Genomic DNA, 72,089 nt, shown 5'->3' with positions numbered 1-72,089 from the left:
CTAGTGTGTCGGTTAACCATACACGCTCCACTAACCGACTTAAACAAAGTGCAAAGTGTAATTTCATGGATTAGCACCATATTTACACTTTCCTAAACTAACTAAGATTGGGAATTATTAAAAACATTTTAGTTACTTTATATTTATCATTAATACTTTTAATGAAGGGAGAATTATAGTCCTTGTCCTACCTGTTCGGCAAACGACCCTCCACCAGTCAAGGAAGCAGTAGGTGAGAGTGGAAACCCATTAAACTGCCATTTTATAGACAGTAACATTATACCCCCCTTATAGACCGGCTTCGTGAATGAGGCCTACTAATGGTAAGATGACTTGCTCATATATATATATATATATATATATATATATATATATATATATATATATATATATATATATATATATATATATATATATATATATATATATATATATTATTAACTTATAATATTATAAAGTATAAGGGTTGAATTTTAACTTTTAAAATTCTAAGGGATTTACATGGAACTAAAGTATTCATAAGGGAAAAGTTTTCAAATTCCAAAACTTGAGGGCAAGTTTTGAAACTATTCAAAACTATTCAATTCCATAACTTATGTGTTTAAAGTAGTTTTAATCCAAAAAATCTTCAAGTTCCATAACTTGAGGACACGTTACGGAAGACTTTAAACTATTAAAAGTATGTGACTTTTCTTTATTCATAACCTATGGAAATATTTATGAGTTTTAGGAATCTTAAATGTGACTTTTCAAATAACTTGAGGACAGGTTACAAAAACACATTTTAGAATCAACTCTTAGATTAATTTGGATTAAAAACAACAATTTCACGTAACTTTTCTATTAATCTAAGTAACTCATAAGAACAAGATAATTCAAATCAAACTTTTTTCATGTAATTAGCATGATCCTTAAACTAATACAAAACATGAATCTATTAACAATAATCTTTGAAATTGGATTAGAATGAACATTACCACATTAAAAACAGGTTTATAGGTTCAAAAACAGCTTAGGGTAATGATTCTAGTCCAATTCCATGCTTAAAAGTCGAATATATGCTATCTGGGAGTCCTACTTGTCGAGTGTATGAACCTACTCGACGAGTAGGATGAGTTTATTCATGGACTCGGTGAGTCCAGTGCCCAGTCGGCCAGAAAATCGATTTTTTCATCATTTTTCAGCACTTTGCATCAAGTGTAATTGAAAACAAGCCTAGGCTTTAATACCACTGTTGGGTTTTGAGCATTCTAACACTCCTAAGTGAACATGCAACCCTAAATACCTTGGATCTATGTTTTCTATATTATACATGAAAATATGAATACTCCAAGGTATTACCCTAACTAGCATACAATCTTTTGATACTTGAATAATAAACTAGATAGAAATACATACCTTGTTGATGTAGCTTAAATCCATGAAGATCGAGAGCCTAGTGACCTAAGTGTGACACCTCAAATGGTTCACACAACATCAAATGCACATGGAATAACTTAGAGAGAAATGATACACTTCATCAAATAGGCTAGCCCTCACCATTCCTTCATAGTCTCTCATGGTGGTCGATTTTGACAAGAATAAGATGCTTATATAGTGTGTCACAATTTGGGTTACACCATGTAAACCCTAATTGTCATGGCCTTTCATTTACATGATCCATGGGTACAAAAACACCATGGAGCATCCTATGGGTTTTAGCCCAACTTGATAATCCATGGAACATTAGCGCACTATACAAGTATGGATGATTTACACATCAACCCATATATTTAATTAGTCTCCTTTTTGATCACTTAGTTAATTCCAAATTAATTCTTGATCAATACTAATGAAATAATCTTATTAATATATTACAACTTATAATATATATTACCAAACGTTAAGTGTTATTTCTCTCATTTTAGTCTATCCAAATGCATGATGCCATGCAACCCAAATGGACCATGCCAGGTCGGGTCAAGTACATACCAAATATAGTTATTTACTTAGACACTAATCCAACACTTAGTGGGTGTGAATGATTTTTGACTATAGGTTGATGAATGGGAATTCCAAGATACACTCTTTTTGGAGTTGTCAAGAAACCTGGAATTTTGTCTAGTCTTAACTTCCTTTTTATGTGCATTTCGAGCATCCATTTTGGGATCTACAATATCCTTCCTGTTTAGCATTGGTTTTCTTACGTTGAAACGAGGATTTTGAAGTTTCTCTTGTGGATGGATTACTAAACTCAGGGTTAGTGGGAACCAATTTTGTTTTTGAGAAAACTAAGGAATCCGATTCGCAAGAATCAGAGGAGACACAACTTGAATGTTCAACTTTGTCATATAAGGATGCCCATACAAACTCAGAGGTAACAATTTCAGTTGTCACCAGAATGATTTCTTCAACAACACAATTTTTCGGATAATTAAGCTTAGGAACGTATTCTACGCAATTTGAAATACTGTGGTGAAATTCCGTGGTTCGATTCAGGTCCAGGTTTATTAGAGGCGGAAGAGGCGTGGAATCGAGACACTTGACAACAATTGGTTGGAACTCAAGCATTAAGGACTCAAAGTGGTCTATGGTCTCATGAAGAGGTGAAAAGGGAGAAACAGGGGTGTCCGAATGTTTGGTGCTCGGAACCTCTCCCATGAATGTCAAATTTTGCAATTCCTTCAAGGGACGAGCAATTGGTTTCCGAAATTCGCTTCCGAGACCAGGTGCTTTAGATCATGGATGAAGAAAATTGTCAATCATTCGTTCGCTCGCTTCAAGCATGTCTATAGAATTATGCAAAGCATCTATCTTAGCATTGAGACGTTTGTTATCAGAAATCAAGACATTTCTTTCGGAATAAGTGATTTCACAGTTGTCTTTTAAAATGGTAAATTCATCTTTTGAAATTACAAGATCACACCCTAAAGACTCGATTTTCAATTTTTTATCCTTAAAATGTAACCTAAGACGATTTAATTCACACTCCTTCTTCTCACTAGCTTCTATGGCAGACTCATAGGCTTTATAGATGGTGTTCATATCTGTTTTGATCTGGGTTAGATAAGGTTCACAGAGAGACAAATGAAAAATATTATCAGTAATCATAGATTTTACCTGCTGAACGATGCTTCGACCAGGTGGATCGTTGGTGGCCATGTAGCAGTAGTGAGGTTCAACAACATCATCTTCATCTTCTGACGCAAATGACCAATATCCTTCATCACATTCAACAGTTTGTCTTGCCATCAAGCACATATTTCTTCTAGTTACCATGTCATCATCATCTCTAGATGACCAATATCCTTCAACATCCCTTGATACTGTTGTTACAAAGGCTTTTTCACTTTCAGCCATTTATTGAGCTTTTCGGACTTAGTAAGCAGAATCCTTGATCATTGGTTTTTGCGGAGCATCAACCAGGAAATCATTAGCAAAGTGGTTTGCATGTCCACACTTATGACACACAATTTTTGGTTTGTCAAATTTAGGATTCTGAGAAGATTCTAAAGTAGAGTTTGGCTTAGTGATGTTTGGTGTGTATGCAGGAGGATTCTTTGAAGTTGGTTGAGGTTTCGGAATTGAATATGGTTGAGGATTGTTTTGGTGAGGAGCATGGAATCGGTTTTGGTATGGTTTGTAAGAGGGATTGAAAGGATGTTTGTATTTCATGGAGAGTAGAGCAAACTCCTATTGGAAACCAAGTTCTAAGTCCATGGCTTCAGAATCATCAACAGGACAGTTTTATGTGGGTAAAATGGGTGCTGTGACAACTCGAAATTGCTACCATGTACAAACCCTATATTTCAATCAAATTCAAACTTACTTCTGCTAAATTTTAGCACTTTTGGAGCCTGTTTGAGCATTCTGAGCTTAAATACGTCAAAGGAATAAGTGAAAGGGGGTGTCAGTTGAACTGGTAAGCTATCAAACAAGCCATAAACCCTCAAAAGAGGAGTTTACGACCAAAAACTTGGAGTTTACGGCCGTAAACTCAAGGTGGCCGTAAACTCCATGCCTATATATGAAAAACTTGGCCATTTTCATTCATTATCATACTTTCCAGCCAAGAACTCGGTTTTGCTCTCAAGTATCATCAAGAACTTTCCTTCCAATCTTCAATCTAGTAAGTAATCTTCCATTTTCAACTTGATATCCTTCCATATCTAGTGAATACACATGATTTCATCCATGAAATCCTTTCATTTTCATAGATCTTCAAGTGTTCTTCATTTCACCAAGAACACCAAGAACACACACTAGTGTTCTTCGACTTTAAACACTCATACAAGCTTCTATATTGTAAGTACTCTTACCCTAGCTTGTTATATGTCTAATCACTAAGTTTACACCTTGAAAACACCAAGAGTTCAAAGAACAAAGGGTGTTTACAACCAAGGCAATCTACCTTGGCCGTAAACTCAAACGATTGGTGCAAAGTTGCCTTAACTCATTCTTTAGCCTTAGAACTAGGTCTAGAACATCTTCAAAGTGAGTTAATGACCTTAAACATCAAAATTGCACACCTTGCCATGAGTTTACGACCATAAACACATTAGGACCGTAAACCCTAGGCAGTAAACTCAAGGGGAGTTTGCTCTTGGGCCGTAAACTCAATGGTACACCTCTACAACTCTTATATTCAACCCTTTTGTACTTATAACACTTGAATCATAGTGTTTTCCAAGATCTAGCGTGTCTATAATTGTTTAATTAGTTGTTTAATCACTAATTAGATACATATATGTGTCATTATATGCTAACTAGGATCCGTACGTGTGTTCAAGTCTTCACTTGGCACTTAGCATCCTATACAGAAGTTTCATCCAAACCACTCACTACAGGTGAGTTCATACCCCTTAATCAACCTTTTAAATGTTTTTAAATGCTTTTATGGGGGGATACAAGTTGAATCATTATAGTTATTATATCAATCCTATGTGATTAATAACTATCAAACACTGGATTTACTACACTTTTAGCTGTTTTACTAAGCAAACTACTTCAAAAGGTTTTCTCAAACTCTTTTATACGTTAAACTCTTTATCAAACTTATTTCTATATGCCAAACTGCTTTCAAATCATTTTATAAAAATGACATCAAGTCACCAATATTTATCTAAACTTTTCAAAAGGTTTTACAAAACTTATTCTTAAAATATATAGTTATATAAGTCAGGTTTGAAGGACTTAGGACTGACAACTCAGTTTATTTCTTGTTCCTTGTTTGGTTGTGGACTTAGAGTACCCTGTTGTTTGTCCGAGGGTCATTTGATCCTTAGTTATATATTATGTATATATGTACAAGACATAAAGGCTTTTATCTCATTCAAATTCATTCAGTTATACAAACAATTCTACTAGTAAACTTCAATAGGTATAGTTTAGGAAGATACTATTCATTACTTCTAGTACAATGAAACATACAAAGAGTCATGAGTCATTAGATACTATTATGAGAAACTAGGAGAATACTATAACGAGAAACTAAGAGAATACTATAACGAGAAACTAAGAGAATACTATAACGAGAAGCTAAGAGAATACTATAACGAGAAACTACGAGAATACTATAACGAGAAACAAAACATACAATATACTATACTATAAGAGAGAACATACAATACTCTAGTACATTCAATTCATACACACTATATACTATACAAAAGAACATACTATGATGAGAGTCAGAGAGAACATATACCACACTAATACATACAACACATACTAAGATGTTATAACATGGAATAACTACATGATCTAATTATACCAATGAATCACTAACTCATTGTTCTAAAAAAAAGGTGATAGTTAATTTGGGTATACATGATCATATAACATTCATGTGGATGTACACGATGCAACCACCGGTTTGCTGAGTCGAGTTTGGTTCCCAAAATCTTTTGACAGGGAGAGCATATAGTATGGGATCTAGCCATCATATTATACCGTAATAACCAATTTAAGGCAATTAGTACAGTAGTAGTTATTATAACATAATACTACAGCACTTCATTATTTTCCCCATTACATCTACTTTGTGATCATTTCACATAAACAAAAATGTAAAAACTATATTTTATTAAATAATAGTCACCTTTGGGAGGAATACTCACTTTTACAATGAACAAACATACATTACATTTGATGTCTTGGTAGAAGGCTACTTTTAGTAGAAAATATTGGATTTTCTAGGAGATACAAACATTTACTGCAAACATTTACAAACTTGTACGTTCAAACACTTACAAACATTTTCATACAAACAACGACACTAAAATACTTATGAACTCACCAGCTTTAATGCTGATAAACTCTTTCAAAATAACTTGTATTCTCAGGTCACCAGTAGAAGGTACCGAGGCCAGCTTTTGAGAAGATGGAGCGCATTCAAGACTCATCTTTTATTTTGTTTCATATTTTGGTGTCTTATAAACTATACAGAACACACTTGTATTAAAATACATTATTAATGTAGTGGATGATGTTGTTTGCTTGTTTACTATTATTCTGTGTTGTGATATTGTACATGATGTCCTCCGCTCCAGAACGTTTCCGTCGTTCCGTTTTGGGGTGTGACAGGTACGGAGGGTTGAACAGATGGAACAATGGGTTTGAAAGGGTCCGAAGTAGATGAGTTCACAATGACTGGTTCGAAAGAACTGACAAGAGCAAGAGGGCCTCCGGAGAGTTCCCTTATGGTTTGAGCAACATTAGACTCGTTTCCTTGAAGTTCATCAAAAAGTTGATAGAGCTTTAACTTTTTCAAAGAACCATTACTTTGGAGACTACATTTCACATTTCCCCATCCTTTGCCGAGACTGTTTATGAATTTGAGATTGTATTCTAAAGGAGTTCGGACAATCCCATGAGCAGTCATGTCGTTGACCATGATTCGGTAACGATTGGAGGCTGAGGCTACTAATTCGCCAGGAGTGGTAATAAAGGTATCCAAGTCATTAACAACTGAGGTGAGACACTTGTCTTTCATATTTTCTAAGCCTTCAGTCAGGTCCTGAAGAGTGTCCCAAATCTCTTTTGCTGATTTACACAACTTGATGTGCTCAAAGAGTGAAGGAGGAACACCAAACACCATTTCTGAGAAAGCAACTTGATCAGCATGCAACTTCTCAATATCATCTGCATTTAGAGGAGTTGGACGAGTTTCATCTTGACCCATAAGCTGAGCAGCAGCATCTCTCACAACTGTTCTTACTGGAACATGAGGACCTTCTTTGACGGATCTCCAAATTTCTTCACCTTTCTCTTTGGCTAATAAAAATCTTTCCATTTTAACTTTCCAGTGATCATATTCTTCTACAACTAGCAATGGGGCACCGGCAGGGCCACCCACACTATTTGCGATTTGCATTGAAATCATTTGTTGAGTATTACAAGCAGCCATTGAAGTTAAGATATTTTCAAGCAAAAGCGATATATAAAAGAACTTTTATCCTTAACACAGAAATGGTTGGAATACCAAGGTAATTTCAAACCAACTATAATATGATCTTGTGGATTCAAATGAAAACCACTCAAGCTCTGATACCAATTGAGAGAACAAATAGATTTGATGCGCAGGGAGAAGGTTTGAAAACTCAAACCTTGAGTGAATGCTTAAGATCAATGTCTGCTTGCTAATAAATGTTCTAGTCAAGTATGGATAGACCAGTCAAGTCTGAGTTTATATATTCAACAAATGATCAAGTCATAAATGAAGAATGAGAATAAAAGACCAATGTAAAGTTAATAAATGAAGACCAAGAAGAATATTTGAAAGAGAATTGAAGTAACTTAGTAAATGCCAAGAGTAAGTGAATGATCCATCTTTTCACTTTGCATTGAAAGCTCCTTTAAATAGGAGTGAGTGAAACATCGTACAAACCAATAAACATACATAGGACCGGATAAAAGGAATAATTCTTACATGCTGATTGTCCAAGTTGACAAACAAACTAAGTCCTATGAAATGTCTAATCATGCAAAGAGACAAAAGTAATTAATACATAAAGAGACAAAAAATACGTGATTCCTGAAAAACATATATACCGGACATAATGTCCATTCCGGAATGTCTTCACTACTGAACTCCTCATCTTCTTCTCTTCAGGTCCGGACAGATTCCAGACTACTTTTCACTTCGGAACTCAAGCTGACTTCAGAATTATCGCTTGGACTTAGGATTGCTAGAGGTTCACTTTCAGGTTCCAACATCTGGAAGGTAGTATTGGGCCCGTACTACTGGAAGCACTAGACTTATACCCGAGACAAGGAAGACCATGATGAATCTAGGAAACTCGAGAGTGTTAACCTCTTCACGTGTTAACTGATTGTTTATGTGATTATGTTTCAACATGGTGGTGACACACGGTGGAACAGGGGGTTCCTGATCTGGATCTAGTTCGGGCCCGGGCACCAACAAAATGATGAGGGATTACACGAGTTCATTGCGTCAAAGGTTACTAGAGGCATACTTGATGTGATCCTGATGATTTTCGGGTCGATCAAGGAAGGTATCATCGAGTTGATGGAGGATCACCTTTGAATCTCTAGTGCCGATCTGACTAATAGTCAGTTAGGGCTTGTTCTCTCTCCTTCAAGGATTTTAGGGGTTGTGGGGCACCAGAAATCTTTGGAGCAAAGGACCCCATTATAGCCATACATTGGATAATAGACATTGAGTGTGCCTAAAAGATTAGTTTCTGCCATGAGGGGTCGAAGGTGAGGTTCACTGTAGGATATCTAAGGGAGCGGGCTCAGGATTGCTGAGAGGAGGTTGGCTATACTCTGCGAGCACCAGCCATTAAGGCCATGACCTGGTCATAATTTGTGACCCGGTTCTGTGTGGAGTTTGCACCAGCTGTTGAGGTGCAACACCTAGTGAGGGAGTTTCTGGGTATGCGACAGACGATTGATACCGTGGCGGAGATCACCGCCAAATTTAGAGAGAGAACCCTATTGATACCTTAGTATGCCGCATACGAGGAAATGCGAAAGACTCGATACCATGACATGTTGAGATCAAATATTCAGGAGTTTGTCAGCTTTTCTGCCTGGCTGACACTGGACGACATGATATCCAGGGCTCGGGAATGGGAGATTGATTTGGAGCACATAGGTAAGACGAAGACAAAGCATGGGCAGGCGATTGGGGTTTCGGCGAAGAAACCTAAGGTTTTCAGTTCTAGATCGAGGAGCCAACAAGGTTGAGGCCGCTATGGCAAGTGCGAAAAGGCACATTTTGCATTCTGTAGGGCGGGTGGTTATGAGTGCTGAAAGAAATAACATTTCGACTGGGATTGTGCTGCCACCACCACCACTACCCAAATAGCAGATCTAATTTGCTTCCATTGCAATCAGAGGGGCCATAAGAAGGCCAAATACTTGAGTTTAGCATCAAGAGGACCAGTAGCAATAGCTACTCTGTCGACTCTAAGGCTCACTGATGGCCACTAGGGTAAGGCGGAGGCGCCGTTTGTTTGGAGCAGGGCATTTTAGCTGACAAACGAGAAATCTCGTGCAACACCCGATGTGGTCATTGGTATGTATCTTCTCCTTACCTTCTTATTTATGTTATTTTTTATGCTTATATGTTTATATTGCTGCTAGGATCGTTCCTTGTGAACATTATTCCTGCGTTGGTCTTATTCGATTTTGAGGCTTCCCGATCTTCCGTATCCCTTGCGCTTAGCAGGAGGCTTGACGATGTCCCTTGAGAGTTGGATTATCCACTAGATTTTGAGATTATAGATGATCGTCCGGTGTGAGTGTCGAGGGTTCACCGGGGATGAACTTAGGAGTTATTCAGTGAGCAGTACCAGAATGATTTGCTTCCAATTCCTCTACGCGAGAGCAATGTCATCGTGTGGATAGACTGGTTAATCCCGAATGGGGCAATGATTAATTGTGGGATTTAGTTGGTACGTGTTCGTACCCCAAGTGCGGGAGAGTTAGTGATTCATGGTGAGGATGCTCAGCATGGGCTAGCTCTCTGTTCGGCAGCCAGGGCCAGGCGTTATCTTCAACAGGGATGTTCCAAGTTTGTGTCTTTTGTGATGGATAAACGGGAGAAGGGTGAGGCGATCATAGATGATGTACCGATTGTTCAGGAATACCCAGATGTGTTTCCAACGGACTTGGCCAGAGTGCCTCTGGGACGCAGGTGGAGTTTCGGACTGACTTGGTCCCAAGTTCGACTCTGGTAGCTAAAGCATCTTATTGATTAGCACCTCTAGAGATGCATGAGTTTTCTATGCAGCTACAGGAGCTGCTAGACAAGGGATTTATTTGGCCGAGCAGTTCACCATGGGGAACGCCGATCTTCTTTGTGAAGAAAAAGGATGGAATGCATCAGATGTGTATTGACTACCGAGAGCTGAAGCAGGTAACGGTGAACAACCGTTACCTGCTTTCGAGGATCGAAGATTTAGTTGATCAACTTCAGGGCACATCTTGGTTTCCCATGATTAGTCTACATTCAGTTTATAACCAGATGAGGGACAAAGAGGAGGATATGTAGAAGACGGCCTTCCGGACTCGTTAGGGTCGTTATGAGTTCATGGTGATGCCCTTCAGGCTCACTAATGCTCCAATCGCATACATGATTCTCATGAATCGTGTATGCAAGCTCGTGCTTGATCGGTCTGTAATCGTGTTTATTGATGACATCCTTGTCTATTCCAAGACCTAGGAGCAACATGAGGAGCATCTGAAGGAGGTATTAGAGTGTAACATACATGTTCTGAAATTGTGTATTGTTATTATTAAAAGTGAATAAAATTGAGTGTTGAGTTCTAACAGCTAGTTTTTACTAGAAATGAAGTAAAACTATGTTTAGAATCACTCATAAAATGTTGGAAGTCTTATGAGATTCCAATTAATAGCCAAATCATGAAAATTTAGCGAAAATATAAAATTTGAAATAAGTAAAATTTTATTATTGAAAGTTGTAGATAATCTCGTTAGAAACATTTAGGCGAAAACCTCATCGAAATCCGAGTTATAACGAAGAAATTATGACCAAACGAAGATCCGTGATAAATCCGGAAAATACTTTGTCGCGTAAAAATTTAGTTTTCGATAAACTAATTTTTAGCCTTAAGGATGTAAATGAAAGTTGTAGAACTCGTGAAAATAATCAACTTTGATATAAAGACCGTTTGAATTTGACTTCGTATGAGGAAGTTATGATTTTTCGAAGTTTCAGCTTAGTAGTAGACAGCTAAAAACTCGAATTTTAGATCGAGTGATTTTTAGCCGACACAACCTAAACGAGAATTGAAGGTCTCGTCATTAGTAGTGCAACGGTAAAAAGTCTGACGAAAACGGACGTCGGATGAAGAAGTTATAAATTTTTAACGGATTTTCCTTTCCCGGTCTGTTAAAAATAATAATATTAAAATTAAAGTCAAAATTAGCCGACGAAATCTAAACGAAAGTTGTAGAGCATAATTTTAGCTACGCGTGCATATAAAGAACATCAAAAACGGAGCTCGTATGTGAAAGTTATGGATTTTAGAAGTTTTTGCACAAAAACCGAGAAATCTCGCATACGTGGACTTCGGTCACGTCACCTTCGCTCTACGCGTGCCACATGTTCGAACTGCTGAGTCATCGAGGCCAGCTGGCGAGGCGTGTCGCAACCCTCGCATCCGAAGTGTAGGTCCAACCGCGGTCCGACGCGTGCCCAGGTGACTCCTCGCATACGAGGCGCTGGACCAATCCGAATCTGACACGTGTGTATGCCGGTGTCCGAGCTTCGCTTGAGACGCGTGTCCCTCCTCCCTCGCTGCCACCTGCCTTCCCGTGTTGACCTGCGAAGCGAGCCACCTGGAGCCTCGCATGTGAGCCACGTCCGAGCCACGCAGCAGCCTCGTGACCCTCGCTGTTGATGCCACCGAGCTGCTTCGCTGCCTGGTTCCTTCTCAGCCGACCTTCGGACCTCGCCTATAAATAAGGAGGCTACGAGATCTTCCGACTAGAATCCTAAATTTGGCATTTTTGGCCCCTTTTTCAATATTTTCACTATTTTAAATTGCCCTGAAACCCCGGTAACATTTTTAAAGCCCGGAATATGCCCCGAAGTGCTCGGAGAGCCCGAAAAATTTATCTTTTCGGTTTTGAAGCTCTACCTTTTTAGAGTCCGGTTTTTAGCTAATTCTCCCAGTTTTCAACAAATAAAGCCATATTTGGAGCCGATATGCTGCTCAAATTACTATTTTAACCCCCGATTATTTTAAGGTGAGTTCAATATATAGGAGCAATTGTATGTTATGTGTTATATGTGCTATGTGCTTTTCAGTGTTATTATTCCGGGTTATTTTTCCGAGTTATTTTTATTCGCTATTTTTAATAGCAAAGTTATACCTTTGACCATGTGATCAGTAAAAGGACTTAGATTCACGGTGGTACTGGTATGTAGCCTCTGGCCATGTAGAACATGTCTCGTAAGAGAATGATTTCTATTCTATGGCATTGGCAGAAGGTTAGATAGGACTGGTATGTAGCCTCTGACCATGTAGAGCATGACTCCGTAAGAGAATTAACTCTATTCTATGGTATTGGAAAATGGTTAGACAGTGCTTTAAGCCTGAAATCTACCAAAATGTTAATCCGAAGTTGTATATCTTCTGTGCCGTTTGGGCCAAAAGCTTTATTCATGCATATCAAGCATGGAAATTGTTATGTCTCATTGATCGTAAATCTTTGAATCAAATCTTAAGTTGATATTGAAAGCGTGACATATGATACGCATATGCTATTGTTGTTCTTATTCCCTTTTGCTTCTGTCATATTGATATATATAAGGCATAAGATTATATTGTATCTATTTATTGAATTCACTAAGCGTTATCGCTTATCCCTCTCAATATTTAACAATTGCAGGTGATGAGTATCCAATATAGTTTTATACTGCTGAAAGATTTAGAATAGTTAATACTATTTCTATGTATTTTAATGTTCATGTATGTATATGAATAGTAGATTCCTGGGTAGATATGAAATGTAATAAAATTTAGTCGGTTTGTATCCAATCCTTTGTAATCACTTTATCTATATAAAATATTGTTTTATAAATATGCATGTAGCATGTTTCGAGGAAGTAACTTAAGAATAATGTTGGAATAGTATGAAAGTTTGGGTCTTTCATAAATACGAAAGTTGGGGTCTTTCATAGAGACTCTGAGAAGGGAGAGATAGTAGGCAAAGTTCTCCAAGTGTGAGTTTTGGTTGCGTGATGTGCAGTTTCTGTGGGCACCTTGTCAACCAGAATGGTATTCTGGTCGATCCGAATAAGGTTGAGGTAGTGATGAGGTGGGAAGTTCCGAGGTCTCCATCTAAGATTCAAAGTTTCTTTGGATTGTCAGATTACTATCGGAGATTCATTTAGGATTTCTCCAAGATAACGGTTGCTTTGACCAAGTTAACTAAGAAGACTGTCACGTTTCATTTGGGGCCTGATCAGAAGGCAACTTTTGAGACTCTGAGACAGAGATTATGTGAGGCAATTATGACCTTGCCAGAGCATATTTAGGACTTTGTGGTATATTGTAATGCTTCGATCATAGGCTTAGGTGCAGTTCTGATGCAGTGAGTTCATGTGATTGCTTACGACTCGAGACAGTTGAAACCTCATGAGGTGAATTATCCTACACATGATTTGGAGTTGGGGCTTTGGTCTTTGCCCTCAAGATTTGGCAATATTACCTCTATGGATTCCACTATACTATCTACACGGATCACAAGAGCCTGAGGTATTTGATGGATCCACCGAATCTGAACATGAGACAACGAAGGTAATTGGACGTGGTAAAGGATTATGATTGTGAGATCCTTTATCATTCGGGGAAGGCGAATGTGGTGGCCGATGCTCTCAGCCATAAGGTGGTTGCGGCTCCAATCCAAGATTTATTCTTGAGGATGACAATGATTACCCTACTATTAGAGCATATCCGAGAGGCTCAGTTTGAGGCTATGCAAGAAGAGCAGCGGCAGAGTGAGCACATAGTGGGTCAGATGGCTTCCTTCGATTATGATAACCAGGGGTTATTAACCATTCATTGGAGGGTGTGGGTTCCATACTAGGATGGTGCACGGTAGGTTTTGATGGAGGAGGCGCACAAGGCAAGATTCTCCATTCATTCCAAAGTGAAAAAATGTATAGAGATCTCCGGCTTGATTTTTCGTGGCCATGTATGAAGTGAGATGTGGCACGGTATGTGGAGAGGTGCTTGACTTGCAGGTAAGTCAAGGTCTGGCATCAACACCCCATGGAAAAATGGAGTCGTTAGATATTACGTTTGGAAATGAGAAGAGATTATAATGGATTTTATCACCAAATTGCCTCGGATGGCATGCAGAGTGGATGCGATATGGTTCATCATGGATCGATTGACCAAGAGTATGCATATTATCCCGATACAAGAGAGTATCTTTGTGGAGAAGTTAGAAAACATCTACATTCAAGAGGTTGTGGCACGTCATGGAAGAGATTCCATGAGGAGTAGGGAACTCATCTGCACTTCAACATGGATTTTCATCCGCAGACTGATGGCCAGAGTAAGTGAACTATCCAGACATTGGAGGACATGCTACAAGCATGTGTACTAGATTTTGGTGGGATTTAGCATATGTATCTTCCATTAGCAGATTTTTCATATAACAATAGTTATCACGCCAGTATCAATCGAACTCCTTTTGAGATGCTTTATGGGAGGAAGTGTAGGACTACGATTTTTTAGGCGGAGGTTGGTCTGTGGGTCATGGGGAGTAACGAGGTGGTACTCAAGATGATGAAGATGATTTAACAGGTTTGCACCAAACTTCAGACAACTCAGAGCCGACAAAAGAGTTGCGCGGATAGACGCCTATAAGACTTAGAGTTCCAGGTTGGGGACATGGCGCTCCTGAAGGTGTCACTTTGTAAAGGTGTTACTAGATTTAGGAAGCCGAATAAGCTGCACCCCATGTATATAGGTCCTTTTAGGGTTTTAGCCTGAGTGGGCAGGGTGGCATATCGTTTGGATCTTCCGAAGGAGCTCAATCATATTCACAACACTTTTATTTCTCTCAGCTGTAGAATTGTTTGGTTGATGATTACATAGTGGTTCCATTGGACAATATTTAGGGGGATGACCTCCTAAATTACATTGAGATACCGATGGTGATCCTTGACAGTAAGATGAAAACCTTGAGGAGCAAGGTTGTGGGATTAGTGAAGGTGCAGTGTTAGCACCGAAAGGGTTCTGAGTGGACATGCAAGCCTGAGGTAGAGATGAGGGATCATTACCCAAAGTTATTTGTGGCAGCGGACTTCGAGGACGAGGTCTGATTTAAGTGGGAGAGAATTGTAATGCCCGATTTGTCTGGTAAACTCTTAAGCAAAACTATCTCATATTTTTGGATTGTCTTGGACCCAAGTACATTGGACGTACATATCGTACGTCGGGCATACTCCAATGCATGCTCGAGGTACGGTGTTCCCCTGGTTCGCTGGGCATACCCTTACGTATGCAGGGCGTATGAAAGTCAGGGGAAAAGCCTAATTTTTAGGGCTTGCACCCTATTTAAGCACATTAAGTCCCCCAAGTCCTTCACCTTATCAACCTCCATTTCCTTTTTGAGCTAAGCTCGAAACCCTAATCCATTTTCCAAAGAAATTGACCTTGTGTGTGTGTTTTTTGTGTGTGGTGTATCTTGAAGAAGAAGAAGACTAGTGGAGAAGCATTGGACAAGAGGGAGCATGTAAATCTGGAGGTTATTCACCCTTTCTAGCTTATTGAAGGTATAAAGTTCCTACCTTGATGATTCATCTGTTAGTTCTAGATAGTTAGGGTTTCTAGGTTATTTTTGTCCCTTAAAGTGTTTCTTGAGAGTATAAGCTATTCTAGAGGGTTATGATTATAGAAATTGGTGTTTCTGATGTCGCTTGTGCATAAAAACAACGTCTTGATGGTTTAAGCTCAACCATGTAAGGGTTGATGGTTATTTCATGAAAATAGTATGTTAAAATTGAAGATTTGACCTTTTTAAGCCATAGAAAATCATAAAGTTTGCAACTTTAGGGCTTAATACATTTTAATAAGCATAGATCTGAAGTTGGAAGTTAGGTATTAATTGATTAAGACCTTAAAAAGAGAATCCGACCAGCTGGGGCGTACGCCGTGCGTACGCAGATGTACCTTGGTCGTACACACCTGGAGTCCTGACCCTACGAAGCATTCATGTACACCGGGCATACTGATGGTATACTTTGCTTAGGGCTTTGGGCCCTTGTTGGGCCGCAAGCCTTGCTATGTCGGGCATTTATGGATTTGACCCCATATTAGGATTGGATTTCCTTTTGGACTTTGGGCTAGTTTGGGTTTGGGCCTTAGTATGTTAGGCCCAACTAGGGAAGGGTTAGGCAGCCTTTTACGCTGGAAGCCGGGGTTTTGGGTTTAGACTCTCGGGTTAGGTTAATAACCTAATTGCTAATTAGGGATTTGTTACTTATGATTTTGTGAATGGACTTCACGATTTGGCAACCTGAGTGTGATTTGATAACTGTCTTCGTGATAATTTACTTTATTGCATGTAGATGCTTGTTGTCTCTACGACTCTTACTATTATGATTACGTGTTAGATGTAGGGGTGAAATAGACCCGATACCGGTTGAAAGAGACCAAAGAGGTTGAAATATACCTAGTACCGGTTGAAAGAGACCGAAGGGGTTGAGATATACCCAGTACCAGCTGAAAGAGACCGATGGGGTTGAAATAGACCCAATACCGGTTGAAATAGACACATTTATGCTTTGGGGTATTTTGGGGGAGCTCACTAAGCTTTGTGCTTACGGTTTTCAGTTTGTGTCTCAAGTACTTCCAGCTCAAAAGGGAAGGGCCCGACTTGATCACACGGCATCCACCCATGTTTTTCCACATTATGTTATTTTAGGATTTGTAATCTTATATTATTTTCATTACGATACACTTTTGGTTGACATGACTACTAGATGTTTGAAATGAAATTTTTTATCTGGAATTTTTTGGGATGTTACATTCGAAGTTGAGACAAAGCCCGTGTTTGGTTGGATATGGTCATGTATGGTCTTTTTCTTTTTTTTTGGTCTTTAGACTTCATATGAAGCTACTTCTAGCTTATGTATTTCTGTCTCCGGTTAAGCTCCAGTTATACTCCAAGTTGTATCAATATGTCTTCAACTCCTACTCCACTTCAATTTACCTGTAATGAATAGCAAAATATGAGTCTTATATACATTCTAGTGAAAAGCATAAATTATCCAATTATTAAGCCTAATATAGGTACAAATGCATAAAACATGTTACAGAATCGGGCTAAAACTAACATAAATGATGTATAAAATGCATCATATAGTAAACAACTATGTAATACAAGTTGCGTGTGAAGAGATTGTATATCATTTTGGCGGCTTACATAAAGGTACTAAGTTTCTCTGGATGGGCCAAAATATGGCACTAACAAATTAGCAAACGATAATCAAAATTTTGTGATATTGACTGATGATTAAAACCCACGTCTACTTTGACAATTAATGGAAAACAATGAAGGTATATCATATTCTGATGAAACTAAATCTAATAACTATAAATAACACTAAGCCCCCAGCAACTCGATAAAGATAATAACATGAATACATTGTAAGGAAGGCATCATCTATTACCACTACTTGAAAGTACCCACAAAATAACTCATTACTTACCCACAAACCCTCATCACAAATCAAAGTGTTCTAAACATTCAAAACCAAAAAGATAGGAAGCTATCATTAGGAGCGAAATATACTCAAAATGGATTTAAGATTAGAACTGCAAAATCTTCAAAAATAGGCTTCAACTAGTTTGTTATGCCAAATATCATAAATGGAAAATGAAGACTTGACTAGATGACTATAGAGGTATTCTAAGAGTACTTTGGAAAAACTAAGAGAATGTATATGATACATATAGTTTAGAAAAAAATCTTCATGTAAAGAGCTACATACTATTTTGATTCTAAACATATGTATATAATTATCAATTATAATTGGATTATGACTTCATTGAGGGATGAAGAGTAAGTTTAGTTGGAATGAGATCCAAGCAAAGAAAAATGACACAATATACTACAAAATAAGAATACACTACTTTAGATGTTGAAATCTAATATAATTGGATGAATGAGTTCATTGAAAAGCTATGTTGATCTATGCCATTCAAGGATCACATAGAAATCTTTGTGACTTTAAGAGTATACTTAATCTAGCTAAGAGACTCTATATAACGAAAGAGCACAATTCATATACTCCAAGATATTTAACTACACCTAGAGTAAAGTTTAATATGGAGATGATAGTATTCACAAAATTCATATAAATTAGGTTTAGTTGAACCCATTAATAAAGTCCTTCTTCTACGCTAAGTATGAATGGTCACACTTCAACTACAAGGCTTTATAATTCTAGAAATGATATTTTTATTTGGATTTAGTATTTGGATATTGGAACATTGTAACAAAAACTATAATATAATGTTTTGATATACTGGGATATAATCATAACATCAATACTTGTTGTGTTCCATATGCAACTTGTATTACATAGTTGTATTACATAGTAAACAATCTCTTCACAAGCAACTTGTATTACATAGTTGTTTACTATATAATGTTGTGTTCTAAAATGCATCATATAGTAAACGACTATATAATATAATGTAATACAAGTTGCTTGTGAAGAGATTATTATTCTAAAGGTTAATATTTGATTATAATTATGGGAGCAATTACAAAGTAAGACTAATATGAATTGGATTGGCTGACTTTCACTGGATGAAGGTAGGAAATGGTTTGTAACCAAGTTTCGTATGTACTTGTCAGAGAACTAGTATTGAACTGACCCGCATCAAGATCATCAAATGGATTACTATGAGTTTCTCGTTTCACTCTCTCCACCGCGGCTCGCATCTGAATCAGCTGCTTGGCAATACCCTGGGCTAGCTCGCCAGTATTCCGCAACCGTCTCACCATAACAGGAAGTGCCCGGTCAACTGGTCCTCCGTCTCTCAGATCATAGAACTCCCTAGACATCCCGTATGGGGGTCGATGTCCCTTCTGTCTGCTCCATTTCCATATATCAATACCTCATGGAGGCGTGGGGCCAGTAGGGCCCATCTGTTGAGCGGGCACCCTAATCGGGTAGTGTGGGTTGATGACTTCAGACTCCGCGTCCGAATCACCAATGTCATCGTCGTCATCGGGTTCTTCCTTGGACCCCCCCCCCTTTGGAGTCTTCTTCGGCTTCTTCTTCTTCCAAGTCTACCACTGGCTCGATAGGTCCGCCCTCGACTCCTACTTCAGGTTCTTCTTCGGACTCCTCCCCGGGGTCTTCTTCCGCTCTTCTTCAGACTCCTCTTCCAGCCATTCGTTATTCCCCTGGTTGGGGAAATACGGATCTCCAGGATGATGGAAACCAGCCACACAGTCTACAGGAGTGTAAGGTCCTGAAACGGATCTTACTAGTGATCAAACAAGAAAAACAATCAATAACAATAAGAACGAAGTAGAAACAGAAATCAGAACAAGCTTGCACACGCTTCTATTAATTGAAAAATGTCTGGTACAACTTGTCTATAGCAGCCACGAACTCTGTGGAATCAACACCTACTAAATGACCTAGCTAGCATCTATATATAATGGACTTGGGCCGACCTTGGGTTTACGGCCGTAAACAGGCTTACGGTCGTAAACTCATAACATGGTCGTAAACTACTATCAACACTACAAAAACTGCATATCAACACAAAAGAACCTATTGCAACAAAAGCCTAGACCAAACCATTAATTGGACCCTTCAATATCCCCCTTGGTTGGTGCAAGCTTGAAGTTAATCTTTATCGACAACCATCACATCTGCCTGCCCCATTGCACCGTTCCACATACGTTTATTAATGATCTCAGCAACCATGGACGTGTATTCCTTCACGGTTGGCTCAAAAATCTCCTCAGCAACTATAATTTGATGAAGACTCAGATGATGAATATCCCACCTCCTGAACTGGAACAAATCCCTTCGATCATAAAGACGGATGCATCCATTTTTAAGCTTGATAACAACAGACGTTGTAGTCTCATCGAAAACCCAGTACCCATGGAGCTTATAGATCCATCTAGGTAACTTTGAAGCACATGGATTTGTTTGACCTGATTGGTTGCAGGCCACATCACCACCTGAAGAAGATGACCGGTCTTGGGATCTATGACGTTAGGATAATGTTTGATAATAGACTCAGCAGTCTTCATCAAAGGAAAACCCTTTTTCATCTGGTCTTCTAGAAAATGTTTGAATTGATTTTCTTGTGGATTATCCGAGGGATTTGAAAAAGGAGATTGTGACAACTCTGATAAATCCAACCTAGTCCATGAATTGAAATCATGACGGTCTTTGTAGAGCTCGGTGTTCCCACTCTTTCTTCATACTATCCACATGTTAAGAGGATCATGAAATCCCCAATAAATGATCCCAGATCTATCACCATATGTATCTCTAAAGCGAACAGCTCCAAGATCCGTAACGGTGATTGATGTTTGATCTGCAGGTGCATTCTTGTAAGAATTCCTCTTAAACAAGAGTTTTCCCTTTTCAGCAGCTTCAGATTGTCTATCACGTATAATTGCCTCAACATGGGGAGCATGAGCGGGTTCCTCATCAAAACGATTAACAACCCGTGAAGTCTGAACAGTTGGCATGGTAACAGGAAAAGCTTGAGTATGTAGATTGATCCTATACGCGTCTTCAGATGTCTAGTATTTGTCACCAAAATCACCCTCAAGCTTCTTCTTTAACTCAAAATAACTGGAGGTCAGTAGATTAAAATTGTCTTGAAGATCAGAAATTTTCTTTGTCTTTATCGCTCGATCACCCTGAAGATCAAACACTTGAGACTTCAGCTTGGGATTCTCATTCAATAACTCATTGACTTCAATATCAAGTTCAATGTTCTTCTGATCCAGGACACTGATCTTCTTTTGAATCTCATCAACTGACGGTTTATCTGCTCCTTGACGACTTCCTTAGAAAGAAATTCCTTTGCCATGAGAAGAATGATCTACATTTTCATTCTGAGCGAGATGCATAGCCAATCGCACAGAGGCATCATCAGGATCTATCATAGGAGGAGAAAATCCTAGTGGAGCAGAAGAGCCACAAACTTCAAAAGTGGTGCTAGGACCTCCATGAAATGTTTTTGTTGATACGATGGCAGGTGTGGTAGTTGGCGTAATTGGCACGTCATGAGACAAGTCAAAATTCAAAGGCCCAACCTAGGATCATGTCTTCTTCTTTTAGATGGAGGCTGAAAGGTCTGGTCTGTTGTATCATCACCCTGAAGTGGTTCAATAGTAGGTGAGACAACGTCAAGGGGAGGAATCCCTGACAATGTCACCATTGGAGTTGTAGAATCAACCGCTTGATCTGTAGTCATGGGTTTCGATTCGAGAACGTCTTTCGGATCCCTTATCTCCGTTGCTATGCGAGAAACATCAGTGATACTATCAATCAATGTGTCGAGGTTGACATTTGACAAAACATCATCATTGCTTCCAAAGTTGGTTGGAATCTCATCATTATCAAAACCTGTAAGATCAAGGTCTTCATACTGATTAGATTCAGTTGCATTCTTGGAAGACCCTTCATTTTAGTCACCTTCAACTGAGATAGATTGCAGGTCATGCTCCTTAGCTACGGATACATTAGAAGCAACTGTCTCTTCCCCTTCCTTATCTGATACCATGATCACATCTCCTTTTGAGACCACCCTTTCTGATGAGGTAGGCTCCGAAGATATCTTATCAGAAGATCCGTCGGACTCGGTCGCTTCATTCGGCTCAGCAAATCGTCCGAATTTAACCAATGGATACAGTCCTTGAAAGATAACCTTCCCTTTGCGATTTTGTTTAATGAGCCCAATAGTGTGAGGGCCCAAGGACTTCATATCAAGCGTTTCTCCCTCCTTTACCATGTCAGGAAATTGTTTATTGATGAAGAGCTGAACGAATCGAGGGTACATTAGGAAGGTATCCTGAGTGATGGCATTGATGTTGACCACAAACTTCGTCCAGGATAAACCTAGAAAAGTTGAAGCAAATCCCCACAGCGAGAGAAACAATAGCTCCAGTGTTTCTCAGGGATATTTCATCCGCACCAGACCTTCTGCCGGAGATACAACTCACGAACACGTGGGCTAGGAATCTCCAATAAGGCGGCAGAAGCTTCTTCATTGTAGGAGGAGAATCACCTTCATACCCCCATCTTCTTTAAAATCTTCTGAGCTTCTTCAATACCAATTTCAGTGGGAAAGCTTGGTAGGTCGTTGATCAGCAATGTCTCTCTCACAAACGGCTCATCGATCACAATTTTGCATCCTTTCACGACTACATATACTGTCACTGCTCCATCAACGTCTCTTTTCATCTTAGCAGTCTTCCAGAACTCTCTGATAATCTTCTGATAAACGACGGTGTTCATGGTGATGGCGGAGGCCAGACAGCATTCCCTTAGTCCATGAATCATCGGCTTAAATTCTCCATGTGCCACCGGAGGATCTGCCAGTACTATTGCCAGATTGTGCATATTAGCGAACTTTAGAGCTGTCATTTGATCTGCACTAAAACATATCAAATAAGAAACGAAAAACATTTGAGCAATGAACAATATATATATTTTTTAATTTTATAAAATCAATTTTAAACTTAGCCAAAAATAATAAATAATTTTGATCAAGAACAATTTTACAGTCAACATAGGGTTTACGGCCAAACTTGAGTTTGCGGCCGTAAACCCAAGGCCGTAAGCTATCAACAGTAAACTGAGCTTACAGCCGTAAACTCCTGGTCGTAAGCTTGGGCCGTAAACTCCGACAGTTAGTTTTTCGTCGATTTTGGCCTCAAAACTCATCGATTTCATGGAACAAATGCATATCCTTGGTCGGAATCCTCTTACCTACGAGATGAACGGAGTAATTTCACAAAATCAGACAAAAGAAAAATTCAAGGTTGAGAGAGAATAAAGGGGTGTTTGCGGCCGGAATCAGAAAAGTCAGGGGTTTCCGGCTGTAAACCCCTATAAATACCTTTGACCTTTTACTACTTTCCACACAGTCGATTTTTTTAAAAGTTTTCAAAAATAATACTTTGAGGATTTTAAAAATTAAAATAAGACTAAAAATAAAACAAAATAAAATTTAACAGAAATAAAAATAAAATTAAAGTAATAATAAAAATAAAATATAATTAAAATTAAAATAAAATTAAAATGGCAAATAAAATTAAAATTAAAGTATTTCTAAAATTTTGACATACACAAAGATAAAATAAAAATTAAATTAAATTAAACTTAAAATAAAACAAAACAATTTCCAAAATTTAGAATTTTAAATTTTGATAGTTACAAAATAAAATAAAATAAATTAAAATTAAAATTTAAGACAAAATAGACTAAACTTTAAGGCAAAATAGACTAAACTTTATCTACACAAACATTGAATATTAATTTTGTGACTTTGGGATCAATGTTGTTAGACAGCCTTAGTCTACTTGTCGGTACCTTTATCTTCATGTCTATGTCTGATCGATCGTCGGTATTGTGGTCCACTTAAACACAAAAAAATTTGTGACAATTTTGAACAGACTAATAATGACAAGACATTTTGATCCTATATTCTTAGATATATTTCCTAGGAACCATTTAGCTGACGACAACCAGGGATATTGTTGTCCACCTAAATTGAGTAGCGAGATCTACATACAATCTGTATGTGTTCAATTTTATTTGCACCAGAACATGTTTCCCGCTTCCTGATATGCTCCAATAATCAAGAATTTCCAGAATACTCCTTACACCGGGTGAGCAGACAATTATTAAGAGACAAGATAGATTTAGAATGCATATGCTATACACCCAGGTCGGATCTCTTCCAGTAACACAGAGGATGAAACATATGACTAACTGAAGTTTTAGAGGGATTAAGAAAAAGAATGATGCATATACTGTGTACCAGGTCGGATCGTGAGTCACGCAGAGGAGGCAGTATATGGCTAACGGATAGAAAGAATTGCATAGAAAGAAGATGTCGAGAGATAAAATTGCATATGTTACAGTCCAGGTCGGATCTCTCGATCACGCAGAGGAGGCAACATATGGCTAATAGACAGAGAGCAAGAAAACAACTTTCTACAGACCTAATTTATCGGAATTCCCCAGTCACCCCATCCATACCAGAATCAAGGACAGAATCCACACATCGAGGAAAAGTGAATCCACAGTTCTAGATACGAGTTCTTTTAATGTAACCAGTAGATTCCCATGTATATCTCCCTACTCAACCTATCCGAGCGTCGTATTGTCAGGCTAAACGGATCTAACTAGTTCAATATTTGTCAAGTCCTTGAATGCCTTAAGTCCGAATCTTCCTAGTCAAGTCCATTTAGAATTCTTCGTGCCTACCGACGCATCAAGCACAGAGCGTAGACAATTCAATTCTGGTACGTTACGCAGATTCAGATTGTCCGTTATCACTTGATAATATCACTTCCCAACAGATCACCTACAAACAAGATTATCAGTAACATCTTTTTGTTTTTCTGATTTTTATTGTTTTTGGATTTTTGCATTTTTATTTTTTTGTTTGGTTTTTGTTTATTTCTCCCCCTAAATTTGTGCATGGGTGAGAATGAAATCACTAAAATGCGCAAAGTTAAACTAACCTAATAAAAAATAAAAAATAGAAGATAAGAATTAAAAATAATAATAATTAAAAAAACTTAAATTAAGTAAAAAAGGTAAAACTAAAATTAATCCTCAAAACGTATCATCTTCAAAAATCCCACAAGCACATCGAATCGAGCTTTGTTAAAAGGCTTGGTGAACAGATCCGCCACATTGTTAGCAGTAGGAACCTGTTCCAGCCGAATAAGTGAACGTTCATAACATCTCTGATAAAATGAATTTTGATGTTAATGTGCTTTGTTTTTTAGTGTTGGACAGGATTTTTAGCAATTTGAATCGCAGCCTCATTGTCACAATAGATTGGGGTTTCTAGATAATTCAAAACGTAATCCAACAGCTGATGTTGGATCCATATGACTTGAGAGCAACAGGCAGATGCTGCAACATATTCCGCTTCAGCTGTTGAAGTTGAGATAGTGCGTTGCTTCTTGCACTGCCATGACACCAGCCGATCTCCAAGATATTGACACCCTCCTGAAGTAGATTTCCTGTCAAGCTCACAACCTCCATAATTACTGTCAGCAAAAGCATATAAATCAAATTCAAAAATTTTCAGATACCAAAGACCCAATTTTGGGCTGCCTTTAATATACCAAAAAATTCTTTTGATAGCAATAAGATGTGAAAGTTTAGGATTAGCCTGATAACGTGCGCATTGACAAACTACAAACATGATGTATGGACGGCTTGCAGTAAGATACATCAATGATCCAATCATCGATCTATAGTGTGTCTGATCTACGGATTCTCCATTAGTATCTGGAGTTAGAAGAGGTCTTTCAGCCATCGGCATCGATGCAGGCTTAGCGTCTTGAAACCCAAACTTCTCAAGAATATCCTCCACATACTTGGCTTGATGTAGCAGGATTCCGGTTGAATTTTGTTTGACCTGAAGCCCCAGAAACATGGTAATTTCACCTAACGAACTCATCTCGAACCGCTTTTTCATAACACCTTCAAACTCCTTGCATATCTGCTGACTGGTAGACCCGAAGATAATGTCGTCAACGTAGATTTGAACTAGAATCTGTTCATTACCAACATGCTTGATAAACAAAGTTTGATCGATAGTGTCACGAGAGTATCCATGCTCAAGCAAGTGCTTTGTTAGAGTCGCATACCATGCTCGAGGAGCTTGATGTAACCCATACAATGCCTTGTCCAACTTGTAGACATGATTAGGAAACTTCGAGTTAACAAAACCAGGGGGCTAAGCAACATAGATTTCTTCCTTCACATTGCCATACAAGAAGGCAGTCTTGATGTCCATTTGATAAACCGTGAAGGTCATATAAGAGGCATATGCAAGGAAGATACGAATAGCCTCCAAGCGAGCTACTAGAGCATAAACTTCAGTATAATCAAGGCCCTCGACTTGTCGAAACCCACGAACCACCAATCTAGCTTTATTTCGCACTATTACCCCTGAATCATCCTGCTTGTTTCGATAGACCCAGCACGTGTCAAGAGACTTTTTGCCCTTTGGTAACTCAACCAATTTCCAAACTCCGAGTTTTTCAAACTGATTCAATTCTTCATGCATAGCATCTACCCAGTTGGGCTCATTCGGATCCATTTCAACATTCTTGGGCTCTATTTGAGAGATAAAGCAAGAGTAAAGACGTGTATTGACATCTCCACTCTGACTTCTGGTTTTAACGTCATCACCCAGCTGGCCAATGATGTTCTCGATCGGATGATCACGTTGAATTCTTGAGGGTATCTCTTGGCTGATATCATTAAGCGAGACGGGAAGATTGTGAATATTGACACCTCCTTCATTTGCTGATTGTTCCACACCAGAAGACTCTGCTACAAACTCATTAAAAATGTCTTCAAGAAAAAGTAGTTCCATAAAAGCTGAAGTGACAGCGGAATCATCTCTAGACATGAACTCTCTTTCAACAGGAGTGAGTGGTGTAGCCTCAGCATCAGGAGTATCATTCTGAACTGGAGATTTTGGACTATCAGGTGGTACAAAAAACTCCCCCTCAGGCGAAGCAGAGGAATCCCCCTCAGATGGTGAAGAAGATACCATTGGAGGTCTGTAGACAAATTCTTCTTCGTCGTCTTCAGAAACATTCTTCGAACCAGAGAAAGACCCAGATGAGCCATCCGAAGACACATTTATTGACTTGAAAAGTGATGTGTAATAAAATAACCAATCTGGACCCACTCGAGCATCCGTTTCTTTCTCCTCTAACCAGCGGACGTCATAGGATTCCACGATCTACTTTGTTTTCTTATTGTAGACCCTATATGCGGTGTTTGCAGCATACCCTACGAAGTAACAATCATCGACTTTGGCATTAAACTTTGGGTTTGACTCTAGGTGAAGAAGGGTGCAAGGGCAGCCAAATACATGGAAATGACTGACTGATGGCTTGTGACCATATAGAATCTCACACAGAGTCTTCATCTGAGCTTTGTTGATCAACACACAATTTTGAACGTAGCAAGAAGTGTTAATTGCTTCGGCCCAAAAGAAAACTAGTAACTTGGAGTCACACAACATTGTCCTTGCAGCGTCTTTTAAGGTTCTATTTCTCCTTTCAGCAACACCGTTTTGTTGAGGTGTGTGAGCAGAGCTGTATTGACGCATAATCCCTTTTTCAGCATAAAAATGATCAAGAATAGAATTCTTGAACTCTGTTCCATTGTCGGTACGAAGCACCTTCACCCGATTGTTGGTTTGGTTCTCAATTAGCACTATCAACTTCTTTATCAGTTCTCCAACCCCAGCTTTGTTGGATAAGAAGAAGACCCACGTAACGAGAAAAATCATCAATCACAACCAGACAGTACGAAATTTTGTTGATGCTAAGGACGTTGATCGGACCGAACAAATCCATATGTAATAATTGGAGCAGCTGACTAATTGAGTTAACCTGTTTTGGCAGGTGTGGTTTTCTGTGATGTTTACACTGGGCACATGACACACACTTTTCAAACTTTATGAAGTCTCTAACAGGTAAACCACGAACCATCTCATTCTTTGCAAGACGATTTAGGTTTTTGGTGTTAGCATGACCGAGTCTTTGGTGCCACAACATTGTATTTTGTTCTGAGATCTTTAAAAAGAGGTACGTAACTTGTTCTGGAAGATTGCTATTTATATCAATGATGTAAGAATTCCCATCCCTTTTAGATTTGACAAGAATCCACTCTTCTGGGATGACAAAGCCTGGCTTGAGAATCATACATTCCTTGTTAGTGAAATATGTAGAATAGCCTTTGTCACATATCTGAGACACACTCAAGAAACTATGCTTTAATTCAGGAGCAAAGTTGACATTCTCGAAACTTAACACTCCATTTGTAATAGTTCCTCTCTAAGTGATCTTGCCACCTTCTCCACACGCAAAGGAAACATATCCCCCATTAAAAGATTGAATGTTGTTCAGTTGGTAGATATCTCATGTCATATGCCGGGAGCAGCCGTTGTCGACGAACCAAGGTCTGACGACATTCCCCTGCAACTGTCCCTGCAAAATGTGCGGGTTTATTTAGATTTGGGAACCCACGTCATCACTTTCCTGGGTTGACCCGTTGCCGTTTCAAACTTATCATTATTTACTAATTTTTCAGAGGATACAGATGTTGGATTGGAACTTATTTTGGGTAGCCATTGATAATTAGGTTTTCTAACAGTCACCGATGGTTTTGACACATGATCTTTATCAGTTTGCTTTGAGTATCTGGGTTTTCTACCAGGATTTGTTGAAGACCTAGAGTTGCTCCTTGACGAAATCAATCTTGGCTGAGCCATGTTTGGTTTTGGAAAACTGTTCGGGACTTTGTTATGAAAGACCTTTTTATTATTTTTAAAAACTCCCCGTTTTCTACTACGACCATCCTTCCAATCATCATTCCGAGAACGAGTTTTAGAGGATTTTCTAGTTAAAGACCTTCCTCTAAATTCGTTCTCTCCTCTTGGTGACATATAATGTACAAACATTCTATTAGGGCAATTCCTAGCTATATGACCACCAATACCACAATTGAAACAAATCTGTTTGTTACTGTTAAAACCTGTAATGCTCTTTTCAGATTTGTTTTCCATACCAACACCCTTGCTTTTCTCACATGAACATGAATTAGAATTAGGTTGTGAGATAAGTGAGGGTGTATCAGATGGAGAAGCTTGTGAAACTGGTGGTTTTTCATTAGTATCATCACAAACATTAGAATTGTCAACCACATCATCAAACACTTTAAAAACATTCAAACCAGTATCAGAAGGTGCAGAAAAATCACAAAAAACATTGTCACTTTCAACATCAGAAAAACTAAAGTCTTTATTTAAAACTAAAACTTCAGGTTCAGACTCAGTTTTATTTTCAGAAACAGATCCTTCAACTTCATGCTTTGACTGATTTAAGGATTGATCTACAGGAGAGGTAGAAATGTTAGTACTTTCAACATTAATAAATCTTCCCAAAACAAAACCAGACGGCTTTCCATAAACCATGAATGGTTCATTGGCAATCTCCTCCTTGGAAAATGGTTGAAACTGATATGAATGGTTAAAAGGAGGAGGCACTTTGTCATACCCTAGACCCTTTGACTGATTATGTTTAAATTGCATTCAGTGGTCTATCATGTTGGCAACAACTTCACTTGATACATAAAATTTTCTAAAATCGAAATCAGCAGTCTCAAATTTACTCTTTAATGTTTCAAGTTCAGTAATTAATTCAGCGTTCTGTCTCTTTATGTAGTCATAATTCTCACATTTATTTTTGTAGTCTTCCTGAAGTCTTCTAAAGTCCTTCATTTTAGTATCTAACTGGGCCTTAAGGGGTTTTTGTCCTTTTCTAAGTTGATAGCCCTCATATCTAAGGTCCTCTACTTCTCTACGTAATGTTTCTATTTTTTTCATGAAGAATTTTAACATAATCAATACAAGCTTGAGAACATGAAGGCAAACTTACCTCACTTTTCTTTGGTTTAGAAGTAGAAGATACCATCAACGCAAACTGAAGCTCCATCATCTTTTCTTCAGCAGCAACACTATCCACAGAAGCTTCATCCTTGACTTGGGCTAGGTGAGCATTTTCAGGTTTTGAAATATTCAAGGCCTGCATCTGGTCCTCCCAGTCAAATGACTGAGCAACCATAGCCTTCTTGCTTTTGACCTGTGCACCTCCCCGATTGTTTCCCATCGCCACCATTGTCCTGTCGTTGTTCAATCTTCGATCCGGCATCGGGCACTCACGAGCAAAATGACCTGGCTCGTGACAATTGAAACAATGTAGCTTTCCCTTGTTGAACCCTACCTTCTTACCGACACTCATACCCTAGTTGTTCTTCCCGGTCTTCTTAGCAAACTGCTTTGCCCTGAAAACTGCCATGGCAATTTTCCATGTTATATCCATTTCTTCCACGTCTTCTGGATGAATCTGGTCCAGATCAGCAAACGACAGTTGTGGTGGAGGATCTCCAGCTACAAGAGCATTGTATCAGTTTAACAAGACCTGTGGTGAGAGCAAGATTTTCATCATACTCCTTAGCACTTGGGGAAGAAGCCCCATTAGAAGAAGAAGAAGAAACTTGAGAGGACGCAAATGATTGGTTCTGAGGAAGAGGCATGGATGATGCAGCAGGAAATGAAGTAGCTGATGAAGTGGAAAAGGATTGATTTTGAACTTACTGAACAACATAAGGTTGACTTGTAGAGGGAAAAGTGAGAGATAAAAGAGCATTGTTAGATGAAATTCCAAGATCTACAGCTGAGTACGCATTCACATGGTTTATCTCCCGCTGTTCATCATCAATATCACACGCCTTGATGATTGCCATCATTTCAACAAGAGTAAGGCGATTTAGGTCTTTGGTCTTCTTGATAACAGCTACATTCATGTCCCATGACTTTGGAAGGGCATTTAGTAGCTTCTTGTTTATTTCAGACTTTGTCAAGAAGATTCCAGCTATGGTCATCTCAGTGGTGAGAGTTGTGAATCGTTGAAGCTGTGCCCCCAGGGTCTCACCAGGAATGTAATTGAACATATTGAACTTTTGGCGCAACATGTCATGGCGGCTCTCCTTCATATCTTCATTCCCTTCATACACCTCAATTAGGGCTTCCCACAAAGCCTTTGCTGAAGTATACTCCCTAAAACCTTGAGCTATGTCTGGAGACAGGGCCATGGTTAGAGTGGCCAAAGCCCGTTCTTGCTCCTCAACCTTCTCAAAATCTTCATCAATGTAATTCTCAATCGCTTTATCAACAACTTGCCCTGCAACAGTTGTGGTTATTCTGACGGGATTCTTGACAATCCATCACCAAATTTTGAAGTCCTTCATTTTAATGTACTTCTCAATTTGGTATTTCCACTCAGGAAAATCATCTGCAGACAAGAGTCTTGGAATGCGAGTAGTTGTGCCCATAACAGAGTCCAGCTCATGGTGATGTGTTTGACTTGGTGAGTCCATTGAATATTAATTTAAATAAAAATTAAATTATTTTCTTAAAAAAATTTGAGTTTCCGGTCAAAACAAGCGTTTACGGTCAAGGTGTGTTTACGGTCGAGAGTTTACGGTCGTGAAGAGTTTGCGGTTTCTGTATACGGTTTATGAATCTAAGCTTGCGGTTATTAAAGATGCTTGGTTCATGGTCTAAGAATGGATTTTACGGCCCAAGAAATTTCTTGAGCTTGCGGCCGTAAACTGAGTTTGCTGCTGTAAACGCTAGGCAGTAAACTCTCAGAACTTCAAGAAATCCTGATTTTTGGGTTAAACTTGATTCCCCTTCGCAGCAAACACTAACTCCAATCGCAAACAATGAGGAATATAGCCAAAAACTCGATTGTAGGATGCTTTGACACTGGTTCTGCTCTGATACCAATTGTAAGGTCCTGAAACGGATCTTACCAGTAATCAAACAAGCAAAACAACCAATAACAATAAGAATGAAGTGGAAACAGAAATCAGAACAAGCTTACACACGCTTCTATTAATTGAAAAACGTCTGGTACAACTTTTCTATAGCAGCCGCGAACTCTGTGGCATCAACACCTACTAAATGACCTAACTAGCATCTATATATAGTGGACTTGGGCCGACCTTGGGTTTACGGACGTAAACTACTATCAACACTACCAAAACTGCATATCGACACAAAAGAACCTATTGCAACAAAAGCCTAGACCAAACTATTAATTGGACCCTTCAAGGAGTGTGTATAAACTACTATTACTCCTAAGATGTTTTAGTTGTTATATAAATTGAGTTTGATGTTCTCTTCGTGGTAATCAAAAGGGTATGTTTTAGGTTTACCGACCATCGCGGTCACTCCAGGGCATGTGATAGTTGTATTATGGAGGAAATGTAGTTGATCAGGCTACATTCGCCCCTTAATACAACTGTGAACAGTCATGGCTTAACCGAGATGTCAGGATCATCTTATTTGATTTGGTATTATGTTCATTTTCCTAAGTCGCACAAGTAAGAGGGTTTATTATTATCTTTTTTTTGTTTTGTTCAGAGTTATTTAGTCCCTCTTTGGGTTTATAGTTGCATATCAAGGTGTGGTTAGATATGCCAGTTCACTATACACAGAGCTCTGATACCAACCTGTCACACCCCCGAACCAGACGACGGAAACGTCCGGGGGCTGGCGTGACTATCAATTGAAGTATCATAGCAATGAATATAAATGAAACAAAAACATACATCACCAACATTACATAGTACAACTGTCATTGTTCACATCAAGTACATTGTTTACATTACATAATCCCAAAATATTAAGTGTTTGATGATTAACAATATCACAAAAGAAACTTTCATTACACACTTGACGCCTCCTCGTTCTAACGGTTACCTGAGAATACAAGTTATTTTGAAAACGGTCAACATTTATAATGTTGGTGAGTTCATAAGCATGTTTGATGTAAAATAGTTTATGTCGTTTGTAAAACCCATGAAATTCGATATTTTCTGTAATAAAACTGTTTACGAAAATGTTGTGATGATCCCATAAGTGTATGTGCATCTGATTTAAAACATGTAAAAGGAATAACTTTCATATTTGTTCATTGTATAGTAGATAAATGTTTGTAAACGAAAAGAATATCATTGTTATCCCCAGAAAACTCGATGTTTTCCGTTTTAGTTAGTCCAATGGTTTTGTATTATCGAGTAATCACTTGTACGCTCACTAGGTACGAATTTCCCTTCCCAAAAGATGAAATGAGTAACGGATCTTGGTGTGAGTCGTTATAACCATACATGATGATGACTATTTCGCCTGCCTTAGCATTTGTGAAAATGCCAGATTTGATCAAGATTTTGTCACCCTAGACTGGCTGAGTCTAACTGTAGCGAACAACTTAGGTGTAGGGGAGTCACCCCCGTATAGATCTATACACAAACTCTCGCTCTCCCTCCTGGAGACTTTGATTATAACTACAGGCTACGCCCAAAACACTTGTTGGTGCTGAACGACGTTTCTCACTAAATCCAACTGATAGTTTATGAATTTGAATAACCTTGTCCATACTTGTTTAACGTTTTTTGTGAATATGAAGTAGGCCTAACAAACATGAGTGAGGACCATGACGGACCGTAGGTCATGTATGTTATTCTAGGCCTATGAGCATGTGACGGGCACGTTAAAGCCCATTAAGCTCATGATGAGTATTTGGGACCACATTAGTAATCCAAATGGGCCACTGAGTCCCAATAGCATTTAAAAAGCTAATGAAGGTCTACCAAACACATAACTGGGCCACCAATGCCCAATAAACATTTTATAATTATAATGGGCCCAGAGATTATGAAATTGGATCACGAAGGCCCAATAAGCACAAATAAGGAAGAATAGGCCCAATTATCGTATCATGTATTTGTGAGTCTATATAATTTGTAACATAGGATTTGTTTTACTTTGATTATTTAATTAGGAAGCAAAATCACCCGATTTTCGATTTATAACGACGATATGGTTTAATATATATATATATATATATATATATATATATATATATATATATATATATATATATATATATATATATATATATATATATATATATATATATATATATATATATATATATATATATGGTTATAAATTATTGTATTCTTGACATATTTGATCAAAAATGTTTATTTGGACATTCCAGCCCGTTCCTCATCAAAAGTTACAATTTCAGCCCCTTTTAAATAAAATGACATTTTTAGTCCTTTTAAATGAAAAGTGGCATTTTTGGTCCTTGAATTTATTCTCTTGGCATTTCGGCCCAAAACATTTATTTAGAATATGAGTTCAGCCCAAATTATAACTTTGAACATTTTCAGTCCCTTGTTTATAGATATTTACAGTTTTGGCCTAATATTTCGAAAGTTTTACATTTTCAACCCAAAATCCAAAAACTTTACATTTTTAGTCCCGGATTTAAAACTAATGCCATTTTTAGCCTCATTGTTTGTTTATTTACTTTGTTGGCTTGAACTTTAACTATCAATACGTTTTTATCCCAAAAACTTCCATTTTTCGCAACTTTGGGCCCATAAATCTATGAGGCCCAAATGTAAGCCCAATAAGCCCATATTTATGTTTTTGACCCTTAGAAAGGTGTTATTTTCATCAAAGTCAGATAGTTATACAAAAATACAATTATAACCCTTTTAGATCCAAAAATATCATATTTACCCCAAACTTTTGTTATTTTTGCAAAAATGGCACTTATGAGGATTTTAGCCTTGTTATTATCTTTTAAGCCTAAAGATTCTTAGATCTTCAAGGTAAGTTGTTTATTATGTTATATGTGTATGTATTCTTCACCGTTCTACCATAAATTTTGAGATATAGCAATGTATTATCATATTATCACAACACAAATCAAATAAATCACATAAACAAGCATACACACATAGATCAACACATGAGACTTGTATTCTCCCCCAAAAACCATGTAAAAACCGAAAAACAAGGGGGTATGAATTCACCTTGGGTTCGTGGGTTCGGTTTTGAAGAGAGAGAGAGGGAAAGATGAAGTGATTTTTGGCCCTAGCAACTTCCTTAAGTAGATCTCAAACTCAAGAAGATTTCTAATAGTACAAACATCAAAAAATTTGTTTAAAGGAATGATCTAACAAGAGAGTGAAGTTATGAATCTTGGATGTGTAAAGACTTACCAAAGATTGAAAACACTTGATGAAGACTCTTGAATCCAAGCCAAATTTTCGAGAATTCCTTGAAGGAAGGAAGGAGATGGCCTTAGAGAGAAATGGAGAGAATTTTTGTGTAGTGTGTGTGTGTGTGGTGTGTCTTCGGCCGAAACAAGAAGATATGAGGGAGAAGAGAGAGTGTGAGGTGATAGGTGAATGGATGTATGTGATATTTGCATGGTTAAATGGGGGATAATGTGGAGGTGGCACTCCAAAGTCAACTCTCCCCTTAATCTCTTCTTTTATTTTTTATTTTTATTTTTTGTTTTATGCTTGGGCCGAAATGGGCTAAGGAAGGAGAAAGGAATCACTTTAGCCCAATCTTGCCTAGGCTCAAGTTCATGAGGCCCATAAGGAAAAATTATGGCCCATTGGGCCCTTAGGGTAGCTCACGACCCAATTTTTGTATAAAAGAATTGATTTATGGCCCATTAGGCTCATTGGAGTTGTTATGGTACCATAAGGCCCAAAAAAGGTGAACCATTCCGTTGTTGGCCCAAGATGGCCTAAAAGGTTAAGTTTTATGAATGTGGGTCCAATTAGGGCCCATTTGAGGGTTCTAAGCCCAACATAGTTAAATCAGAGGCTTATTGGCCCATTAGGCCCAATAAGGAAATTCTGGTCCATAATGAGCTTAAACCGGGATTTTTTGGGTTTTCAACTTTACTTGATGAATCTAGGTTTGAATTTGTTTCCATAGGTTAAACTTCACGCATAACATAAATTAGGGTTTTGAGTTTACAGTAGATAATTTTTACAAGAGTATCGAATTTCCTAGCTAGAATGCTAGTTGTGACAAAATAGAAAAATAAAAAGAGAGATTTGTTTAAATTTAGTTAAAAGTAATTAAAACTAGCTAACAGAAACTAAAGTAGGGTTAAAGTATAATTTTTAAAGTGTCTCCACTTAGACTCAAATTCTCCAATTTTTCATATGGTTGATTTTTTAGAAGTGCGATGGATTTATGTCATCAATTATTGATTTCTATAATGATCAATTATCTCAATCGGATTAACTAACCCTAATAATTATAAAGACAATTAACACAATGATAATGATATTAACTATCTAAATATATAACTAGTATTAAGTTTGTATTATGAGAGTATGATCTACTAATGAACCTCAATGGTCATGATAGTTGCATGCAATGGTCATCTAATGCAGACATGCAGTCTTACTCGTTATAACTCATAATTATATTACCTAACTCTAGGATTTTGTCCATCATTAGTCATAACAGTTTAATGGTCACAAAAAACATTACGATTCAAGTCAATATAATCAAATTGATCCTTTAGACTGTATAAAGCTCAGCCATAGGTAAACAAATAAGAACGTTAACACATAAGGGTTGAAGATCAAACAAACATACTAGATAATAAACTTAATAAATCCAAAGTAATAATCAAGTCATTGTATTAGCGGTTCATCTACATCTAAACAAAAGTAAAGGGTAGTAGCCCATAATCATGGCTAGAAAACAAAAAACAAACATATTGGAATTGCTAAACATTGTAATAAAGTAAACGGAATGTTGATATAATGATTCCAAATTGAGATCTTTAAAAATGATGCTTTAGTGGTGTTCTTCATCTTCAAGTTAGGTTTCGGTCTTCAAACATCGTAAGTTTTCTTCTTGCACATGGATACATATATTCTAGAGTTGAGGAGAGGGTTTATATATATATATATATATATATATATATATATATATATATATATATAGGTTCAAATGTGGATTGAAATCTATTGTGTGGACGTGTGGATATTGCTATTCTGTGAGAATGACAAAGAAAATATGTTGTTTGGTAATATGAATACATTCAATCTTATATAACTATTGTCATTATCACGCATTCTCACTATTTAAGTCATCTATAAGGTTGCTATAGACTTTTTTTATTGTTCTCATTCTGTCAGAATGTTGTCAGAATGCTCATTGATTGGTATTCTGTAAGAATGAAAATGAGTAAAAAAACAATGCGTGAGAACAAAAATGAATAAAAATTAGTGAGAATGCATGAAAATGATGATATTTGTGTAAGGTTGAACGTATTCACATTAGCAAACAACCTATTCACTTAGTAATTCTCATAGAATAGCATTGTCCACACGTTCGCACAATAGTTGTCCTATATATATATATATATATATATATATATATATATGTGTGTGTGTGTGTGTGTGTGTGTATGTCTGTGTGTGTGTCGCGTCAACACCTCATACGCAACAGTTCCAGGTTGTAGACTTTGAGTAATACACATATTCAACAAGGACCACGATGCGTTCCATAATCTTACACGATGTCTCTTCCACATATATATATATATATATATATATATATATATAAAATATGCGGAAGAGATATCGTGTAGGATTATGGAATGCGTCGTGGTCCTTGTTGAATATGTGTATTACTTGAAGTCTACAACCTGGAAGTGTTGCGTATGAGGTGTTGACGCGACGCATATGCTTAATTTTATTTTTATCTTCACTTTGGTCCTTATCAACTCCAATCAACTCCACTCAGCTTCCTTATTCTTCTCAAGTATAAATTTATCTGTAAAATATGAATTCACAGCATATTAAGTATCATTTATCTTCAAATATATCCATTAAGCTCAAAATATTAAGATAACCACAAAATAATATATATATATATATATATATATATATATATATATATATATATATATATATATATATAACATAGCAATATCATATTAATAGGTCCCTTTGATGTTGGGCCAAAGTCCATACCTTCTCTTGAAGGGTTGGATTAAATGTAGTTAGGGCCAATACAATTTAGATGTTTCCTTTGTCTGACCATACCGATTTTCCTTGAATTCACATTATCTTTAGCGTCTACAGATTCTTTGTCTTCTCCTACCACATACGACATATCTTTCTCCAAATTTTCCACCTACAACTTCCAAAGCTGTTATAAGAACCACCGAAGACCCATTTGCCAATTAGAGGAATTTACTATAGTCTTCACCCTAAGTACATGATCTCTATTCCTATCATTTTTACTACCCATCTATGAAAGTAGAGCTTCTTCCAAATCATCTTCGGAACTGTGGTTAATCAAGTTGCAAAAAACAATATCAGAGCCATAACCAATGAGCGTTTGGTTTCTTCTACTACCACATTGTTGTATCTACATCAGTCTATTAATATCAACATCAATTAGTTGATCCAATGGTCAAGATTTGTGAGAATGCCTTTTGTTCTATTGAGAGATGTTGTCGTCCTCAACATCAACAATAAAGCCACATACCCTAGAAATCCCATCCAAGTTCTTTTCACTCCAAACATGAAAATGGATGTCAAACATGGAGATCTTCGTCAGTCTTTCTCACACTCGAGACCTATGGGACAAATATGATAGCTTGTTGAACTAAGGTTTTGATGGGCACTCAGTCAAGACTCAACCAAACCATTGTTTTTTAATGAATGTTGAACAAACATCCCACCATGTTAGGTTAACTAGATATGGGAAACTTTGAGCCTCCATGAATGAGTCGACATTTTTTAGATTGGTGTACTTCAGCAATCTCATCTAAGTTCTTTGCCATCCAAACATGAAAATGGATGTCAAACATGGAGATCTTCGCCCGTCTTTCTCACACTTGAGACCTAAGGGACTAATATGATAGCTTGTTGAACTAAGGTTTTGATGGGCATTCATTCAAGACTCACCCAAACCAATGTTTTTTAATGAAAGTTGAACAAACATCCCACCATGTTAGGTTAATTAGATATGTGAGACTTTGAGCCTCCATGAATGAGTCGGTGTTTTTTAGATTGGTGTACTTCATCATTTCTCAAATCAAAGAACCTTTGTCATGCTCCTTCATCCCTTGCAGGGAGATAATATTAACACGAAGAATATCTGGCTTTTCCTTTACAAATCTCATAGACTCCTTATCTGTGGATTTACTATACCCACTCTAACCCCCCCCCCCCCCCCCCCACACACACACACACACACGTTTAATGCATATGACATCTCAATTCGTTTAATTTCCTTGCTCGTCTATTAGGTTTTACAATGAAACTTTTTAATCGAGTTTCACCCTACGAAGATGGTTGGTGGTCCTTCATTATCTTTAATGATTGGCTCTAAAACATAGGGAAGTCATCCATATGCCATTCAGTCTTTGTTCATATCTCTTGATATCCCTAACACCAATGAAATGAGCAAAAATAAGTGAAATTGATCCTGACCATACCTACTGCATTTTTCTTCTTTGTGATGAATACATCTACTATATTTTTATATACAAAAAGTCTTCCAAAGACACTTCTGGTTCCATTCCTTTGAGATGTTCGTGAAGAAGTTGGTGCCCCCCCCCCCCCCCACCTAAAAGTCTTTATTCCTTGCATTTATTGGCTCACTCTTTTCAGTCTTCTACCACCATCGCTACCTCCAATGCTCGTTTGTGCATAGGTTAAAGTTATCGGTTAAAATTAATGAATGTTGCAAATTTTGTTTTTCAATGTAAGAATAAAATTGATATTTAGAATCCAAAGGGTTTATTCAATACATAAAATAAATAAAATTGTGTATACACTATGTAGACATACATCATAGTGCTTATTTATATACACCGTATTAACCCTAAACTTTTTATTAATAAAGCAATGACACTTATATTGTTAAATAATTGTCTAATGATTTACAACAAAGAACAATATGGCAACCATTTTCTTGTGGTGAGCAAATTATTCTGAAATATGATCCAGTTATTTGGTTTTATTTTTCAAATCGAAATAAAAGACATCTCTTTTTTTTTATAAATAAGAAATTAAGATTCAAGCATAGAACTAGACAAGGAAATATGAAAACCTACGTAAAAAGAACTTAGCTAGGAAATGAAATCATGACACAAACTTCTAAAATAATTAACTTAATTTCAACCTACATATTCTAAGAAAAAACTCCATATCTTATATTAATCAAGAGTAAAATCTGTAATCCTTCGCTTGCAATATGATTTGCCGCAATGCTCCGATCGGGGCTAAACACATCAGCAAGACCCCAAGAATTATGCATATCTGTACCAAAAAATCAAAACCCAGATAATATATAAGTTCATATGGTTCTAAGAGAATTCATTTATTTCAACAGTTTAGGAACCTTATTGACCAAAACCCTTCATGAAAAATGAAAATAGTAATAGCCACTTACCCAATTTATAAACCAAGAAAGACCAAACTTCTTGGGCTTTTTGATGGCTAGCCACATGATACAAGGAAGCTGCAGGTAAATAAAAAGCACACCAAATTAACATATCAATATATCGTCACTTTAATTTTGGTTTGATATGATTGATAATATATTCATTTGTACACACGGTATAAGAATGAACTGAAATATACTCACAAAATATGTAGTGGGAGCAAAAGCAAAGCCTCCAAAGAAACCCAAGAGCCCTCCAAAAAATGGGAATGTTATTGCAAGGAACATGGTCAAGGCTGCCCAACATTAACATCACTTAAGCACTTAAGCACGTGTAACATTTAATGTTTATTTAATGAAATTTTATGATATTTTAGTAAACTTAGTAAACTAACATAACATATGTCTATCATTTAGTTGAGTAGGAAGATTTATAGGAAGAAAAATAGATGGATATTTAATTTATATCTCCATAAATATAATCACCGAAAAGAGTTATATATGAATCTTACCAACATAAGAAGTTCTTGACACAAATCGTAGGAATTTGGTGGGCTTAAATTTCATCTTTACAACCAAAAAGTACTCCACCATATCAAATACCGGCATTGCAAAAACCTACAACATTGATCAGATAATATACATAATCAGCATATGTAGAAATTAATAGGTATAAATAATGATCAGGACTATGGGAAATACCTGATAGCTTCCGATAACATGAATAACAACAAATAAGTTTGCAATAGCAACAATAACAGGAGGACGTTCAAGTGAAATTAGGACATTGTCTTCAACAGTGTTACCGAAAACCCAGTATCCGATCATTGCTACAGGAAAATAACACAAAGCCACCACAATATACGCGAAAACAACCCCTCTCCACATGGGTTTCTTGGATGGGGTTTCAGGTGTCGAAGGGATTGTTGCTTGAATCTCCAAAACAACGTTATGGCCAGCAAAGGCAAAGGCTACATCGCCTAATGCGCTCAAGAATCCAAACGTTTGGCCAGTGGTGGTTGAAGCCTTTGGCGTATACTTAATATCGGGTTGAGTCCCTCTGCGTACTGAAGCTATCCATGCTATCATTGAATAACTGCGTACGACATGTACAGTTATAAGTATGAAGAAAATATTTATATAAATTAGGTTTCACATGTAAAGTATTTGACGCATGTACCAGAATGACATAATGGCGGCAAGGAATGAAACGCCAGTGATGGAATTGAAGTTGGGGAGGTGGGAGAGGAAGAACTGGACAGCGGCGAACATCATGATGTAATAGGTGGTTTTGATTGGTGGACCACCGTGAGGTGATAAGGTGTCAACAGCTTTCTTGAGGGACTTGCCGCCGGTGACCATGTAGACGATGTTTACACCAACCTCGACGGTGAGTTGTTGCGGCACTACCACCCAAAGACCGAGCGTCTTGCCAAAGGCTTCTTGGCCTAACTCGTGGTAACGATCGAATCGTTTCCCAGGAACACATTCATGCATCTCCACCATTTGCCATAAGGTGTAGAGAGTTATCACCCATGATAAAACCATTACAGTAATTCCAGGACCCCTGAAAAGAACACAATTAATTAAAGTTATAGCCCAACATGAAATAAAGATTTGGTAAAACTTTATACTTTTTGTATGTATATACTCATGATGTGTTAAGTAATTAGGTTTAGAATAAGAAAAGTTCATGAAGAACATATATATGTACCATCCGAGTTCGGACATGGCGTAGGGGAGGCCGAGAACCCCAGCTCCCACCATGGCGGTGACATTGTGGAAAGCGGAGTACCACCACTTAGCATTCCTAGACGACGTGATAGGCAGCCAATCGTTCAACGATTTCTCATCATCGGTTGTCTTTGTTGTCGCAGTTGCCATGGTTGGAGAGAGAGAGAGACAGAGAGAGAGAGAGAGAGAGAGGAAAACAGCAAGATAACTAAGGAAAAGCAGGAGAAGTTTGTTACTTAAAAGCGCTTTGTTAGGTTTATAGGTTTGTTGATACCATTATACATAACGTTATCCCAATCCAATTCGGATTTTTAAGATAACCTAATTATCCACATAAACTTATATTTATCTATATAACGATATCCTTCTTTTTAAGTTATTGGCCCAACATTGCAGCATATATGTACTCAACATAAAAATAAATGGGTTTAGGTTGAAATTTATGATGTTTCAACATGTTAAATAAACGGGTCTTATTCGGATTAGTATTTAGGTTCACTAGTCAACCCTCAACCCTTGTAATTTTTTTTTATTTATTATTGGTAAAGTGTATGATTGTTTTAAGCGGCTCCTCCGTGAGATGAAATTAATATTTAAGTTCAGACAGCATATGTGAATCCGAATTTGTCCATGATCAATTTGATGTAAATTTATACTTTCCTAATGTATTAAATGGTCTCAAAGTATTCGGTTTACCAAATCATAAGTTGGTTTTAAAAATTGGTGTTCCGGTAATGTTACTGAGAAATATTGATCAGAAAAACGGTTTATGTAATGGCACAAGACTACAGGTGTTATCATTGGGCAAACGTGTTATTGAGGCACGTATAATAACTGGAACTAATATTGGAAACCGGACTTTTATTCCAAGATGTCTTTAACTCCATCAGAAGAAAAAAAAGATTCCTTCAAATTCACAAGAAGACAGTTTCCTTTGGTCGTATGTTTTGCAATGACTATTAATAAAAGTCAAGGACAATCGTTATCAAAGGTTGGTTTGTTTCTGAAAGATCCAGTTTTTTCACATGGACAATTGTATGTTGCATTATATAGAGTTCAAAACAGAGAGAGATTAAAATTATCAATTTTAGATAAAGATGACAAACTCACAAATAAAACTTCCAATGTTGTTTATAAGGAAGTTTTGCGAAATTTGTAGCCAACTTTTTTGTAGCATATTTTATTCATTTTTAGCAAATCACACTTAATACATCATATTACTTTATTTATTTATAATTACGTATTGTTGTATTTTATGTTAATTTCATTACACACATTGGTAATGCATCATCTACGTATGTCCAACAAGAATTATCCACCAAAAATAAGGGTTTTCAAAAATCTTCATTTCTAATTAAATACTTACCATTTAGTTTGTAATTAAATACTTACAAATCAAAAATTTATTGAAAAATGCAATATTACAATTCATAAGTTATCAAAATTAATGAAATATTATTTTATTAAATAATTCATTTTTTAATTCAATTAAAAATCAACATCTGTGGGTTCCACGGGTTTTAACCTAGTTTATCTATATAACGATATCCTTCTTTTTAAGTTATTGGCCCAACATTGCACCATATGGACTCAACATGAAAATAAATGAGTTTGGGTTGAAATTTATGATCTTTCAAACCGTTAAATAAACGGGTCTTGTTCGGATTAGCATTTAGGTTCACTAGTCAACCCTCAACCCTTGTATTTTTTTTTATTTATTATTGGTAAAGGGTATTATTGTTTTAAAGCGACTCCGCCATTTGGTGAGAGGTGGTTCGCCATTTCATGAAGACACAAAGACATATTGCCTTGCATTTGCAAGCAGAGTTGCATAACCTCTTTCTAGCCATCCTGAAATAAGCCTGAGAAATTTGAATCCAAGACCTCCATATGAGAATAGTCATCGTATAAGTTATACAACTATGTCTATCAGCCTACGTATGTTGTGTGCCCTAAATCAAACCAATCTTTTACTATTACACAAATAATATTTGGGTTCACAAGTCAACCCACGAACTCGTGAACTTTGATCCATGATATTGCGAATTCGTATGACTGAACGGGTTAGACGGGTCTTATATATTTAATGTTTTAAACCCACCAATTCGTGACATTAATAATCGTATGGATCTTGTATAGGGTGATGCGTTCTAACCTACCAACTTGAATCCGACATCATTGTCACCCCTACCCTACATGTATGGTAGGAGTTATAATATGCGTCTTTTGCCTTTAACAAGATAACTTACACACCCAGGACGAAATTTAGGAGTTTGAAAAGCATGTAAAAAATGAGTGTTTGTGTGCTAGTTTTAAATATTAACTTATTTTAGGGATTTTCTAATATGTGCCCTAAGGGCACATATAAGAAGTATTAATTATGAAAAATATTATCATAATTAAATATGAAATGCATTAATTATGTAGATTATTAATGAATTTTATATTTAATTAGGGTAATATTTCTTATAATCAATGTATTTAACATTTAATTATGGTAATAATTGTGATTAATTAATACTTTTTATATGTGCCCTTAGGGTACATATTAGAAAATCCCCTTATTTTAATTTTTTTTGTTTAGAACAAATATAAACTCATTAGTTAAAATCATATTTCAAAAAGAGTGTTTCCTTTCATGAACTTTCCTTATTTCAGGCTTCCTATGCGACTGCGCCACGGTTTTAAAAAATCATCCAAAGGCGATGTCACTTTCTTGGAAAGAATATTTTACCGAGGATGAGATTAAAATAGTTGTGTGGGAACACGGCCAAAATAAAACACAAGTCAGGAGGTTGTAATTATTATGTTATTTTTGGAATTTTATTGGTAATTATATAGCGGAAATGGTAAAGGATTTGGGGATTAAGATGAAAATTTTGAACAGTTGCAATTCGTCTTTCATTACTATTGTCTCTAATGTCAAAGATCCTATTTTCTTCATAAACTTTCTACCTATTAGTTTGATTCATATTCACTAAAAAATCTTTGCTAAATTCCCTACTAATCATATTAAAAAAAAGGTTCAATGATTCCCCTATTCCTTGTGGAGTACCGAACTATCCTTCATTACCGTCTCATGATTCCCCTATTCCCAATTGACGAGATATGTCCAGTTTGCCGTAAGGCATGTTTAGGTACCTTTGGGTAACATGGGGTTCATTGTAGAGATCTCATTGGTTTCAAGTACAGACATGATGTGGTTCGAGATGTTCTCTTTGATGGTTGTCGGCGTGTTGGTATTTCTGCGAAGAAAGAAGTGTTAGTGAACTTTTTGACGGGACCGCGGGATGGAAGGTCCACACTTAGACCGGTTGACATTTTGGTCTTTGGATGGATAGGAGGGAAGCATGCATGCGTGGATCTTACTGGGGTCTCTCCTCTCGTTGGTTTGGGTAGCGAGGATTTTACAGTAGTACATACCACTTTGAAAGTCGTTGCGTGCAAAGTGGTAAAGCACGAGGATGCATGTATAGAAAATCAACATGTGTTTGTACCTTTTGCATTCGATACATTTGGTTTTCTCACACCAGAGGCGGTGGAGCTCCTCAACAGAGTCCAACGGGTCATGCATTCTAATGTCATATCTCCTAGATCCATAAAGGTTGTTTTCAAAAGAATTGCTTTTGTCATCCAAAAAGGGCTAGTGGCGCAGCTTGTTGCCCATTTTCCTTCAATCGATATGTATTGATCTATATTAGTCGTTTTCATTGTTATACAACTGAACTGAATCGCTTTTAATATGATGATGGTCTGATGTAAATCGACATTCATTACATAAGGAAATATCGAACTTATATGATGGACCAAGTCCAAGAAGAAAAGTTTGTGCTTTTCAAAGTTAGTTTACAAAAGGCTTATGATTCCATTATTGGGATTACATTTTCTCTATTCTATTAGTTATAGGCTTTGACATATGATGCGGATTGTGGATCCATACTTGTTCAACTTTCCCAACGGATTTAATTTTAGTTAACGGCTCCCTCACCATGGTTTTTAAATTGAATAACGGGTTTCTTCAAGGTGACCATCTTTCTTTGCTTCTTTTCCTTTTGGAGACGGAAAAGATTGAATATGGAGATGAAGGATGCTAATGAGAAACAAATCTTCAAGGGGGACTTCTTTTCACATGATACCTTGTTTATTGGAGATTGGAATAGCAAAAATGCCAAGAACATGGTTCGCATGCTTAGATGTTTTCATGTAGCTTCTAATCTTAAAATAAACCTATTCCAAATCAAACTAATTGGTGGAAGGGCTAGTCAAAGTGTTTTCCCAATACATTCATTGCAAAGAGGGAAAAAAATGTATTTGTTATTACTATACTGGCTAATATGAAAAAATGTTTTTTGTCTCGTTACGAAGAAGGTTCTGTGAAATAAGTCCACTTAAATACACTTTAAATTACTTAATTTTTTCTTTTCTTCTTTTTATAGTGTAAAAATGTGTTTCTCAAAACTTCGAAGACTGTGGGTGTAATCTGGTGTAGTCCTAAGAGATTAGTTTATATGATTAAAATAATTTAACATATAGTGGATTTTTCTTTCAAGAGGCCCGTGTTTTTTCTCTGGTTTTGGAGTTTTCCATGTATATCCTTGTACTCTTATTACTCTATTATTAGTATTGGAAAGGCTATTGAGATTTTTTGACCATTTTCCCACTAAGTAGTATCACAGTTCCAAGTTTCTAAAGGTCACGGTTTTAGAGGTTCATGGTATGCTTTGTAAATTAATATTTATCTAATGTTCCACATCATAAATGAATTTCTATAGGTTAGTATAGGGTATTTATGTATTCGTAAGGTTCATAGTATGCTTTGTTACTGTAGCCCGGTTTTATCTTCCATATCAGAAAAGAGGATTCGGTTAACTATTTGTTTATGATAGAAATATATGCAAGTTGAGAGTATATACATGTCTAGGGAAGGTTCTAGTTAGGAAAGCCTTGGTATTTAAGTGTGTATGTAGTGACCCACCTCTCTTTCCTCATAATTTGTTATGGGTGTATTATTGTATTACTTATGGGGTTAATTCATATATTCTAATATACATTATTGTTTTAAGATACAAATACAATGAAAATGTTTAGTCACATAATAATTGAAATTTTACAAGTATCAACTTTGGTCTGTGGCATGTCAAGTCAAGTATGTATTGTTTTAAATATTAAGTGAGGGAAAATTCTAACATCTAGTTTCGGAATGTTTCTGATTTCGGGTTAGCAAACCATAATTGGATCGAATAAAAGTCTTGGACTTCAAGGGAATAAAGTTTACACCATAATGGATGTTGATAATGTTGGTTAAGTGATGTAAGCTCGTGGATTGTGCTTTGGAGCCAAAGGGTAAAACGAGAAAAGCGATATTTCAGACATCTTGCTTAAATTAATGAATGTTTTAATGAAATAGTAATTAGATAGAATTGTGGATCTTGTCAATACCTTCGCATGTATATAAAGATCACTGAAAAAGGAGTTGAAACAAAGAACTTATGACTATGAAGCTGGAATATAATAAGGAAAAACCCATGACCACGGTGTGGTAAGGAGCTCACGACGGACTCATGAGCTATGCAACCCAAGCCCATTAAATTAGGGTTTGGGTCGTATTCAAAGTCTTTAACCCCTTGTTTTAGGTCATTTTGTGGCCTCCGTTGCATCAAGAATCCCTCTTTCTTGCACACCCTAGCCTCCCTTCATGAATAAAGCTCCTCCTCTCTCCTCTCATCCATATCCTTGTGTTTTTATGGCTTTTGGGTGTTGTGTTCTTCAAATACTTAGTTTTGACGCTTTTCAATTGAAGAGATAAACCTTCATCTACCTTCTGGACCCTTGTGAGTTGCAAAGATCCTTGCTTTATTGTGTTTCATCATTAGATCTATGAGTATTTGGTGGTTTAGTCCATTTTAATGAGTTTTGGTCCATTTGTGACTTGTTTTATGGAGTTTGAAGAACTCTGTGAGCTTTGGTTTATTTTAAAAGTTCAAATCTAGTGATTTGGTGGAGTAAAGAGTGTATGCAAGAACTCTCCTTACTTCATGAATGAAGAAAGTTGATTTTTGGACATTTCTTATCTTAGGGTTTTAGATCATGGAAGTTTGTGGCATTATTACGGATAAAGTTGGAAATTTTATGAAACATCCAAAAAATATGGTCCCAAAAGTTTATTTTATACCAGATAAAATAGTGTTCTCAAACATCATTGGTACATCTAATTAAAACAATGTATCTAAATCAGAGTAAATATGAAACTCAGAATCTCTGTGGTGTGAGCGATGCGGTCAGCCCGAGCTCTTCCCTTTGGAACTGGAAGTACCGAAAACATAAACTGAAAACCGTAAGCACAAAGCTTAGTGAGTTTTCCTAAGATCCCACATACCAACATAACACATAACGGGCCCCGCCCACACTCATAAAATGGGCCCCGCCCAATGAGATATGGGCCTTTCCCACACTCGCAATACGGGCCCCACCCAATGAGATACGAGCTCCTCTCACACTCGCAATACGGGCCCCGTCCAATAAGCATACATATACATGCACATACAAGTATCACACAGACAACGAGTATATCAGCATAATCGACAAGGGTCGGGCTTGGTGCCTTAGACCCGCTAAACCCGGTGAGGAAAACTCACCTCGAATATGGAATGATAGTTGAACAAATCCCGGCTCTGAATATCGACTCTGCTCAACCCCTAAACAGAAACGATTTTCCTTAAATACAACTCCGGATGCCCAAAAGCCCCTTATAGATCAAACTTGGTCAAAGACTAAAGTCAACGTCAAAGTCAACGGCCCGAGTTGACCCAACTCACCGAGTTTTCCTTAAATACAACTCCAGATGCCCAAAAGCCCCTTTTTGGATAAACATCGGTTCAAATAGGATGAGATTCAAACTAACAACATCATCGGATTTGAAATTCGAATTGCAAGATGACAGTGAGTGGCTAGACGTAGTTATTAGATTTGATTTTTTGGGGATCATAACTTTCATATTCGGTATAAATAGGACCTCTCAGTTCCCAATTATTCTACACCATAAATTCGTCCCTCTCCTTCTGCGATTTTTGCAACTGCAAAATCCCAGTTTCTTTTGTTTTTCAAGTAATCGTTTTGCGTTTATTCCTTCTTCCAGAGTTATTGGAACGAAGAATATTTTGCATCAAATCCCGAGTATTTGAAACTTACAGCCTTAGAGCGACATAAAAATCTTTTAAGGACGAGAGCTTCTTCCATGCATTCGTTTTAGTTGTCAAAAATCTGCAACTACGAGGTTAGTTTTAATTTAATGGTTACGTCTTTTACTTTCATCTGATAAAAGGACATTCTTCTTCTATCTTTCTTATAATCATATCTGATCGCGAAGGACTTATCTGGTTACTACAACTATACGGCTCCAAACTAGCGAGACATACCAAACTAGCGAGACATACCAAGTCCCTCCCATGCATGCTACAGTTACTGCATCCTAAGCAACCTCCCCCAATAGGGCACATCCCCTAACTACCATTCAAATATCCTAGGTATGCAGATGGCATACAACTCGATCACAAGCAAGCCACACAAAATAAAATACTCATGCCAATAATGATGCAGAACCATAACAATATAATCATGCACAAATAAAAGAACTGAAAACGGAAGTCGCATACCTGCAATGTCCGGCACTGCTCGCGTCTCCAGGGTAGTCATCTGAAAAGCCCTGCCTCCTACCGCAGCCGCCTCCGCACGGCCCTGACGACCGTCCGCAATCCTCAAAGTTGCAGGGGGACGTGCCATCACCCGTCCTGCCGGAAACAAACTAGGGCACTAGGCCTTCTTGTGTCCCCGCTGGTTGCAGTGAAAACATATCAAGTCGGACCCCTGAATGATGGTAACAGTACAATCCCTGCTAAAATGACCAGTCCAACCGCACTTGAAGCAGCCAGACTCACCACCGCTACCACTCCTGCACGCGCCCCCGTGCACTCTGCCATACTTCCCGCATCGGTTGTGGTCCTGATAATCCCTCGATCTCGAATCCAGTCCCTTGGCCTTTTGCCCGAACCTGTAGCTACCTGAACCTCATCCGGCTTCCTCTTTTGGATCTGCTCCAAATCAATTTCCCTTTCTCTAGCCCGAGCGATCATATCCTCCAACGTTTTGCAGCTGGACCTGCTCACAAACTGTCTGATGTCATCCCTCAACATCTCATGGTATCGAGCCTTATTCATCTCCTCATCCGCGACATACTGCAGTACAAGAAGAGCCCTCTCCCTGAACTTGGTGGTGATCTCCGCCACAGTCTCAGTGGTCTGCGTCAAATCCTGAAACTCCCGTGCCAACTGCTGCACCTCAATAATTGGCGAAAACTCCGCCCTGAACCTGGCTGAAAAATCACCCTATGTCATCGCGTCCAACGCGGCATCATCACCCAAAACATGACCAATCTCTTCCCACCAATCCCTCGCTCTGTCCTTCAGAAGATAGGAGGCGAGTCTGACCTTGTCCCCCTCGGGACACCGGCTCGTACGAAATGCGTTGGCGACATCGGCCAACCACCTGCTGCTAGCAATGGGGTCCTTAGCCCCATGATAATCTGGCACTCCGCAAGCTCTAAACTCTCGGAATGTCAAGGTACGCGCTCCCATCAAAGCCATCATCTCGGTACGGAAGGCTCCCAGCCTCTCATCTAAAATCTCCAGTATACCCTCCTTGACCGTGCCAAAGATCACAGGAGTCTGATCTAGAATACTGCGCATAACCTCCACTGATATCAACTCCCTCATTCGCTCCTCGAGCTGCTCGGCTCCTGAACCCGAGCCTGATCCCTCTCCGGCGCCTGATCCGCCCACTGGTCTCTCTCGCAACATCACCATGCTGAAAATATAATACATCCTCTATCATAATACTTATCATTGCTGCGAGACCAAACACACACCCTACCAGGTTCCCGGTCTTATCTCGGCCTTTCCTGAATCGAGTACGGATCCTCTGCTTTCAGTAGTACGGGCCCATCCTACCTTCCACATCTATCCGTACCGTCCTCAGGAATTGCTTCGACTCCACCAGGTCCCTTTTCTACTACCACTGCTCCCAGCACTACTTCATCCTAGGCTTGCCCTAGGGAAACCTCTGACTCAATCTAAAACCAGTCCTCAGCTGCTGAAGGACTCCTTGTGATTCCAATTAGCCATCACCTGAATACCATCACATGTGACGAGGCTCAGATAATCCTTCGAGTAAAAGACTCGTCCCCACAACGGTTAGACTCAAACGAGAGTTGCGCAATAGGGCCAAATCCAGCACTCTGAGATTATTCAACCCTGATCACATGTGATGTGACGTATCCACTTAATGGCTAACTCCCACCACTCAGAATCCCACATTGCACAAATCAAGCAGCATTCGGACAAGGGAAAATCTAACCATAACATACTCAAGCAATCATAATATCATACCAAGAATCTATACTAACATGCAACACAAACTCATAAACTCAGGCATAACCTAAACAGGCTATCCTACTACTGTCTAATCAGCACTATCATGTAGCTCAAAAGCACATATAACAGGCACATAAGGCATCCTCCCTAGATCCTTAGTCCTAATCCAGCATGCTGTTCTATTAACTGATAATCATAACATAAACTTGTATGGGTATTTTGGGGTACTTACTTGAGCTCGGCTGATTGCATGCACCACACCCTTTTCTCTTATCAAAATTCTTTTCTTTCTGAATTCTTTTCTCTTTTTTAAAAATGTTTCATTTCTAAAACTCTTTTTACAAAATTTGTCCTTTCATTTTGAAACTTTTATCCCAATCCCTTAGTTTGAGTTCAAACACACCCGAGGGTATGTCCGAATCCCTCAAACCAAGGCTCTGATACCAACTTGTAACGTCCCAAAATTTAAGACTAAAAATTTCTTTTAATAAAACATTACTTAAAGCAAATTCATCAATCCAAAACATAATCAGAGTATTAATTTCCAAAACACATGTTCGTTATCAGAGTAAACATTCTCAGGCTGTCTAATCTATGGTGTGTGCCATGCGATCACCCCGAGCTCTTCCCTCCACTACCGGAAGTACCTGAAACCAAAACTGAAAACTGTAAGCACGAAGCTTAGCGAGTTCCCCACCCTACCACATACTGCACATACTGGGCCACACCCGCTATCCTGGGCCTCGCCCCCTACCTCGGGCCTCGCCCGCTACAACGGCCCCGCCTGGCTTCGAGCCCCGCTCGGATACAGATCTTTTTCACTTAGGCCTCGCCTGTCACAGGGCCTCGCCCGCTAACATATAATAGCACATAATCATACCGCAAAACATAAGCTAAACATATACAATGGATTCTATCCTAAGGCCTCGCCTATCCTGGGCCTCGCCCTTGTCCTGCTACTGATGAGACATGGAACCCCGTCCACGCTCCTACTAATAGTGAGATACGGGCCCAGCCCACACTCACTCCTTCCCTAACTTGGGCCTCGCCCCTGCTCTGCTGCTAATGAGATGTGGAACACCATCCACACTCTGCTATTGGTGAGATACGGGACCTCGCCCACACTCACCTCCCTACCAGGCACATACATGTATCACACAGACAACAAGTATAAACTATCATATAAACCAATCCTTGGGCACCCGCCCGCTATCATTGGACCTCGTCCTGAATATCATACTAGCATACTGTGCCTAGGGCTAACCCCCGGGTCTACTACTCATAACTACATGGGCCAGCATTGTGGCCTTAGACCCATTCACACAAAAGGGAAACTCACCTGCACTTTGCTAAACTTGCTGATAACCCCTCTAGCTGCTGCCCGACAATTCTCTGAACTCCTGCTCCACTAGCTCCCCGAGCTACCAATATCAATGCAATACTTAGTCTAACTGTCCCCCGAAAGTCAACTAAGTCAACTCTGGTCAATGACAAAGTCCTGGTCAAAGTCAACCTTCCTGGTCAACCCTACTCGCCGATTCTGCCTACTGACTCGTCGAGTTCATATGCTCAGAGTCCTTCCAATCGCGACTCAACTCGCCGAGTCAATCCATGACTCGCCGAGTCTATCGATTTCCGAGTCCTGACTTGTCCAACTCACTGAGTCCCCACTCAACTCACTGATCCGAGTCTTAACTCGAAGGGTTTGGGGGTTTCGCGACTTGACTCGCCGAGTCCAAGAACAGACTCGTCGAGTCCAAGACAACCTTCAACAAACTCGCCGAGTTGTTCTTCTAACTCGCCGAGTTCCTGCCCAACTTCATCCGACTCGCTGAGTCTACCCATGTGACTCGCCGAGTCACTCCAGCTCTTATACCATGCAGTGGCTCTTTGAGCCAAACAGGGGCTCCAACACATAGATCCATACTTCTAAGGCCTATTCCTCACGTAAAGTGGCAAACTTTACGTGTAGATATGGAGATCTAGGCTCAAAACACTCAAAACTAGGGTTTATGACAACCATGCTTCACCAACATACCAAGAGCTGATACTTTATGGGATTCTAGACCAAAACAAGCATGGATCTGAGGTAGCAACCTCAGATCTGAACCACTAGCTCGAAATGGTTACTATCATGCCAAGAATGCCCAAAACACACACATAGATCTAGGTGCATATGAGTCCAAGAACTAGTTTATTACCTCAAAATGCTCAGAAATGTCTTCCCAATCCCGGATCTATAGCCCCCTTCTTGCACCTCCAAGATTCTTCTTCCTTCTCCAAGCTTTAATGCACTCTTCAAGGCAATAATTAGCTCAAAAATGGATATGGCGGCTAGGGTTTGGTGTTCTGGGTTAGAGAGGCTGTAAAGGAAATCTAGGGAAGAGAATGAGGCGCTTAAATAGGCTCCAAGTCCCGAATTTAGGGTTTTCCTCGTTCAGACCAGACTCGTCGAGTCTCCTTGGCCGACTCGCCGAGTCGGTCACTTACTCCTTGACCCGGATCCCGCTCGGACTCGCCGAGTTCCTCCTTGGACTCGACGAGTCGTCCCTTAAAGTTAGGGTTTTCTTTCCTTTCTTGGCCTTCCTGACTTTGGGTGTTACAGTTGTTGGATAGGTTCGTAAGATAATTCATAAGGTTGTAAGATCATTATTATTACTATTGTTTAAAAGGGTAAATTACACGGATGGTCCCTGTGGTTTAGGGTAATCTGTGTGCTTGGTCCTTAACAACTTTTTTTAACTCGGAACGTCCCTATTTTATATTTTTATTGCACGTCTGGTCCCTATCATATGTAAAAAGACTAATTTGCCCTCATTTATTTTTTAATTAATTTGTTATTTATTTAAAGAGTGAAATATATTAAAATGAAAACTCATCCCCACCCCTTACCCCCCACCCCACCCCACCCCTCCTTATGTTCAGCCATCTGAAAACAACCTCCGAGCACCACTGCCACTAACCTCCGGTCACCTCCACCGGCCACAATAAGAACAAAACCAAAGTTCCAAAAGAAATATGTAACATCGTAGCCCAGGTAAGCAAAAGTGATGTTAAAATCTGCACAAAAAAACCAGAAACTGGAATTAGAACTCTTCATCCCCTTCGTTTAAATCCCATCTTCATCATCATCATCTCTGAAAACAATCATGACCATGACTGTCTCCTGTAGCCACCATCGACATCTTCCAACAATGGTGCTTTCTTCTACAATTTTCAGAGGATGAAGCTAATGAATATCAAACCAAATCAAAACCCAAACCAAAATTAAATTGTTACCTTGTAATCAAAATTGAACAAAATCAAATTTGAACAAAATCAAAATCAAAATGCTGAAAACAAAACCTAATGAAAATTTTGAATGCAAAAAACAAGCGAGGGTTCCAGATTCATCATCTTCCTCGCTTGAACCACCATATGAAATCATCGATGAAACCTACCATGATTAAACCTAGAACCTTCATCTCTAATTTGATGCCCCTTTTGAGCCTGCCTGGTCCTGGCATCTTCTTCAACCACCCCAATTTGAGTCATGTTTTCATAACTACTGTAACTCATAAATGGAAAAGCGCCATCACCCTTTCGGAGAAATCAAATTTCTCTTTTGTAGTTCCTGTGAAAAATTAAGTTTCTGAAAATTTCTACCCAGATATGCAGTAAATCGAAATAAAATGAAGCAATCCCATGATTCTGGTTCGACGTTTTTTCAGTGAATTCCTGCCTCGTGTTTTTCCGGTGAGTAAAGGATGGAGAGCTCTAATCGGAAAGGGGAAGAGGCAAAGATGATGAAGCTTCGTGGGTCAAGCTTTTCTGGTGAGAAAAGGAAGAAAAGAAAGAGGGGCACCGAAGATGGAGTTTCATTGTCTCTAGCAGTAGCCCTACGAATTCGCCGGCGAGATTGGAGGAAGGGATGGGGACGAAGGAAGGAATAAGGGGAAAGCAACTTTTCTTTTATTAGGGTGTACGATTAGATTAGAGGTTTAGGATTTTTTTAATTTTAGTTTTTATATTTATTTTATATATAAATAAACCATACAAATAAAAGAAAATAAAAAATAAGGGTAGTATAGTCATTTTAGGTCTATCAGGGACCCAACGCGCAACAAAAATACATCTTAGGGATCGTCCGAGTTAAAAAAAAAAATTAAAGACCAAACGCGCAGATTACCCCAAACCATAGGGACCATTCATGTAATTTAACCTATTTAAAAAATAAGATTGTGTCTTGGACCAACTAATTAAAGCAAATATGAACCCTAAAAAACTCATTTCCTGTTTTTATTGTTAAATGAGGTATTGAAGATGTATTATTCACGTTTTGAAATACTTATTGTTAATTGTTAGATAGATATGCATTTTTCATGTTTTGAAATACTTATTGTTAATTGATAGATAGATATGCATTTTTATCTTTTAAATTGTTTTTATTAGGATCTTACGATCACATATATAATCCCGATCAACTTGTAAGTTCTTATTTGATTTTGGACCTTAGTCAAAGAATTTCATATATGTCCGTCTTAAAAATCAAAATATCATATTTGTCCAACTTAAATTTTTAATACTGTATTTATCCTTTATAAACCTTCGAAATTTCATATTTTGCCAAAATCTTTTTTTACAATGTTTTTAATAGTTTATAATCATTTTTTTATATCTTATAATTATTATAATAATTAAAAACTTTAACCATATTATCACTACATCTATAATATTATAACGTCTACTTCTAAATTATTGGAACGTCGTTCTCTTGACAAACAAAACACTTCATCTTTAGTCTTCTTCATGGAATATATACACTGATTGCTTGTGTTTGTTGTTTAATATTGACATGTTTTAGATAGAGGATATTTTAAATATTAGTATTGGTATTTTGATGTTTAAGAAAGACATGATATTTTGATATGTAAGAATGGGATATATGATATTTTGATGTTTAAAAATGACATGATATTTTAAAATTTTATAAAGTGTAAATATGATATTTAGAAATTAAGTTGAACAAATATTATATTTAAATGTTTAATAAGGATATACACGACATTCTTCCAAACTTGATTGTCTAATGGTTTGTTGCACCTCTACAAATCAATGCACAAGCCCGACATGTATGCTAGTAAGTGCGACATTCTTCCAAACTTGATTGTCTAATGGTTTGTTGCACCTCTACAAATCAATGCACAAGCCCGACATGTATGCTAGTAATTGCGACGTTCTTCCAAACTTGATTGTCTAATGGTTTGTTGCACCTCTACAAATCAATGCACAAGCACGACATGTTGTATGCTAGTAATTACGGAAGGTGTTGTAAAGTATGGATTTTGGGCCTCCACGATGAAACCTAGTTGTTGAAATATGGATCTCTACACAAAAGGTTAGGTGTTAAAACATTTGTCCATCAAAAATATTGTTTATGTTTTGCAATTGACATCTCACATGGACCTTGAAGCAGATTGACATAAACCGTTCAAATGGGTGTCACCATTTTTAGTATGGATTTTGAACTCTCCAAAAACTTCACAACTCATTCATTTCTTATAAGAGGATATCTCTGTACTTGCTCATTGCCATAAGTATCAAAATTATCCTTAGTAGAGTTGTAGAAAACAATTGGTTTGTAGAGGTGCAACAAATAATCTTATTTAAAAATATATAATCTTAGACTTTGTCTTTGATGGAGTTGAAGAAGGCAATTCAATATATCAAATAATCTTATTTAGATAACGTAGAACATGGACTTCGAAACTCCAAATTCTCAATTAACACAGCTTAGGTTAACCATCCCAAATGCAATAGTTGTTTGTCTCTTAACCATCATTTTTAGTTGGAATCATTTAAAAATGTATAACGCACATAAAGAAAGAATTCCAAAAGATAAAAGAAGAGTTGTTAGATTTGGATCGAATCATATCTGATAGAGTCCAATTCCTCTGTTCAAAGCACCTAATCATGTCGTTTTCCAGAAACCAGCTTTCAATTTGGTTCTTGGGTCGAGATTTTTTTTTTTTTTTTTCAAACTTGTCTTGTACGATAACAACTTCCAAACTTCAGATAAGACTATTTTTTATTGCTATTTTCAAATTAAAAACGCAAAAACTATGGAAAATTAATTTGTGCATAAAATCTTCACCATATTTAAGCCGCCTAGTTGAAAACACCAATACTAAACAGCCAGTGAAGACAGGTTTTCACACCAACTTGATACTACTACACACCTCAATGTCTGAAAATTGCACTATTAAAGTTCGATAATAAACCAGCAATAACAACATAAACACCAAAACATTTCTCCACCCATCAATCAAAACCCTAAACACAGTGGGGAATGGATAGGTAGACTTTTATTTTACTTCCAACTCAAAAAACAACTTCACCTACATCCACAAAACTTACTCCACAGATGCCATGTGAACAATCAGATCAACAACACGGGAACTGCATAAAAAATAAATAAATAAACACTTCAATAAATAAAATTTATACAAAAAAAAAATCTAAAGAAAACATAAGAAAGAAGAATAAGTACCTGTAACCCCACTCGTTGTCATACCACGAAACCAACTTCACAAAATTGTTATTCAGTGCAATTCCAGCCTTTGCATCAAATATGCTCGACCTGTTAAAATCACATAAATTCTCCACTTATTAAATTCCATTCTTTTTTAATCTTCATACAAAATATATATACACACATGTGGTCCACTTATGCCTACAAAAAACCATATAGCTTTTATAAAAGAAACAATAAAAAAAAATACCTGTTGTCACCCACAAAGTCTGTGGACACCACATCATCTTCAGTGTAACCCAAGATCCCCTTCATCTTTCCTTCAGATTCCTCCCTGATAACAAACACAAAAAACAATATTACAATTTACAACCACGAACATTCATCTATTGTCAAGATTAACAATAAAATGAAATGAAGTTTTGCTTACTTGATAGCAGCTTTGATCTCATCATAAGTTGCAGATTTTTCCAATCGAACAGTCAGATCAACAACAGAGACATCAACAGTTGGGACACGGAAAGACATTCCGGTCAACTTCCCGTTCAATGAAGGGAGGACTTTCCCTACAGCCTATCAAGATTTCCAAACATTTATCAAACTCTATGAAGAACAAAAATAGCAGTATTTGAAACTTGAGGGACTAAATAGTAAATAAATAAATACCTTAGCAGCACCAGTGCTGCTGGGAATGATGTTGAATGAAGCAGCTCTTCCACCTCTCCAGTCCTTAGCAGATGGTCCATCAACAGTCTTCTGTGTAGCTGAATCATAATCAAATCAAAATAAACTGTTAATAGAACTGAAATAAATATATATACAAAAACAATCAAGAAAAGTTACCAGTGATGGAGTGAACGGTGGTCATAAGACCCTCAACAATTCCAAATCTGTCATTTATAACCTTGGCCAGAGGGGCAAGGCAGTTAGTGGTGCAACTGGCGTTTGAAACGATGTGAAGGTCTGATTTGTATTCCTTCTCGTTCACACCAACAACAAACATGGGAGCATCCTTACTGGGGGCAGAGATGATGACCTTCTTAGCACCTCCCTAAAGATATGGGTAAAACGAGCTTATAAGAATTTTTTGAGTTTATGAAGAACATGAAAACTTTCATCTCGGAGTACACAAGAAAATGGAAGTCATGGAAGTTGTAAAATCGTGTAAGAGGATGTATACCTTCAAGTGAGCAGCGGCTTTGTCCTTGTCGGTAAAAACTCCGGTGGATTCCACGACGTACTCAGCTCCGGTCTGGGCCCATGGGATCTCTTCTGGGTTCCTTTAATAATAACAGGAGATTAATCAGCCTTATCTTGAAAACATGAATTTAACCAAAATTGAGCATGCGAGAGACGCACCTTGAACCAAAAACAGCGACGGGTTTCTCGCCGAAAAGAAGGGTTTTGTCGTCCTTAACCTTGAGTTCATGATGCTTCCATTGACCATGAACACTGTCATACTTAAACATGTATGTCTGCAATGAAATCATGATTGAAGTTAAATTCAAACTCAAAACACTATAAAATGCACGGATCTACTGTCTACTGAACTAAATTCAGAACAAGCACTAAACCGATCAGAATTTAAAACCCTAAAACCCCAGATCTACTGTAGATACAATCAGATGATCAAAATTACGAACCATGTACTCCACAGAGATAAATGGATCGTTAACAGCAACAAGTTCAACATCGTCTCTCTGCAAAGCTACTCTAGCCACCAATCGACCGATTCTTCCGAATCCTGCAAGTTAAATATACATTAAGCCACTCGAAATCGTCCCAGAAGAACAGCTGTAGACATTAAACGGTATAAAATTGTAAAGTGGATAAGATCTGGTACCGTTGATTCCGATCTTGATCTTGCCGCCTGGACAACAAAAAGAACAACAATTAAAATGAGAAAATAGAAAAGTTAGATCAAAAACACAAGAAAAAGAAGATCGACAGGAATAATTTGATAAAAATTACTAAATTCAGCGTACCCATGACGCTTGTTGGAGAAAAAAAGTGTATTGGGAATGTGTGTTGACGATGAGAGTGAAGAAGAATGCGATGAGGAGAGGTTTCTAGAGGGTTTTAATAAGTGAGGGGGCTGGTGACCGGCCAAGCCGGTGTCTAGTTCTCAAGATATCCAGACCAAAAACCACAAAAATCGCATCGCCCTTGTAGGTTTATTCAATTGTTTTCGTTATTTCAAAACCTACCTAAAATAGTTTTTATTAAAATAAATAAAATATTAACAATTTCCTAAACTAACAACGAAACCATGAAGTCCAAAATGAGTCTTTAGCACCTACCTTGATGATGAAAAATGGTCTCCGCCTGCCAAATGGGCCTTGATAGATAAAAATGGTCTACAATATTTAAGCGAATTTCATTTCACTTTACAATTTTACATTATTATAAAAGTTTTACATTATTCAAAATGACTCTTAGGCATATCCAATGGTCACGTGATGTAGCTTTGGTGGCGACTCAGCTACACCATGTTCGTGTAGTGCAGAGTAGAGGTGCACCAACGATCTTATTCATATCTGATGACGTTACAAATTATTAGGTTCGACTTTGATTTGAGGTTGAATCCGGTTTTAAACAATTTCCCTTACTAGTTTTTTTATTGGTTTGATTCGGTTTTGCCAGTTTAATCCGGTTTACAAACGGGAGTCTAATCCGTTTTTGAATTTGAACTATCGAACTGGTTTCAATCCGGTCAACCAAAAACGACTTTGATGAATTATTCATTGAGCAAAAAAATGATGGTTTGATTGGAGAATACGACATAAATCAGTTTCTTGACTTTAACCCATTTTGCAAAACTGAAAACGTGTTTTCTTCTGGTCGTTTTAGTTAATAGATCTCTAACCCTCTTTAAATAGTTGGATCAAATATATAAAATTTAGTTTTGATTTCATTTGTCCGTTGATAAGCGTAATGGTCGGGAAAGCAGTGGATTATGTCTAAGTGACAACCACGAGATCTTTCTAGAAGGCAATAAAGAGTAAATTACAAAAATCAAAAATTAAAGTTGTCACATTTTATAAGTGCGTCATGAAAAAATATTTTAAGGGATATTTTTGTTAGATATAAACCTTCTAGAATAAAACAGAACAATCATCTATCGGCAGCAAAAAAATTTATGATAAATTAGAATGATATAATTATACATTTTAATTATTTGTTGTTACTTTTTCCCTAGTATTACATATTTACACAATGTTATTATTTTAATACATGTAAAAAAATATGGTAAATCATATCACCCAGCATATAAGAAGTAGTCATGAAACATCAACAATACTTTAAGCATATTAGGTTTAAACCATGTATCTAATGTATGAAATTTTATGTCCCTTACATCACAATGGGGGGGGGGGGGGGGGGGGGGGGAGGGTAGGAGGAAGAGGGGGAGGGGAAGTTATTTGGATGTATGTAAATCATAATGATAATAGTTTTTCGTTATTTTTTTTAATAGCGAAATATTATTAATAGAACATCACCAAAATTTTCTAGTTGCTATTGGGGTGTTGCATGCTATAATCAAACTCAAGTTGGAATCCACCATCAAACATTGTCAAGAAAAACTAATGTTTTCATTTTATAGTAGTATACATATTTGATAAAACTAAACTATTTAGCAAGGTTCTAAAAGGCGTGAGGCGAGCTTCAAGCTTTACGTTCCAATGTGTTTTTCAATATGATGTAAGGGACATAAATATAATTTTGTGTTAATTTATAATTATTTTACTACATAAATATAGATTTATATCAAATATAACCAGTTTTTAGAATTCTTTTATCAAATAACTAATAACAAGAAGTTAAAAGAACACTACTATTTAGTGTTAGATGATTCCAATATCATAATAGTTAAAAGAATATATGGTTCCTTAATTGTTCATGTCTTTCAGAGGCCTTTAATGCATTTAAATGTCCTTCAAATATTATATCAACCACGATGAATGTTATTTGATTCATAGGTGTGAATGGTTTCATTATGGGGTGATGAAAAGACACTTTTTATACCAACTTTGTCCACCTTTTATAATCTTCTTGTGCCTTGATTATCACACTAACTTACTCTACATCATTGACTAACACAAAACGTGTAATTAATTTGAAAATTAAATTATGGATACACTAGCCATTTTTATTTCAATCTAGCCTTTTTATAATAAAATTCTATTTACTTCAAATATGTGTAAAATATATTTAATTACTTTATAAACATTCTTAAACTATATTAAACTAATAAGTTACTACCCCTACTTTGTGGGGGGCTAAACTTGCGTAACACCGAAAGTGTAAGGAACAAACCTGCAAATATATAAAAGTCATGTGGTGGTGTAGGGACAAAACATGGTAATATATTGCGGGGGCATGTGGGCATATTCTGCAATTTTTCTATTAGGCCATGACTATTTTTATAACTTTTTTAAATATATGGACCGTTTCTGTAAAAATATACAAAATGACGTTTTTTGTTAATTACGGGAACAATTTTTGTAATTTTCTTTCTACACAACATACAAAAATCTTAAACATATGGATTTTTTTGTTAAAAAACATTCATTGGGATCTATTTGTAAATTATAAAATTTAAATGAGTAAATCTATCAAAATCTAAAACAACTATGCAAACTCTAAAACTAAAAACCTTTTTGGTGGCAAAACTCATAAAGTATACGGACATTTTTATAATTTAATTTTTATACAAAGGTCAAACTGCTAGCATATAAAAATCTTAATATATGAAATATTTTTGTGAATAAAAATTATAGAGACCCTTTTCTGTGAATTATAAAACTTAAAGGAGTAAATCTGTCAAAATCCAAAACAATTGTGCTAAAACTCCATAAACCAAAAACCTTTCGGTGGCAAAACGCATAAAAATAGAAAAATACATGTTAATAAAGACTTTGTAATTTAATAATTTATGTGGTATATAAGTATATAGTATAATGTTGAAACATCATAATCATGTGAAGATAAAAAAATTTCCCATTTTTAAATTGAATAAGATGTAACCTGTGATCCTAGCTAATTGTCACCAACTCAAAAGAGAGGGATGAGTCTTGCCGCACTGATTTGACTTCTAACCACACCTTTCCTATAGTTTGCTCTCCATTCATGTGGTTTTAAATAATTCCTTTTTGTTTTTTTGTTTTCAAAATTATGGTATTGACGATTTATGGTTTCAAACTTCTTTATCATAAGAAATGAAAGCTCGGATGATGTACATGACTCTTTAACCAAAGCTGTCACAAGTAGAAATAGAATATTCTTTTTTATTAATGTTTCTTAGACAAAACTGTAAAAATGTTCCATATGATTTATTATTTTATGTGGCTAAAATTCAAACCTTTGAAAAATTGTAGATTTTGTCATTTTGAACACGTTTTGTTGTGATTTGGTTTCTCTTCCGTCAACTTTAACCGTTTGACCGTTAATTTTTTTAAAATTATTATTTTACCCTTAAGGATCATTTCTGCAACCAAACTACAATGATCATTTTTACATATTTTGTTTTTTAATTTTATTGAATTATTATATATTAATAAATGTTATTTTGAATATTATTTATATATTAATAAATATTGTTAATTAGATTATTAATTTCTTTGTTATCGAATATTTTAATCGGATTATTATATATTAATAAATATTATTTTTAATATAATATATTTATATATTAATAAATATTATTAAATATTATTTTTAATATAATATATTTATATATTAATAAATATTATTATATTTGTATTTTTATTGGTGTAATTCTTTTAATTGGAATATTTTATATTAATAAATATTGTTTTTATTTTATAACATTTATATCATGATAAATATAACATTATTAAATTATTAATTTTTTTTAGTTAATTTTTTTAACTCTTTTTTTTTTGGGATTAATTCTATTTTATTGGAATATTATTTTTAATTTATTATTTTTTATATAATAAATATTATTTTGTTGGATTATTAGTTTATTAGTTTATATTTAAGATACTATTAATTTTTTTTTTAATTTATTAGTTCTACCACAAAGTCGTCAGAATGCGCAAAAGCGTTGCCTCTCATCATCGAAAATTGTCGGAATCACCACAAAACATCTTCATTGGAGGTCGGATAGAAGCTCACCAACTTTTTCCAACCAATGATAACAGTAGTCACCTGCGATAACACTACTATCATCACCATATCACTATCACCACTTGTAATGTTTATAGGAGTTTGTTGCGTATTGTGTGGGATATGAAAGATTCCAAGCGGATGATAAAGAAGTTGTCATAGGTGGCTATCGGGGATGTTGGGTGGAAAAAGATAGCAGGGTTTACGTCGGACCTCCATACGATTTTCGTTGATGGGCGAGCAATGCTTTTGCGTATTCCGACAACTTTTTGGTGAAACTAATAAAATTAAAAAGAATTAATAATATGCATTAAAAACAAACTAATAAACTAATAATCCAACAAAATAATATTTATTATATAAAAAATAATAAATTAAAAATAGTATTTCAATAAAAAAGAAATAATCCAAGAAAAAGAGTTAAAAAAAATTAACTAAAAGAAATTAATAAAGGAATTGAAAGTAAAACTATGAAATTTTCATTAATTGAAGTCGTGATTCATGAATTAAGTGTTTTAAATATTGATGATTGATTTACCGAAAGGATATAAAGGAATTGAAAGTAAAACTATGGAATCAAACTTTTTAATGATTTTCAAGTACGAAATCATTAATTATAACACTTGGAATGCATGGATGTATTACTTCAATATCAATTATGATGTATAAGATGATAATAAGAGTTGTTAAGTGGTTTAGATTGATGTTTGATGAGAACCTTAGTCATTAAGAGCTTAATGGATAACTATGATGATTAGATGTCATTTTAGTTGTCTTATAGCTTTTATGACATCTAAAGGTTTTAGTTATTATGTCATAATGATGAAATGACTTAATTTAGTGTTCGAGAGGTTAATAACCGTTATTAAGTCTATAAATGACAATGTACTTTGACTGATGTAATATTTTACCCCCAAGCTAACTTTGGTGTTGATTTTGTTGTTTTGAGAAGGCATGGATTTGTACATTAATGTATGAACTACAATGTTCGTTCATATACTATCCATAATGTCTAACCTTGAGACCGTACTCACTAGGCTCCCTATAGCCTAACCCACTTGTTGATAACTTTTTGCAGGTTAGTAGGCATTGTCAGAAGATTAGGAGACTCATAAGCTTTGGAATTTTAGAAGACCTGTGGTTTGTAATGTCTTTTTAAACCTTTGTTTTGATATTTGTTGTACGAAACTCTCATGAAATGTTGTATTAAACCACTAAATGTTTTGGGAACTTTTAATTGGGACCGTTATCTGCATTTGGACCCTGTAAAATATTTGTTGGGTTTTTATTCAAAAACAAGTTTCAAAAACATGATTTTTAGCAACGGAAGACTTGATTATTTTTTTAACAACATAAGCAAGTTAAACCCACCAAGGATCATCTTGTAAAGTTTGGAAAGAAAATAAACACCAACCAAAGAAGAAGATGGAGAAATTACAACCTTTGTAGTTCTTTTGATCCTCTTGGGAGGCTTGGAAGTCGATGAAGAATGATGATCTTAAAAGACACCAATAATGACTCAACTTGATGTAGAATGCTAGTTATTTTGTATAAAACTCTTAATCTCTTAAGCTTGAAGTTAATAACTAATATGAACTTCAAGAGAGCATAAGATAACCAAGTAATCTTCAAGACTTGAGAGGAAAAAGAGAGAAAGCCCATGCATACAAGCATGCTACAGTTTTGGAGTCCAATAGAGAGTCCCAAATGAAAGCCCCATAAAGTCATTCCTAAAGCACATCCAAGGACCATTAGTCCTTAACACTTTAAGAACATTATGTCTCATATACTCTACTTGTCTCCCATACTCATCAAAGCATGGTTTCTTTTCCTTTAAATAATAAAAAGACCATGCTTTTCTTTTGAATAAACTAGTCAAAAGACCATTCCATATTTTTCTCTTAATTATCAAAAAATAAAATAAAGGAAAAAGAAGACAAAAGCTTTTATATTTTATAAACCTAGTTTATAAAATATATACTTTAACTTTTTGGTAAAAGTCAAAAGATTTATCTAGTCCAAAATGTTGTGCATGACTTATTAATTCATACCATACGAATTACATAATGTTACTTGCTAATGAAAATTATTATTTCCTATAAATAAATAATTTCCAATTTAATTATAAGAGTTTATTGAATATTTATTAAGATGTTTTTCTAATAAATAATCAATTGTATCAAGTTGTTGTTAGTGTGACCCATTAGTATCATATGTTAATTAGCAATATCAATTTAATATGATTTTTGAGCATACTAGATCTTTCATTCTCCCACTTGCGCAAGATTCATATTAGACTGATATAGATAGTGGTGAACGTTTAGTAACATTTCACTGCCTCCAATCAACATACAAATTCGTTTCATTCTATCAACACCCAATTCCCCAAAGATCCAAGCTATAATCGGTGAATAAGGTAAGTTTATCAGTTATCCCTTTTCACAAACATCATGTTAAACATGCGGGTCGCAATCAGTCTCATTTGGTGTTCAACTTTTGGTAAGGCGCCTTATATGTCTAACTCTCAACACATAAGAGGAACAAATCTCATCTTGACTACATAAGCCTCTTGCATAGTTCATACCATACCTGAAAATGGCATTTATAACTGCCCAGTTAAGGACCAACGTTTGACCATATCTAAGCACAGTATTCCATACACAAAAGTCCCACTATATACCTCAGGTGTTAAGGATACAAAGATGGTACCTTTTAATCAAGTATCATTCATGATAGCAATCCATGAGATGATCTTGATGCGGGTCAGTTCAATACTAGTTTTCTGACAAGTACCTATGAAACTTGGTTACAACCCATTTCCTACCTTCATCCAGTGTAAGTCAACCAATCCAATTCATATTAGTATTATTTCATAATTTCTCCCACAATTATAACCAACTATGAACTTTTAGAATAATAAGATTATTCATGGATTACACATGTTAATATAGAATACAACAAGTATTGATGTTATGATCATATCACATTATACCAAAACACTATATAATAGTTGTTGTTACAAATTTCCAATATCCAAATACTAAATCCAAATCAAAATCCCATTTATAGAATAATAGAGTCTTAGGGTTGAAGTTTGACCATTTATACTTATCTCAAAAGAAGAACTTTATTAATGGGTTCGACTAAACTTAATTTGTGTGAATTGTGCGAATGCTATCATCTCCATATCTGACTTTACTCTAGGTATAATTAAATATATTGGAGTATATGATTGGTGTTCTTTCATGACATAAAGTCGCTTATCTCGATTATGTATACTCTCGAAGTGATAAAGATTTGTATGTGATCCTTGAATGACATAGATCAACATAGTTTTTCAATGAACTCATTCATCCAATCATATTAGATTTAAACTTCTAAAGTGGTGTACTCTTATTTTGTAGTATATTGTGTCATTTTGTTTTGGTTGGACCTCATTCCAACAAAATTTACTCTTCATCCTACAATGAAGTAATAATCCAATTATAATTCATAATTATATATATGTTTGTTTAGAAGTTAAAGTCTTATATAGCTCTTTACATGAAGATTTTCTTCTAAACTAATTGTCTTATGTAGCTCTTTACATGAAGATTTTTTCAATGAACTAGGCATGATGTTTAGGCTTATTGCTCAAATCAAATAGTTTAGGACTAGGACCTTCAACTGTATACAATTTCATATCTCTCACGAGATTGTCTCTCAAGACATGAACACATTTATTGAAGTTGTATCTAGTGAATGTTATTGTCTCATTAAGTCATTAAAGAAATTGACAATTTCATGGTAATGAGAATGGATTATTTAACTACAAAATTTTAACAAAAATCATTTAGTATTTTCAATATTTAAACTCTTTAATAATTAATACCCTTTTAGTTTCCAAAACCATTAATTATCAAAGTCTTGGATCCAAGTTGCAAAAGAAATAAATTGTTAGGTATCGTTTATCCCATCCATTTGAATTCAACCCGATAGATATCGATTGTCAATTATATCTTACTATATAATTCCTATATTTATGGGACCGCTAATAACAAATTTAATTGGACATGTTTGATCTCATCTATGCCTCAAAACTCTCTTGCTTAGGTATCATTTATCACAAAAGATTTCCGATCAAATCGTCCAATTTGAAAAAACATATGTAATCGACCTATAACTTGGTTATAGAAATCGCGAAGACACCCCGACCATCAAAAGATAATACTAAATAGTTAGGTATTCTTTATCCCACTAGTGTATACAAGAGATGTGCGAGTGCTCTTAAAAAAGGATTGCATAAATTTAAGGTTTGTAAAAGAGTCTTTTATGTGTTTTATAATTCTAGTTTTAAAAACATATGATATAATGGTTATTACATGCATATAATAAACCATGGTACCGATTTTTAAAATATCACTTTTAAAAGTTCTAAATAAAAAGCTAGTTTTTATATAATTTGACGCAATTCAGTTTTAATAACCGATATTAATTTTGATTGCATTTGAACCTTTTATACATTTAATAAAACTTCTTTTTATTACTTATATATTTGGAGTTTGTGTAAGTTATAAAAATTACCATTTTAAAACTTATATTTGAGTATTTCAAAATTTGACGTTATTAACATTTTTATAAAACTGGATTTTAGATTAAAACAATAACTTGTTACATCTTATGTCCATATTATAAATTTTGAAAAACGAACTCCATGTGATGTTTATTTTGTCTAAAATTATTTTAGCATGTGAAAAACTAATTTATCAGTTACACATAATAATTGCATAGAATGAACGATACAAACATGCATAAAATTATATGTGCATAAACATAACCAACAAATGACATTTTTTGTGAGCCAACACAAAAAAATATCAAGTCCATTTCTAAAGGGACATTTTAAGGGACCAAAAAAAATCATGTAATCTTGTTGTAAAAGCTCTCACTTGATTAACACCATTTGCTTGCAAAAGATTGGAAAGGCTTCTTGAAAGCAATATTTCAGCAACTGTCACTAAAAGTCCAACAACCCTTTGTAAACAACATTAGTGACATTTTTCAGAAACTGTCACTAACTTTCAGCATGTTGTTAAACTCGAAAATTGCTATTTGGTCTTCAAAAAATGGCTTCAAATTCATTTCTTGTTACATTTTTTTACAAATAAATTATATTTAACACCTAATCTATTAATTACAAAAATAAACTAAGAAAACTAATCTATTTAATTTATTATATACCATATAAATAAATAAATTATTACAACCATTTTATAATAAAAACAACCAACACAACAACACAACAAACATAATGGTCTTTGGCTAGTTTAAGCACATCATACATATCAACATATACATTAACCAACTTTTTTTTTTCTAAGACAACTTTAAATGACAAAAGATGCATGAAAACTTTTGTTACATAGAATAACAATTATAAAGTTGTCATAGAAAATATGTATGAACTTGTTTTTATACAAAACCAAGTAATCCATATTCTCCAAAAACAAAGATTTCAAAAAATCAAAAAGTCTAACCAAACTTGCAAGGTGTCTCTGATACCAATCGTTGAGGTTTTTATTCAAAAACAAGTTTAAAAAACATGGTTTTTTAGCAACAGAAGACTTGATCATTTGTGAATAACATAAACAAGTTAAATTGTAACACAGTAAATTTTCAAACAAATTTTTCATTTTAAAATCACATTTAATATCATTAAAACAATCTCAGAATCTCCAAAAATGTCAAATTATCAAAATCACATGTTCATAAGTTGATTAAATAACAATTCAGGATCCTCCAAAAGATATCTCCAACTCGTGTGTACAATCAAGCTGGTGCCTTCTTGTGATCCTGCGAAGTACCTGAAACACATAACACATAACACAGTAAGCACAAAGCTTAGTGAGTTCCCCAAAATACCACACACATCTCATTAGCCTCTCATGGCTATACTCGAATAAGACCCTCCGGTCAATGTGTCTCAGTGGAACCCTCCGGTCCCACAACTCGGGTGGACCATCCGGTCCAAACTCAGTAAGCTCAGAATAATACACATCATAAGTCACAAAGACATAATTCACGATATCAAAATACTCAATATAAGCACATAAGACCCTCTGGTCACAAATAAATTACCAATCTAGGTAAGTATAGTGAGAAGACTCACCTCGTAAGCAAGCAAGGAAACTGAATACCCCTCGAACGGTCTAATCCCCGTCTACATGTAATAAGCATATCTAATTAACACTTAAAGATCAAAATTCTAAATAAACTCATGTCGGTCCCTCTTTAACTCTTGGGATGGGTAAAAGACCACTTTACCTCTCCATGACCTCCATCCCTCAAGTTTGACCAAACCCTAAAGTCAACAGAAGTCAACACTTGAGTCAACAGTCCATGTTGACCCGACTCATCGAGTCCCTTCGGTTCCTTAGAACCCTCATGAAATTCCAACTCAACTCGCCGAGTTACAGCGTGTTCAGACTCATTGGGACAAACTCCAACTGACTCGTCGAGTCAGCTCATCGACTCGTCGAGTCCCTTAAATTGAATTCTCATTCAGACGTTTTAAGGCAGAACTGATGCCCTATACTCCAGATCTATCTTCCTATGGATCGAATATCTCGTAAAGCTACAAGCTTTACGTTCATGCATGGTATTTTAGGCTCATAATGCCAATACAAGCTCCAACAAGGGTTAGATGCACAAGGGCTTGCCTCCAGCTCAATAAAGCTCGGGTCTTTGGACTCACAAGGCCTCCTATAGTCCAGATATGAGGTTCTAACCTCAAGCCATGCTCAAATGACTTAATGACACAAGACAGATGGGATAAAACCCTAAAAACTCCCTAAGCCAAGGTCTCATAAGGAAATGATCAAGTTAGCATCTTTTTACCTCCAACTGAAGCAAATTTCTGAAGAATCTATGGATCCAAAAGCCTCTTCTTGATCCAAGATTTGATACTCTCCACTTCTCCTCCAAAAGATCACAAAAATGCCCAATATTAACTCTCTTTTCTCTCTTAGCTCACTCTAGGCGATTAGGGTTTCGCTTTGGGGAGTAAGGTAGCTGGTGAGGCAGAAATGAGGGCTTAAGGCCTTTTAAATAGGAAACAAACCTAAAGTTTTAAGGTTTCCTCACACAGCGCCAACTCGGCGAGTCAGCTCTCTGACTCGTCGAGTTGGTCATTAAACCAACGTGGCCAATCTGAGTCTACTCGACGAATCGGGTATACAACTCGTCGAGTCACTCAATCAACCCCAGAAATAAATAAATAAATATATCAATATTATACCTGGGAGTCGGGATGTTAAAATTCTCCCCCACTAGAATCAGACTTCGCCCTCGAAGTCATGCTCCAGAAAAAACTCAGGGTACTACTCGCGCATCTTGGATTCCGGCTCCCAAGTCCACTCGGATCCCCTACGGTGCTCCCACTGCAGCTTAACCAGTCGCACCTCCTTGTTCCTTAGGATCTTAACTTTTCTATCCAAAATTGTTATCGGTCTCTCAATGTAATTCAGGCTAGCATCCACCTGAATGTCCTCTAAGGGTACCACTGTCATCTCATCAGCGACACACTTCCTCAACTGGCACATGTGGAAGGTGTTATGAATCTGGCTCAACTCTGCAAGTTGCTCCAACTGATAAGCTACCTTCCCCACTCTGGCAGTCACTCTGAAGGGACCGATATATCTGGGGCCTAACTTCCTTCGCTTCCTGAATCGGATCACCCCTTTCCATGGGGATACCTTCAGGAGGACAAAATCTCCAACCTGGAACTCCAACTCGGATCGTCGCCGATCTGCGTAACTCTTATGGAGACTCTGGGCTGTCAGTAACCTCTGTCTGACCTATTGAATCTGCTTAGTCGTCTTGAGCACAATCTCAGTGCTACCCATCACCCTTTTCCCTACCTCTCCCCAACAGATAGGAGTCTGACACCTCCTCTTATATAAGAGCTCAAAGGGAGGCATGCCAATACTGGAATGATGGTTATTGCTATACGGAAACTCAACCAAGGGCAAATAAGTATCCAAAATTCCTCCGAAGTCCATAACACATGCATGCATCATGTCCTCAAGTGTTTGAATCGTCCGATTACTCTGCATGTCTGTCTGTGGGTGGTATACGGTGCTGAAGTGCAATCGGGTACCCAACTCCTCGTGAAACTTCTTC

The 72,089-nt window shown here is 36.7% G+C and overlaps 2 protein-coding genes and 1 long non-coding RNA gene across 3 annotated transcripts; all 3 read right to left on the bottom strand.

Moving 5' to 3' along the window:
* Positions 1-39,715: 39,715 nt before the first annotated feature.
* On the bottom strand, positions 39,716-43,064 carry LOC111878882 (lysine histidine transporter 2). Its single transcript, XM_023875360.3, has 7 exons — positions 41,842-43,064; positions 41,308-41,694; positions 40,830-41,223; positions 40,640-40,745; positions 40,332-40,423; positions 40,137-40,205; positions 39,716-40,003 (listed from the first exon to the last, which is right to left on the bottom strand). Exons 1-7 carry the CDS (start codon positions 42,009-42,011, stop codon positions 39,905-39,907), a joined length of 1,317 nt encoding a protein of 438 aa, XP_023731128.2. The 5' UTR covers positions 42,012-43,064; the 3' UTR covers positions 39,716-39,904.
* A 317-nt stretch (positions 43,065-43,381) lies between these two features.
* On the bottom strand, positions 43,382-54,093 carry LOC128133282 (uncharacterized). Its single transcript, XR_008231708.1, has 3 exons — positions 53,488-54,093; positions 49,514-52,707; positions 43,382-43,723 (listed from the first exon to the last, which is right to left on the bottom strand). It is a non-coding gene; the product is annotated as an uncharacterized LOC128133282 (long non-coding RNA).
* Positions 54,094-57,335: 3,242 nt separating this feature from the next.
* LOC111878875 (glyceraldehyde-3-phosphate dehydrogenase, cytosolic) lies at positions 57,336-59,935 on the bottom strand. The gene is made up of 11 exons (XM_023875356.3): positions 59,783-59,935; positions 59,641-59,667; positions 59,441-59,541; positions 59,157-59,272; positions 58,978-59,077; positions 58,641-58,848; positions 58,464-58,561; positions 58,228-58,370; positions 58,048-58,131; positions 57,816-57,905; positions 57,336-57,724 (listed from the first exon to the last, which is right to left on the bottom strand). Exons 1-11 carry the CDS (start codon positions 59,784-59,786, stop codon positions 57,679-57,681), a joined length of 1,017 nt encoding a protein of 338 aa, XP_023731124.1. The 5' UTR covers positions 59,787-59,935; the 3' UTR covers positions 57,336-57,678.
* Positions 59,936-72,089: the final 12,154 nt, after the last annotated feature.

The sequence above is a fragment of the Lactuca sativa genome, chromosome 4 (assembly GCF_002870075.4).
Source record: "Lactuca sativa cultivar Salinas chromosome 4, Lsat_Salinas_v11, whole genome shotgun sequence".
Taxonomy (NCBI): Eukaryota; Viridiplantae; Streptophyta; class Magnoliopsida; order Asterales; family Asteraceae; genus Lactuca; species Lactuca sativa.
The sequence above is the reverse complement of the archived record's forward strand: the minus strand, read 5'-3'. Positions and strand labels throughout refer to the sequence as shown.

Bases quoted from the DNA above. Each gene is read 5' to 3' on its own strand.
- LOC111878882 (XM_023875360.3), bottom strand. From the start codon at position 42,011: ATGGCAACTGCGACAACAAAGACAACCGATGATGAGAAATCGTTGAAC. The intron at 41,224-41,307 runs GTACATGCGTCA...TGTCGTACGCAG, and splicing joins GCCGCCATTATGTCATTCTG to TTATTCAATGATAGCATGGA. The intron at 40,746-40,829 runs GTATTTCCCATA...TCAATGTTGTAG, and splicing joins ATGTTATCGGAAGCTATCAG to GTTTTTGCAATGCCGGTATT.
- LOC111878875 (XM_023875356.3), bottom strand. The intron at 58,849-58,977 runs GTATACATCCTC...CCATATCTTTAG, and splicing joins AAGCCGCTGCTCACTTGAAG to GGAGGTGCTAAGAAGGTCAT. The intron at 58,132-58,227 runs GTAAGCAAAACT...GTTTGTTATCAG, and splicing joins GAGATCAAAGCTGCTATCAA to GGAGGAATCTGAAGGAAAGA.